Genomic DNA, 69,841 nt, shown 5'->3' on the forward strand with positions numbered 1-69,841 from the left:
GGGTTTTGCTGGAGTGTCTCATACGCCACTCACCCCTCATGTCTCCCCTCCCACCTCTTCTCCACCCCCTGTGCTGGTAGCCGACAAAAGGGAGGCGTAGGAGTCAGCTGTGCCGGCTGGGAGCTCCTCTAGAATAACCCCAGCAGAGAGGCCAAGGGCCAGCGCGTTGCAAGGGGAGCAGAGCAGTGCTGAGAACTGGCCTTTCTCATCTCTTTTTACTCCCATTCCATTTTTTCCAAAAGGTAAATTTGCTGCTCCTAAACGTGAGAGCCAGCAGTGCTGGCTGGTGTGAGACAGACTGGGCCAGCTTCCCCCACGGCTCTGCCAGTGCACCTCGGTCTGGAGCTGCCGCTCCCCCTGCAGCACTGCTCTGCTGAGGCTCCCCAAGCTTTGCCCGGCAGAGGCCCTTGTCCCCCGAGCAACCACGAGCCACTGAGGAGATGGAGCCTCCCAACCCCATGGTGTTTCTGGAGCAGAAGGGCCGGAACAGTAACCCTCCGCCCCCCGAGCAGCAGGCCCGTCGGGGGTCACCTAAAGAGAGGCGAGAATGGCCAGGCCCCGGGACTCACCTTCAGGCGGCAGTAGAGCACTGTGAGGATGATGCCATAGATGAACAGGATGGCGTCCAGGACGTAACACAGCTCGGGTTCGGCCAGCGCCTCTGCGGGGAGGAGAGGTGTCGTTAGCTTTCTGGTGAGGGGGAGAGGGAATGCTGCATGGGGGGGCTGCACCGCCATCGTCCCGCCAAGCCCAGCAGGAACGGGCATTCCAGGGCACAGAATGAGTCACCGCAATCCTGGCATTTGCTGGAGAGTGGAGCAGCTGCCCAACACCAGGATTTGCAGGCTGGAGCATCGGTGCAGGACCAGGCTCTCGCGCTGCCCATGTCAGAGTGAGTGGGCAGCTTGCCTTCAAGGCAGGAAACATGGGACCTCTGCTGAGGTTTCCTGCTGGGTCAGGGACTGAGCCCCGTCGCATCCAAGCCGGATTTTGGTGTACCCCAGCCCCACCAGAAACGCAGACCCTCGAGGTGGGAAAGGCCTCTCCCAGCAGCTAGCCGCTTCTGCCGCCCACCCAGCCACTGGAGCCCGCTCCTCATTTGGCCAGCCCAGTTTTGAATATCCCAAGTGATGGGGTTTCCACCACTTCCCTGGGGAGGCTCCTCTCCCCTGGCTGATACACCCTTCGCTCAGGGCTGAATTTCCTCATGCTTCCCCCTAAGTCACCCTTCGGAGCTCTTCCCCTCCTCAAACACCTGCAGACGAGTATCCGTCCCACCCACCCAGCCCCACCCCAGGGCCCCCCTGAGCGAAGCTAGACAGTGTCAGCTCCTTCACTCTCCCCCCAGCCCCTGAAACTCACTTTTCTCTGAATTCCCTCCAGTTTGGCTGCATCTTCCTGGCCCTGAGGTGCCCACACCACACTTTACATGTGATCACACCGGAACTGGATGGATAGATAGATAGATAGATAGATAGATAGATAGATAGATAGATATAGAGGGGGTGTATAGGGAGAGAGAAAGAGAGAGAGAGAGAGGTGGGGTGTATGGGGATAGACAGACAGATAGAGGGGGTATATGGGGATAGATTGATAGATAGATAGATAGATAGATTAGATGGGGGTGTATGGGAAGAGTTTGATAGACAGACACAGTCAGACAGATAGCCCTGCTTTGTGATGCAGTGCCTTTGCTGATGCAGCTCGGTATACCCTTGTGCGCATCCTTGCAACCCCACACCCATCACTGCTGGTTCTCGTTACCAGGCTGCCCTGAGCCCCTCACTTAAACCAGGCTGGACAAAGTGGCCCATGGGGAACCATCCCACACTGGCCCCTTGGGGAAGGACTGGACAATCTAATGGGCCTCTGTGGACTTACAGCCATTAGACCAAACAGCTGGCGCAGACAAAACCATATCCCTGCATTAGTTTGGTGCTAACTAATGAAATTCCCCATTGGCCAGTGACAGACCTGGCACCCCTTCCGGACCACGTTAGGCCCTTCCAATACCAGGGCTGAAGTCCTGGCCCCATTGAAGTCAGTGAGAGTTTGGCCATTAACTTCAGCGGAGCTAGGATTACACCTCAGATGTTCATGGCTCAACCAACCAGAGAGTGACTCAAAGCTCTTTGTGGGTCTATCATGTTGCTGGGAGGAACTTGGCGCTCTGGCTTTGTTACTAGAAATAGCTAAAGAGCTTGGCTCCAGACTAACAAGTTTGGAGTTATTTTAAAGTGACACTGTGAAGGGAACAGTCTCCAAATCTGGCCCTCCATGTCCTCTAAAAATACATGTTTACTTGCACAGTATCCTCCTAGCAGACTCAAAGAGTATCACTGGGTTTGAATAGAGATGGGATGATGTTTTAGCCAGCAGGGACATTCTAGTTATACTAGCCAAAATAAGGACAATCAGATCTCATGCTTCAGGGCATTGTGCCTCATGGGTCAGGAAGGAAGTGGCCTTTCTCCTTCCTCGGAAAGATCAGGTTCTGTCCTCTGCTGGAGGCAGGATCATGGGTTGGATGGACAGGTGCTTGATGCACTGTTTCCAGCCCTCTGTTCCTAACTGCAATGATATTATTACCCTCTGCCTGCCTAGCGACAAACCCTCTAGTGCTGTGAGATCTCCAGTTGTCTCACCCTCTGCCCAGGACTCTGGATCTCCTGTGCTCTGGATGTGAAGTGCACCTGACACAAGGAGCTGGGAGATGTGGGAACCTCAAACCTTCCCATTAACACCACAAGGAGCTTGGAATTTTGTCCTGTTTCCTTTCATAGAACAGACATGAGTCCAGGGCACAGTGGGGAACGCAGCATGCTGGAAGCTGGCAGAGCTCAGGGCAATAACAACCAATTTGAATGCATTGGCCCCTCAGGCCTTAAGACATCTGGGAGCCTTCAGAAAAGTTACTCTACAAATAAACCACAGAGGAAGGGCCCATGAGACCTAGTTAGGGCCCTTTGTTTTCGGTTTTTATTTTATTTAATTTTTCCCAGGAATTTATCAGTGTTTATTACTACAACAACAGAAACAGCTGAAAATGGGTGCAAAAAGCTATTAATAATATTTCTGGGTAAATATCAGGGTTTATTTTGGTGGACGGAAGGGCAGGGAGGAAAAGCATTCTGTAGATTAACTCTTTGATTAATAAAAAGAAAAGGAGGACTTGTGGCACCTTAGAGACTAACCAATTTATTTGAGCATGAGCTTTCGTGAGCTACAGCTCACTTAGAATCATAGAATCATAGAATATCAGGGTTGGAAGGGACCCCAGAAGGTCATCTAGTCCAACCCCCTGCTCAAAGCAGGACCAATTCCCAGTTAAATCATCCCAGCCAGGGCTTTGTCAAGCCTGACCTTAAAAACCTCTAAGGAAGGAGATTCTACCACCTCCCTAGGTAACGCATTCCAGTGTTTCACCACCCTCTTAGTGAAAAAGTTTTTCCTAATATCCAATCTAAACCTCCCCCACTTCATCGGATGCATCACGAAAGCTTCTGCTCAAATAAATTGGTTAGTCTCTAAGGTGCCACAAGTCCTCCTTTTCTTTTTTTCTTTTTGCAAATACAGACTGCAGCTGCTATTCTGAAACTCTTTGATTAATGGAACTCAGTGTGGTTTGCTGCAGAATTAAAATGCTGACAGCTTGAAATGTGTCCATGGGGGGGGGGTGAGGTTCATCAGCATGTTCAGGTGCACATGCACTTCAGAGCACTACTTCATACGCTACAGGACGCAGCACAGCCTAGTGGTTAGAGAGTGACTGGGAATCAGGAAACTGAGTCACCCACCTATAGCAGTTGCTCAGAGATCTATGAGCTGAATGCACTATCAGCCCTTTGCATGTGCCTAGCAAACATATCCGCGAAACCTCCCGGCACCCACTAGGCAAGTCAGAATCATTATCCTTGTGCTGAGGCTCAGAGGGGGAAGTGACGTCCCCAAGGTCCTTAGCCAGCCAGCTGAGAGCAGACCAGAACCCAGGCGTCCTGATTCCTAGTGCACTGATGTATAGTCCACAGAGAGATCCTGGCGGCAGTCGGCTGCTCTTTTTCCATGTTGGGGTGGGCAGGGACTCAGGGCACAATGCTGGTCATGCAGGGCTCCTTGGTGAAATCAGCCTGGCCTTCCCGGAGAACAGACAGTCGGAGAAGAGAGGGAGTGGGGGAGGTAAGAGCTTACTGGGGTACGGCAGGCACCGTACGGCCAGGGCAGAGAGACTCCCTAGCCTCCATCACTGCATGCTGGGAGATGGGGGCTCCAGGAACACCTCGTATCTGGACACAACACTCCGAATCCCAATGGCTCTGGCTGCAGTGGTGGAGGGGGGCCACGCTGTACCAGCGCTTAGCTCCCCGTGCTGCCTGCCGCTCAGATCACAGGTTCGTTTCAAGTCTTGGAATGGGGCTGGAGTCTGGTCACTCTGGGCCCGTGCACTCCCCAGCACGCTCGTCCTTCCAGCAGAGGCATTCGGGCTCACGGAGCCGGGACCCAGCTTTGGGGAGGGGGCGTTGTGGGGGAGGGCCTAATATGGCTGCAGTGTAGCCCAACCCTCACCCTCTCCCCAGGACATAGCAGCACCCGGCCGTTCAGACAAGCGTTATGTGAGGTGCCCGACAGACACAGGCCCCCCGGCCCTGCCACTGTGAAACCAGCTGCACGGAAAGGAAGGGTCCTGCCACCTTGGTCTCACGAGAGGCTCCAATACTGAGATAAGAAACCCCTCCTCCCTGGGCCCCCTACTCCCCTCCAACCCCCCGAAGCCACCCAGGAGAGTCCTCTCGCAGCACAAAGCCAGAAATGAAAACCACGTCCGTGGCAGAAACTTGTTTCGAGCACTTTAGCCAACCGCTAGAGCGTCATGAAACCACAAGCAGCAGCGGCGGCCGGGGCGTTGTTTCTGCAGCCGGGATGTTGTCTCTGTGATCGCACCTGAGGCACTGAGCGGTAACAGGCCTCGCTGACAAACAATGTCTGAATCCTCTGCCCTTCCCCGGAGAGGCGAGCACACAGTGCCATTGCCAGGGCTGTGCGTCCCAGGGGCTGGTACAGGACTGCAGCGGCTTTCCCCAGCACTGGCCTCTGCTCACTCCCATCACCCGCCCGGCACTCACACCGCTCAGGTTTGGCCCGGCTGCCCCGCTGCCAGGACAAGGGGGGGGCCAGGCCACATTTGAGCGAGTGGCATTGCAAGCTGGTGCACGAGGTCACAGTACCATTCAGTTGGTTTGGGGAGTTTTTTCAGTGGTTGCAGGCCCTGAGCTGGGGCCTTGCTCATGACAGCTCTGTTCACTAGACACATCTGGAGGGGTTTCTCTGCTTGCCCCACGAGGAGAGCGCTGCATCCCCAGCAGCCCCAGGTCATCCCGTGACACGCTGGCAGAGGAGATGCTTGTTTTCAATGTATCAGATGGCATGGCTGTGCCCCGCACCCCCACCGGCTCATGGCCTCTATGCACCACAACTTTCTTGAGTTCATCCTTGTCAAGGTTCCTTCCCCACTCTGAACACTAGGGTACAGATGTGGGGACCAGCATGAAAGACCCCCTAAGCTTATTCTTACCAGTTTAGGTTAAAAACTTCCCCAAGGTACAAACTTTGCCTTGTCCTTGAACCGTATGCTGCCACCACCAAGCGTCTTACACAAAGACCAGGGGAAGAGCCCACTTAGAGACGTCTTCCCCCAAAATATCCCCCCAAGCCCTATACCCCCTTTCCTGGGGAAGGCTTGATAAGAATCCTCACCAATTTGTACAGGTGAACACAGACCCAAACCCTTGGATCTTAAGAACAATGAAAAAGCAATCAGGTTCTTATAAGAAGAATTTTAATTAAAGAAAAGGTAAAAGAATCACCTCTGTAAAATCAGGAGGGTAAATACCTTACAGGGTAATCAGATTCAAAACATAAAGAATCCCTCTAGGCAAAACCTTAAGTTACAAAAAGACACAAAAGCAGGAATCTACATTCCATTCAGCACAGCTTATTTTACCAGCCATTAAACAAAAGGAAATCTAACGCATTTCTAGCTAGATTACTTACTAACTAACAGGGGTTGTGAGTCTGCATTCCTGATCTGTTCCCGGCAAAAGCATCACCCAGAAAGACAGACTCTTTGTTCCCCCCACTCCAGATTTAAAAGTATCTTGTCCTCTCATTGGTCATTTTGGGTCAGGTGCCAGCTAGGTTACCTTAGCTTCTTAACCCTTTACAGGTGAGAGGGTTTTGCCTCTGGCCAGGAGGGATTTTATAACACTGTATACAGAAAGGTGGTTACCCTTCCCTTTATATTTATGACAATCCTTTTTACAAAACTATGATAAATTGTTTACAGAGTATGCCTTGTGACATGTCCCTAGAAAACTCATAATTCGCTGATCATTATTGTCCTGGTAAAATATGTATAGCAACATTGTATGTAAAGTTATAAGATTCTCCTGTATGATGTTGCTAAGGCATATTTCAAATCTGGGGAAGCAGCCCAAACCACTTCCTGAGGCTTTGTCTGCACTAGCACTTTTCTCAGCAAAACTTTTGCCAGCCAGGATTTGAAAAAAACATCCCCCTGACCAACATAAATTTCACTGACAAAAGTTTCAGTGTGGACAGAACTATGACGGCTCTCCTGCCGACATAGCTAACGCCGTTCATTGGGGGTGGTTTAATTATGCTGGCGGGAGAGTTCTCTCCCGCCAGCATAGAGCGGCTACACGGGAGACCTGACAGTTGCACAGCTGTACTGGAGTGTAAGGTCTGTAGTGTAGACATAGCCATCTCAGAGACAAAAGGCAATCAGATTCCTCAGCCAGTTGTCAACAAAATCAGATGGATTATCACCTGAGTAAGTGGCCATTCTTTGACAGGAAGAAGGGTGTGAGTGAGAAATTTACATCTTGGCAATCAAACAGCTGGCGAGGGAGATACTGTGTAGATAGACTGGTTGTCACCTGAACCCCAGCTGAAGAGCAGATTAGCAGCTGAAAGGAGGCCCGGAAAAGAAGAAGAAAAGATATAAAAATGAGGAACAGACACCCCAAATGATCTCTCCCTTCATCTCTACTCACAGCATCAACAACATTTGAAAGACAAAGAAAGCATCATTGAATGGGGGGAAGGGTCCTGGCTGGGGAGGAATCCAGCCACACTGCTGTGAGCATGTGGTGAAAGAAATCTTTGCTTTGAATTCACTTAGCTTCTTAAGTTAGGTATTAGTTTGTGTTTTACCTTTTATTTCTTTATAACCAATTCTGACTTTTATGGCTCATTACTTGTAATCACATAAAATCCATCTTTCTGTAGTTAATAAACTTGTTCTATTGTTTGATCTAAACCAGTGTGGGCTTGGATCGAAGTGTTTGGGAAACTTCATTTGAGATAACAGGGCCTGTGCATATAATTTTCTATTGATTAAACGATGGACTTTCTAGGAACTTGTATTGTCCAGAAGGAAAGAGCTGAGCAGTGCAAGATGCACATTTCCAGCGATAAATCTGGGACTGGAAAGTTGTTGGGGGTAAAGTACATGCTAGAGGCTGTGTGTGAGCAAGGCCAGGAGTGGGTGCTCTCACAGCAAAACAGTGTAAAAGGCATTCACGGTTGGAGAATTGAGGGGACACCGCTATTCACCTATCCAGATTGTACTCTGAGGAAAGTCACACTTCTGGTTTCAGGTCCCAGCCCCAGCTGCATCGCTCACCCCACCTCTGCAGCCTTTCCTGGTGGGGCACTGACTTGGCTTGGAGGATGCTCAGAGCTTTCTCTGCTGGCTCTGAAATGTAACCAGAACTGGATCCCCGGGGCCTTTTCTGTTTGGTCTCTCTGCCAACATTCAAGCAGGTGAACTTTCGTTCCCACCCATGTGCCAGGGCAGGAACCCTGTGAAGCTGCTTGGGCAACCGCCTTGGGGTGCTGGGGGTGCTCGGGAGGGACCGAATGGGGGGAGGGAGGCATCATTGCAAAGAGGAGCAGCAGTGTCAATGCCAGCAGGTTACACCACGGACTGCACTTCAGCTACATGGGGCTGCCCGGAAGTCTCTGCGAATTCCCGGGTAATGCAGCACAAACACTCAGTGCCAGCCCCCAGGGAGCACCTAGGCACAGTGCCACCACCACGAGCACCTGGGCACCTCTGGCCACTTGGCCACTCAGGGCTGGTGACAACTGACAGGGGGTGGCCTCAGGAGCCCATGAAGAAGCGGGGCCAGAGCCAGCAAGTGGGAAGGAGCAGCTCTGGGAGAGGTGAGGCAGGCCCCACCCTGGAGCAGGAACAGCCACAGGAGCGAGTGGGGAGAGGCAGGCCCCGAGGCCACGCGGGAAACACAGGCACTGGGCTGGCCTGCGGTTGCTGTTCCAGCCCAACGAGGGTTCTGTGGGGGTGAGGCACTCCTCTGCTCCCTCCCGTGCAGCCAGCTCTGGGGCACTGACTGCCTTCGGCTGGTCACTTCAGGTCACCAGGAGGGAACCCGTCTGCTTTGCAACAATAAGCCAGGAACAGCTGCTTTCCAGCAGTGGTGGGAGGGGTTTGGGGCGCACAGAGCCTGCGTCATCTGCCGCTGCAGGGAGCTGTCGGGGTGTTGCCGTCAGAGGCCACCTTACAGCGCATTGCTGGGAAACAGTAATGAAATCTGCCGGCTCTCCCCCAGACCCTGGGCCACGAACAGCTTTGGGGTCCTGCACAAGGGGACCTCTACAGAGGTGGGTGTAGGAAGCACCTTCGCCCAGCGTGGTCACCATTGCAGAAGGGCCCAAGTCTCATTGACAGTCCCAGGGAGAGTCAATGGACCAGCTAAGGGACACAGGCACCTTCAAAAATGTAACCCCGTGTCTTTGCATCTTCCCCAGGCAGGGTCCTGACACACTGCTTATGTGTGTGCACATGTGCATGTGAGTGGGGTTGTGCGTCTCTGAGTGAGTGTGTGCACACAGGTACGTATCATTGACGAATATACACTGGGCCGGCAGATCTATCTATATATATCACATTACCAATAGGTATTTTCCGCACCATACGTATATCGGTGTGCAGTAAGCACATAATTGTGATATAATGGAAGTTATATTGCTTAAATTGGCCTCACCGTTTTATATACCCCTGCTCACTTGTGCTACGGATCCCTTAACCTCTTGCAATCACTGAAGTAAGTGTTGGCGTAAGTCCCCAGGGAAGCTGTCAAGCCCAGGACAGACGAGTTACCATAGGAACAGGCATGCACCGGAAGGTCCCAAAGGAAGAGGCCAAGACATGACTGTTCTCCCCTGCTACAGAGCTAGTTCCTGCACATCGGGGGGCGGGGAGGAGAAGCAGAGCGGGGCGGCGCATTCAGGGGAGGAGGCGGAGGCGGAGCGGAGGTGAGCTGGGGCCGGGGGTGGGGCGGGGAGCTGCCGGTGGGTGCTCTGCACCCACCAAATTTTCCCCGTGGGTGCTCCAGGGCTGGAGCACCGTGGAGTCGGTGCCTAAGGTGCCACTTTTGGCCGGTTAAATTTAGAAGCCCTTTTAGAACCGGTTGTCCCTCGCGGAACTACCGGTTCTAAAGGGGCTTCTAAATTTAACAACCGGTTCTGGCGAACCGGTGCAAACCGGCTCCAGCTCACCACTGAGTACGGCTACACTCTTTGTTCCTAGCCGTGTTAAAACATATTGTTTGCTTGCGCCCAAGTACCAAGTGATCCAGATCACTCTCTGTCAGTGACCCGTCCTCTTCATTTACCACTGCCCCAATTTTTGTGTCATCTGCAAACTTTACCAGGAATGATTTTATGTTTTCTTCCAGGTCATTGATACAAATGTTAAATAACATAGGGCCAAGAACTGATCCCTGTGGTACCTCACTAGAAACACACCCTGTCATAAATATAAAGGGAAGGGTAAACACCTTTAAGATCCCTCCTGGCCAGAGGAAAAACCCTTTCACCTGTAAAGGGTTAAGAAGCTAAAATAACCTCGCTGGCACCTGACCAACATGACCAATGAGGAGACAAGATACTTTCAAAAGCTGGGGGGAGGGAGGAACAAAGTCCCTCTCTCTGTCTGTGTGTTGCTTTTGCCGGGGACAGAAGAGGAATGGAGTCTTAGAACTTAGTAAGTAATCTAGCTAGATATGCGTTAGATTCTGATTTCTTTAAACGGCTGAGAAAATAAGCTGTGCTGAATGGACTGTAGTTTCCTGGTTTTGTGTCTTTTTGTAACTTAAGGTTTTGCCTAGAGGGATTCTCTATGTTTTGAATCTGATTACCCTGTACGGTATTTACCATCCTGATTTTACAGAGGTGATTCTTCTTACGTTTTCTTCTATTAAAATTCTTCTTATAAGAACCTGATTGCTTTTTCATTGTTCTTAAGATCCAAGGGTTTGGGTCTGTGGTCACCTATGCAAATTGGTGAGGATTTTTATCAAACCTTCCCCAGGAAAGGGGGTGTAAGGTTTGGGAGGATTTTGGGGGGAAAGATGTTTCCAAACAGGAAATATATATACCTGTTAGACATTTGGTGGTGGCAGAGATAAAGTCCAAGGGCAAAAAGTAAAATAGTTTGTACCATGGGGAAGTTTTAACCTAAGCTGGTAAAAGTAAGCTTAGGAGGTTTTCATGCAGGTCCCCACATCTGTACCCTATAGTTCAGAGTGGGGACGGAACCTTGACACACCGGAGGATGACAATTCCCCATTTACAATGACAATTGGAGACCTATCAGATTTTTAATCAAACTGTCATGCAGTATCACGCCAAACGCCTCACAGAAGATTACATCCATTACATCAACACTGTTACTTTTATCAACCAAACGTGTAATCTCATCAAAAACAGATATCCCATTCCTTTGACAGGATCTACTTTCCATACAGCCGATCTCCCAAGTCTGAGTCTGGAATCCCATCCCCAGGTTTGTTTGTTTGGATCCCGAGTTAGGCTAACAGGGGCATATGAGGATCCCTTATAGAATCATAGAATATCAGGGTTGGAAGGGACCCCAGAAAGTCATCTAGTCCAACCCCCTGCTCGAAGCAGGACCAATTCCCAGTTAAATCATCAACCCTTCCAGCCTCAAAAACCAGAGGCAGAACACACACATCCAAGGCAAGGGGTTACACCCATCCCCTGGCCAGGCTGGCTTCCCATTCTTATTTAACCAGTCCCTCCCCCCATGCACCCTGCTCCCATTCCCCAACCACGGCCCATCTACCCATTCCCCAGATCTCAAGGGGAGACAGTGGAGTGATTCAGTCAATCGGCTGGTAGCGAAGGGGAGTGTTCCAGGACCCATGGTGTTGCCTTCGGATGGCATCCTTGGAATGCTTCCATATTCCAGACACACTGGGCATCCGGGGGGGAGCTCAGGAGGGGGAAGATCTGGTGTTTATGACCTGCCTTCGACCTCAGAGATCCCAAAGTACTTCCCACACTGGGTCCCAGCAGCCCTGCAGGGGTGGGGCAGCCAGGCGACAATCCCATTGAAGGCAGTGATAGGGAGGAGGGAAAATGCGGGACAGAGGATTTCTGTGCAAACCCTGACTTTTCGGATAGTGGCCCAGGGTCTGTAGGGTCCAGGCTGAAGGGACAGGGCTGGGGAGAGAGTCTCAGCCCAAAGGGAACACTCTAGAGAAAAGGCTTCTCCACTGAGAGTGTATAACACACACGATGGGGTTGGCAGAGGGGCCATGTGGGACAGAGGGGGCTCAAGGTGAGTGGCATGGGGCTGAGCAAGGATGGCAGGGAGCTGAGATGTGATTCCCTCAGTCCTAGAGCTGGAGCCACACTGGCTCTGGGTGCGTCTGTGCATGAGTGACGGGAGCCCTCCGGGAGCAGCCGGTCTGCGGGATGGTTAGTGGGACTGTATGTGGAGAGCCTGTGGCCTGCAAATGCAGATGGCGTGCAAACGAGGGCCAAGGGAACTGGCCCCACCCTAGCCCAGCTTCCCCTGGAACGTAACTCAGAACAGCAGCTGCCGGCAGGGCCTGGGCAGGGGTCCGTGCAAATGAGGGCCAAGGGAACTGGCCCCACCCTAGCCCGGCTTCCCCTGGAACGTAACTCAGAACAGCAGCTGCCGGTAGGGCCTGGGCAGGGGTCCATGCCAAGCCAGGGGGGGAACAACACTGGGCCTTTGCCCCGCTCCAGGGCCACAGCTGCACGTGGAGCTCCCATTAACAAGCCACGTGAAACCATCTGGGTGTCATTAGGGGCTGTTGGGCAGGGGATCACTTGTTTGGGTGTGACTGGCTTCCGCTTGCCCCTGGCCCCAGGCAGCCTGCCTAGCCCCAGCCCCAGCTCTTGGCTGCCCTGGGTGGTGCTCGGTGGGGTTTCACTTTCGGCACAGGGTGTCCAGCCTTGCAGCGGGAGGCGGGTGCAAAACAAAGCAAGAAGCTGCCCCCAGAACTGCCCCTAGTTAAAGCTCAAGCCAAAGCAGGTTGCTGCCCTGTGCCCCTGGCGTGACGGCCCTGGAGGGGCCGGTTTAGCACAGGCCCCTTCACCTCAGGACCACCCCCAGCACTGCGTGACCCCTGAGACGCCAGCCCTGCCAGTCAAACCCGCACTCTGCCCCCTTTCCAGGCCCCTAAAAGCCTCCAAGGTGCTTAGTCACCAACTCCTCCAGATCTGAAGAACCATCACTGCCCCTTTAGAGGTGCCCAGCCCAGGTCTGAAGAACCATCACTGCCCCTTTAGAGGTGCCCAGCCCAGCACTGGCTCCTCCAGAGCCAGAGGGGAAAGCAGCCCCCAGCCCCACCGCAGAGCTCGCACCCCCGAGGCCATGAGCCCCTGGGGATGGAGTGGCTTCCAGGGACCGTTCAGAACCAGCCCTCGAAAGGCTCGCCAGGCGCAGGGTCGGGCAGGACCCAGCAAGGCCCAATCACAGGCTCAGACCTGCTCCCAGCCAGGCGCTGCCTCCTCCGGCTCTCGGGCTTTCAAAAGACTCGGGACCCCCAGCAGCCGGCTCCCCGGCCTCCCCGAGGGTGCGCTCAGCTTGCCCTGCACACGAGGCCTGCCCCCGCGAGAAGGGCCAGAGCCCTGGGGCCGCCCGCAATGGCTCCCCACCCCTACCTGCGCCTTCGGCCCTGAGGAGCAGCAGCAGGCCGGCCACGAGCCACATCTTCATCCTGGCCGGCGGGGTCAAGCCAAGGAGCCACCGCACGAGTCCGATCGCTCCCTCGCCGGGGCTGGGATGGCAAAGGCAGCAGCGACTGCTCCACTCCGGCTGCTCGGCGGAGACACACTGTCCGGTGTGAGCTGGGGCTGGGCGCTGCAATTGACTCAGCAAGACGCCCCACAACCACAGAGCAACTCCTTCCTGCACTCCCCACTCGCTCCTTAACTCTTCACACAGCCCGAGCCTGGGCAGTTCCCTTTTCTCCAGGCTGCGGTTGCATTAGGGAACTGGCCTGGGTTCACGTGGGCCCAGGTCCCTTCCCGGAAGGGGCAGGGTGGGAGCCCACTGGTAATTGCTCAAGCGCTGGCGGAGCTGTGTATCCAAGGGCTGGGTGATGTCATTGACCCAGGCCACTGAGGGGCCCTTGGGGGCTGGCTAGGGCTCGGATTGGGGGCTGGTGACTCAGGCTGGTTTGAATCCATCCCGGCACCGCTCTTGCCCAGCTCCATCCCATCGCGCCTGCGTAGTCCCCCTAGAGAACGCTCCCCAAGCACTGCGCTCGGGCCCAGCCGGGGGCTGCTGCTCTTTCGCTCTGCTGGGTTTCACACCAGGTTCCTGACGAGGCGGTGCCCAGAGCCAAGTGCCATGGCTGGGTTTGAGCTAGCCCAGGTGGAGTCGTTCACACCTCACGCCATGGAGTCGCAACGGATCCACTTCAGCACCTTGCTGAGGTGCTCTGCCCTTCCCACGGGGCCCCCAGCTCCACACCAGCTGCCCCCTGGCTCCAGACCCAGCGCACAGGCCAAGTCCTTCCTAACCTCTAGGCTTCAGGGCCCGAGTGATGTGCCCCTGCCCTGGTGCCCTGCCTAGCAGGTACCAACCTGGCAGGGGGTAGTTCTCTGCTAAGCGGGATCAGGCTGGGGCAGGAACAGTCTGCCTCCCTCCCTGCAGCTGCCTCGAGCACCCTTTGCCAAGCCCCATGGCCAGCCTGTGCCCTCTCCTCTACAGCTGGGCCTGGCCACTCTGGGCTGGGCATGGGGGCCCTAGCTCCAGCCAAGCTGGACTCTCCTTAACTCTGTCGGGTTCTGACTTGACGCAGACCCTCCCCCTGGGATCCTAGGAGGAGGCTAAAGGCATTCCCGCCCAGCAGGCTGCAGGACAAGCAGGGGCTGTGGGGCTGAGCAGCAAATCCAACTTTCAAGGAAAAAACAAAAGTCTTTTTTTTTTTCCAAGTTTGTTAAAATCGTGCCACACCCTGAAGGGCCGGCACCCCCTGGGAAGACTGGTGGGGGTAGAAACGCAGGGGCTGGTGAGAAGAGGAGGATTGGAGAAAGAAGGGTACAGGCACTCCTTGCTGCCCCCCAGCACAGGGCAGGCTGGGGAAGCAGCTGGTTACAACAGGTCTGACACAGCAAACACAATATTATCTCTGCATGTGACGCCCTGGAGCAGCTTTATCTCAGCATCAGTTTCCAGAGCTCAGGGGAAATGCCCATCTGCAGCCAGAGGCATTTGCACGAGTTTGCAGCCCTCCGAGTCCTCTAGGTGCGCAGGGCGCTCGCCCGCACGGCCCTGGAATGGTCACAGAATCCATCCGCAGCCGCGGGCACCAGCATCTCGGCTTCTAGAAAGGGGAACCAGCCCTCAGGACTGCAAACGTGCCGTGAACATAACCGGCGCAGCCATATCTGAGGGGAGCGCTACCCCAGGGTCACCCTCTCCCACCCCAGTTTATGAACAGAGTCAGGGCAGTAACTGAACCTCATGTCTCCCACCCCCTGCCCCCAAGAGCCGGGTACCCACACTGGGACTGAGACCAGCCCCAGGAGTTTCACAGGAGCCAGCTCGAACCAGAGCAGCGAGTCAGCCAAGGCCTGCAGCTGGCAGTTGCTGGTTGGGCCCCGCAGGCACCCCACACTGGCGTCCCAGGGGATTTAATCCAGCCTGAATCTAGCCCAGTGCTGGAGTGGCCCCGGGAGCTCCTGCCCAGTGCCCAGCCCCCTCCCTACGGCTCCACTGCCCCCCAGCTGTGCCACGGAAGCATCTCCACAGTGCGTGGCCCAGCCGAGGGGGCCAGGAGCTGATCAAAGGGAGTAAAGCAGGATTCCACCCTTCAGCCCTAGAGGATTGCAGCCCCCAGGGGACAATTGAATTGTTAGCCCCCCGCCCCCGCACATGCCTTCTCTGACACATGGCATAATAATGAAATGCCAGCCTGGGAAGGGGAAGGAAGGGCCCCGACCATGAGTCACCATCAGCACAGCCAGTTCCCAGTGCTACCAGGACAGGCAGCTGCAGGCTCAGATCCTTCTACTGCCCCCAGCACCGGGCAGTGGCATACCAGCCAGGGGCCCTCAGATGACCCTGGGATGAGGATTTTACCTTCCAGATACCAGGCAGAGGAATGGCTTGAGAGCTCCTGGGGGGAGTGGTGTAGGGTGGCTTGGGGGCTCTCCCACAAGGCCCTGGCTAAGGTGTTGAACCTATAACAAAGGGTTCATCTTTCTCACCTGTGTCTCACTGCAGTGCACCAAGTGCAGGTGTCTTCGTTATCATCCCACCACAATCCTGCCCCTTGCATTCACCAGCTGCCTGGCACCAGCTCTCCAGCCAGGACCACACCTGACAGCTGGCAATGAGCCACAACACAGGCCGTCCCTCTGCCCACGCACAGCTGGCCACCTGATCAGGTCACCTCGTAAGTGCTGATCTTACCCCAGGAAGGTCGAGTGTCCTTCCCCTCTCCCTCAAGCAGGTTTCCCAGCCCCTAAATCATTCCTGCAGCTCTCTCCTGAGCCCTTTCTAAGCTGGCACCAGCCTGTTGCAGCATGGGCCTCAGCCCTGCACACAGGATGAAGCAAGTAGCGACTTCTGCCGTATCCAGAAGTGATACCACCTCCCTACTCCCGTCTCTACCCGCGAGGAGTGCAGCAGCTCTCGCAGCACCCTGGGAGCTCATCTTCAGCTGGTTCCCCACCTCCTTTCCACTATCCCCCATTCCAACCCAGCTTCCCTTTGCCTCTGCGTGGCCCACGCTGTGTTCCTACCTGCACGGCCTTGGACGCGGATCGCTCCAACCCAAGCAAGGGATCCAGCTGGTGCTGTGTACGGCACCTGGCACGGGTTACTGCTCCACCACTGCAGGGCAGCTGCCGGTCGTACCAGCACTGACTGCGTGTTTTATTTTCCTACAGCCCATCACCTGATACACCAAACCGCAGGGGGCCGAGAACAGAGCCCTACAGGACCCTGCTAGAGCTAACCCCTGGTGTGATGCACCCTCACCTGCACGTAACATCTCTCAGGGACCAGCCCATGGCTAGCGTGACTGTGCAGCATTCACATTTGAACCAGGATGCCAAGAGGGACTACGTCAAAGTCCATTACAACCTCCTCCTCTTAGGCAAGGGCTTTGATGTCAGAACGCAGCAGCGCTGCGGGCAGGACTGTTGGCGAGGAGCTGGGCTGTGCACTGGCCAGAGGCAAGAGCTGCTTGGGCTGCCACTAACGTGCCAGATGTTACAGGCCGGGATAGGCTGGAGGAAGAGCATTGGAGGGGCGGGGGGAAACGAGCGTTCCCTCAAGACCCGCCAACACCCCTTGCTCCAGCTGGGGCTGCAGGGCAGCTTGCTTCCATCAGGAGGGGAGGGCCCTGGGCAAGGGGACGCAGGGGCCAGAGGCTGCGACGGGGGATTCAGAACAAGGTGGGGGTGGGGAGAACGTCCATAGAAGAGCCAGGACCGAGGCTGCAGTCTCAGCCCACAGGGGGAACGGCTGCTCCCCCTCCACAGCAACAGGAAGCTGGTGGGGGAAGAGCCCATTTCACCCGGCCCAGAGCAAACTGCATTATGACAGGGATCCCCCCGACACACATACACACTCACCACATCCCCCGGCTCCCCAGCGTTCAGATAGTGGGGGTAGGAAGCACAGGAGGTGAGAGGTTTAAGAGGAAACTTGAGGGCTAGAGCAGGGGGCAAGGTGCAGGGGGTGAGGAGGGACACCAGGGGGACAGCCGCACTGGAGCTGTGACCCGGATGAAAGGAGGCTGCCCACCCCACATCAAAGCAGCCACCCCCCCTCCCCACGCTGCACCAGCAAGCTGCCTGCAGCTCCAGCCATAGGGGAAGAAGGCGATTCCTCATTCAGTTTCAGTTTAAGAACCAAACCGCAGCAGGCTGCAGAGAGAGCTTTATTCGTGCAGCCCCATGCACGGAGAGCAGCCAGTGCACACAGATGTGCGTGCACACACGGCACGACGTCCGGCTCAGACAGGCACCATGCACATGGGCAGGGAGCAGAGGTCGATGCACCAGGGCTTGCAGACAGCCGCCCGCAGGCCCAGCAGCTCATCTGTCCACCTCCCCGAAGACGATGTCCTGCGTGCCTGCCGAGGAGAGGGGCTGTTAGATGGTGCAGGGCAGAGACTCCTCTTGGCACCCAGCAAGGCAAAACCAGCCCTCCTGGCCCCAGGCACAAGGCCCCTTGCCCCACGCCAAGCCCCTTCTTCGGGGGTCACGCAGGATGGGCATGGGAGCAGCGCCAGGGCATTGCTGGGGGTTTAAGGCCCGTCACGCAGTTCTGCCAGCCTTGCTTTGGCCGGAGGGGCTCTCGTGGGCCCCCCCCCACCAGCAGCCAGGGAGCCAACAGCACCTCTGCAGCAGCCAAACTCCCTCAAGCCCCCTGCAGGGGAGCTGGGGCACCCAGCACACCAGCAGACACTGCCCTACTGGCTCAAGAGGAGCCAGGGGTGCCAGGAGGCATGGTGCTTGGAGTCAGCAGGGCTGTGCCGGGCCCAGAGCACCCTAGATCTGGCTCCCTGCTTAGCCCTGGCATCTCAGGAAGGCTCCTCCCAATCAGCTGGCACCCACACGCCTGCCCAGCAATGCCAGCCACTCTGGATCACCGGCCCCCTCTCCTCTCTGCTGCTCACTGCCTGCACCACCTCCCTCTCCCTCCCCCTCCCCCACACTGTGCCCGTTGCCCTGGAGCCCCAGCACCCAACATACCGATGATGGCCACCACGTCTGCCAGCATGTGGCCCCTCGACATCTTATCCAGGCCAGCCTAGGGGGGAGAGAGCGAGCAAGTGAGGAGCAGCCAGACCCAGGCCAGCTGGCTCCATTACCCCAGAGCCCCCCAGCCAATGCAGAGCTACACAAGTGCTGCCAGCTGGACCCAGAGCAGTCTGCCTGCAGAGTGGGGCAGGAGCCTGGAGCCCGCTGGCCCTGCGAGCTGCTGCCTCCCAGCTGAAATGGCTGCTTTCTGTTCTGGTTTCCCTCGGGGCCCCGCAAAGCAGCTGGGGCAAGGGCTCCGGAGACAGGCCAGCCCAGCTCCGGAACAGCCCTTCCCCCAAGGAAGACACACCCTTGTGCCAGCACTTGGGATGGAACAGCCTGGCCCTGGAATTATCCTGCAGGGAACAATCCTGTGCTGGAGGTGGGGGGCGCCTCCCCCTGGCAACCAGGCAACTGTCTGGAAGTGCAGAGCTACACAGCCCAAGCTGCTGTGGTCAGGACAATCACTGGCCAGGCTGCCATGAGGCCTGGACACCCAGGCCAACCGGTCTCATCTCATGAGTTGGGCTGGGGCGGGGAGGCTCCTTTTCCTTTCTCACTTAGCCCCCTCACCTACTTCCCCAGTGCCATGGTGGGCAACTGGGGTCAGCGCTGACTCCCACGGAACAGCACCCCCTAATGAGCTCCCCAGCACAGTGCTGGGGCCTGTGCTGGCTTAGAGAGAAGAGACCTCCACTGAGCCACCCGGGTTGCTCCTGGGAAGTCTCCCATCCCCAGCCCACTCAGCTTGTGGAGCTATGGGCACGTAGAACTGATTAAATTGTTTTTAATTGTTCACTTTATTAACATAACTTCATAAATAAAGTTTTATGAATGAAACTACATTCATTCATAAAGCCAGGTACTCCAATAACTGGCTAATTGAGTTTCAATTTCAATCTAACTGCTGCGTAAATCACTGAAACTTGCACTGCTTCAACATTGTAACTTCTGTTCACTGTCTGCCATTCCTTCCACTTGTCCATGGTGTAACCTAAACTCCATTTTAACTTGTCCCAAACTCCATTTTAAAATGCTCACTTCATTTTTGCAAAACCCTGCTGTAATCTGATTCGTGTAGTTTAGATGTGTGAATGATGGAATCAAGCTCCAGCCCCGGCCCGTCCTGATGAAATAATGTGTAAACACCCAGCAGCTGAAGATGCAGACAACAGCCCTGACAAAGTAAGAGGAGTCCACCCTCAAAAGAAGAGAACAAAAGTACAACTGAAGGAACATCAAAGCCAGGTCCCAGGCTGAAAGTCATGTCTGCAATTGACGGGTGATCAATCACACCGGACCCAGAGGCAGCGTGACAAAGCAAGACCTATAGACTCTGGATCCAAACTCAACCCTACAAAAAGGATGGATGAGATGGAAAACTTTGGAGGTAACATTCCGCTGCCAGCATGGAAGGGCATGGGTGCATGCCCCACAGAGACCCAGCCCTTCCTTGTGCCCGGCTTTCCTGGCTGGTTAACTGCCACAAGCTACGAACCCAAGCCACGAACTCAAGCTACATTCAGGACTGGTAACTATCTAGCAGCTGCAGAACGTGTACGTGTGCATGAATAAACGTGACATCTTGTCTTGTCCCCGAAACGATCCTGTGTAGTTTTGTCTGTGTAACATTAATGGTGGAGAATGCAGTGGGGGGAGCAAGCACAGAATCCACGATTATTATAAAAAGTGGTGTGCACCCCGCCAGCTTTAGTAAGCCTGGCACTATAGGAAAAAGATTGGAAACTTTCAATTAATTAACCAGAAACTCTGAAGGAAATAGGAATTTTGGTTTGAATCTTAGTTGAATAGTAAAATTGCTGTGCATTGAGAATTATAATTAAAAGGTATACACACCCTCGGTCATAGCAGGGCTGAGAAAAAGGGGAGAGGTTTAGCATCCTTCTCTCCACCCCGGACTGCTGGGGGGAAATAACTGGAGGTGGGTATACCCCCGGTCGTAGTATGGTTGGGCAATAGGAGGAGGACTTAGAGATCCTCGCTCCAAACCGAAAAATCCTAGGTACATACACTCTCAGCTGTAGCAAAACTGAGCTTAAGAGGAGAACTTAGTGTTTCTCTCTCTGATCCTTGGAAGGATTTTTATATTTAGTGTATGAACCCTCGGTGGTAGTAGGCAGAGTGATACAGAGGGAGGCTTAGCGTCTCTCCCTCTGGCCCAGAGAGGGTTAAGTTAAGTTGAGATTACTGGTTCTGTGGATGAAGGGAAAGCAGTGGATGTATTGTTTCTTGACTTTAGCAAAGCTTTTGACACGGTCTCCCACAGTATTCTTGTCAGCAAGTTAAGGAAGTATGGGCTGGATGAATGCACTACAAGGTGGGTAGAAAGCTGGCTAGATTGTCAGGCTCAACGGGTAGTGATCAATGGCTCCATATCTAGTTGGCAGCCGATATCAAGTGGAGTACCCCAAGGGTCGGTCCTGGGGCCGGTTTTGTTCAATATCTTCATAAATGATCTGGAGGATGGTGTGGATTGCACTCAGCAAATTTGCGGATGATACTAAACTGGGAGGAGTGGTAGATACGCTGGAGGGGAGGGATAGGATACAGAAAGACCTAGACAAATTGGAGGATTGGGCCAAAAGAAATCTGATGAGGTTCAATAAGGATAAGTGCAGGGTCCTGCACTTAGGACGGAAGAACCCAATGCACAGCTACAGACTAGGGACCAAATGGCTAGGCAGCAGTTCTGCGGAAAAGGACCTAGGGGTGACAGTGGACGAGAAGTGGATATGAGTCAGCAGTGTGCCCTTGTTGCCAAGAAGGCCAATGGCATTTTGGGATGTATAAGTAGGGGCATAGTGAGCAGATCAAGGGACGTGATCGTTCCCCTCTATTCGACATTGGTGAGGCCTCATCTGGAGTACTGTGTCCAGTTTTGGGCCCCACACTTCAAGAAGGATGTGGATAAATTGGAGAGAGTCCAGCGAAGGGCAACAAAAATGATTAGGGGACTGGAACACATGACTTATGAGGAGAGGCTGAGGGAGCTGGGATTGTTTAGCCTGCAGAAGAGAAGAATGAGGGGGGATTTGATAGCTGCTTTCAACTACCTGAAAGGGGGTTCCAAAGAGGATGGCTCTAGACTGTTCTCAATGGTAGCAGATGACAGAACGAGGAGTAATGGTCTCAAATTGCAGTGGGGGAGGTTTAGATTGGATATTAGGAAAAACTTTTTCACTAAGAGGGTGTGAAACACTGGAATGCGTTACCTAGGGAGGTGGTAGAATCTCCTTCCTTAGAGGTTTTTAAGGTCAGGCTTGACAAAGCCCTGGCTGGGATGATTTAACTGGGAATTGGTCCTGCTTTGAGCAGGGGGTTGGACTAGATGACCTTCTGGGGTCCCTTCCAACCCTGATATTCTATGATTCTAAGTTGTAAGTTGCTCTACCAGGAGTTAAAAAGGGGAAATTGCTCTTTCAGGAGTGAGAAGGTTATAGTGTATCAATTTGGTTTTGCATTGTGGTTTGTTGTTGTTCACAATTGTTGGGGAAAATGTTTAAGAAAATACAATCTAAAGATATCCTTAAAGAAAAACAGAAAATATTGCCTTTTGTACAAGAAGCCACAACTTTTGAACTAATATTGCAAAAATTCGGACACAACCCTTGATCTGGTCAAGTGTTAGCTGATGTCCATACAATTTCAGACCTAGAAGACAAATTGGCTGGGTACTTATGGATATATAAACCCTCAACTCCAATGAAAAAGGAAGCAGCCGCAGTTCGGCTTCTATGGAAAACCTGTAATGAGCTATTCCTTCAACTGGCTGAATGTAAAAATGAAAACAAGAAACTGCACCAAGATTTACAAGTCTCTGCTGCAGAAGCAGAGAAATGGAAATGTATGTCCATTAATACCCAAACCCAGTTAGATGCCCTTAAGGATGGGTACAGAGAGTCAAAACAGCACTCTCAGATCTTACAGGATCACACAAAAGAAAAGAAGAGGAAAAAAAAATAAATCAGGAATTACAGGGAATGGTCAAAAAGTTAACTTTAGAACAGGGGAGAGCCCCTGCTGACCATACTCACTGTAAATCACTCATTAAAACAACTGGAACAAAAATTGGGATTTGCAAATAGACAAATTGCAGCAGTAACTTCAGGAGAAGGGACATTCGAGACCCCAGAAGGGGCAGACTTTTGGGACCCCTCTGGAGATTGGGAAGGGGCTATTTGGGTAGATTCCTCCTCCCAGGGCCAAAAATGCCATTGCAACAGTAACAAAGAAATCCACCACAACCATGAGAGAGGGTGGTGAAAGTGAAACAGTAACAACAGTGCCTGTTTCTGCCTCAGATCTCCAGGCCATGGCAAAGTGACTGGGGATTTTAAAACAAGAACATTTTTCTAGATGGAGTATTAATGCCCTTTTACTGGGAGAAAGGGAGGATTTAAACTCACAAGAAATGCACTGCTTAATGAGCATTGGTGCAGCCCCAAGTACCGGACACACTGTGGCAGAGACCGAGCAGGGTCTGCCATGGTGGGAGCGCTGTGCTTATTTGTTTCTAAGCTTCTATCTTTCAGCCTCTGAACCAGAACATCAGGAGAGCTGGTACCAGCTGAAGAGTTATAAAACACCTGGTTATAGTGTCATCACAAAGTCTGTGTTCAGTGTTGCATGTTCTGTGTCCGTCTTTGGTGGGGGTCCTGTGCTAGCATTGAGTCCAGAGAAAGAGAGCGGGGATACTATACTAGGTAAAGGGTAAATGCCTTTTCCTCTCTCTACTTCCCCCATCCCCAACCAAATTATCACTTACACCTCTGCCCAAGAGACTTTGATCCCCAATGCATCAGGTTTATTTTTGTTAGGTTCTCTAATAATCATTTTGTTGTTTATTTTTATTATTGATACATGTGTATTGTCAGTGACATTTGCTTGTATTGTTAATTCCAGACTTTCCTCTAGGCACTCTGGTTCTACTTCCCCAAGCCCTGAAGGGTAGTTCATGGGCCCCATAACCTGTAAGACCTTGGCCTGTGATTGTAGGGCCCCATCTTTCAGGTCCCCAGAGACCTCTTGAGAACAACTGTTAGGAATAGGGGATTCTGCAACATTTTAGCAACTAAACGTTAGTTTAAGTCCAGATCAGTTTTACCTTGCATAACAACTGTGGTACACCTACAAAAGCTATTTGTTGTGCGTACTGAAGGGTTAGGGTTCACTTCTATTGTTTGATGGCTAATTGCAGCATCAAACTCGGGCCTCATTTTGTTTGTCACTGTACCCAATTATTGTAATGATGATGGTTTTATTGTATTCCCAATTATTATAGTTATAATTGTGTGCATATAAGTTTATATTATATCTGGTGTTTAGTCAGTTGTAATGGTTTTAGTTTCATTTGTTTGCAACAGATCACCTGTGCCCTACAATGACAACTACTGTAATGATCCTAGATCAAGGGGCAGAGTGTTGTAGGAGCAGCCCACCTGGTCAGCAGTTCTAGATAGAATTCTTCAGCCCATCACCATTCTATTAGTAATCCTGACTGTTAGGGTGGTTCTAATGCTCTGCATGTGCTCCTGGATAAAACAGATGTATTTTAAGCTAAAACCACAGGCTCACATTTATAGCCTTAAAACAATTACATAAAACAAGGATTCACGATGTGACGGAGAGACTGCCGAGACTCATCAAGCCCTCGGATCGCTACCCCTTCCTGATTTGCCACGTGCGCACCAATGATACTGCCAAGAATGACCTTGAGCGGATCACTGCGGACTACGCGGCTCTGGGAAGAAGGATAAAGGAGTTTGAGGCGCAAGTGGTGTTCTCGTCCATCCTCCCCGTGGAAGGAAAAGGCCCGGGTAGAGACCGTCGAATCGTGGAAGTCAACGACTGGCTACACAGGTGGTGTCGGAGAGAAGGCTTTGGATTCTTTGACCATGGGATGGTGTTCCAAGAAGGAGGAGTGCTGGGCAGAGACGGGCTCCACCTTGCGAAGATGCTCTTCCCTCTCTTCGTAAGCAGGCTGGCTAACCTAATGAGGAGGGCTTTAAACTAGGTTCACCAGGGGAAGGAGATCAAAGCCCTGAGGTAAGTGGGGAATTGCGATACCGGGAGGAAGCATGAGCAGGAGAGCGTGAGAGAGGAGGGCTCCTGCCTCATATTGAGAAAGAGGGATGATCAGCGAGTTATCTCAAGTGCCTATACACAAATGCAAGAAGCCTGGGAAGCAAGCAGGGAGAACTGGAAGTCCTGGCACAGTCAAGGAATTATGATGTGACTGGAATAACAGAGCTTGGTGGGATAACTCACATGACTGGAGTACTGTCATGGATGGATATAAACTGTTCAGGAAGGACAGGCAGGGCAGAAAAGGTGGGGGAGTTGCATTCTATGTAAGAGAGCAGTATAACTGCTCAGAGCTCAAGTATGAAACTGCAGAAAAACCTGAGAGTCTCTGGATTAAGTTTAGAAGCGTGAGCAACAAGGGTGATGTCATGGTGGGAGACTGCTATAGACCACCGGACAGGGGGATGAGGTGGACAAGACTTTCTTCCGGCAACTCATGGAAGTTACTAGATCGCAGGCCCTGGTTCTCATGGGAGACTTCAATCACCCTGATATGTGCTGGGAGAGCAATACGGCGGTGCACAGACAATCCAGGAAGTTTTTGGGAAGTGTAGGGGACAATCTCCTGGTGCAAGTGCTGGAGGAACCAACTAGGGGCAGAGCTCTTCTTGACCTGCTGCTCACAAACTGGGAAGAATTAGTAGGGGAAGCTAAAGTGGATGGGAACCTGGGAGGCAATGACCATGAGATGGTCGAGTTCAGGATCCTGACACAGGGAAGAAATGAGAGCAGCAGAATATGGACCCTGGACTTCAGAAAAGCAGACTTTGACTCCCTCAGGGAACTAATAGGCAGGATCCCCTGGAAAATAACATGAGGGGGAAAGGAGTCCAGGAGAGCTGGCTGTATTTTAAAGAATCCTTGTTGAGGTTACAGGAACAAACCATCCCGATGTGTAGAAAGAATAGTAAATATGGCAGGCGACCAGCTTGGCTTAACAGTGAAATCCTTGCTGAGCTTAAACACAAAAAAGAAGCTTACAAGAAGTGGAAGATTGGACAAATGACCAGGGAAGAGTATAAAAATATTGCTCGGGCATGCAGGAGTGAAATCAGGAAGGCCAAATCACACTTACAGCTAGCAAGAGATGTTAAGAGTAACAAGAAGGGTTTCTTCAGGTATGTTAGCAACAAGAAGAAAGTCAAGGAAAGTGTGGGCCCCTTATTGAATGAGGGAGGCAACCTAGTGACAGAGGATGTGGAAAAAGCTAATGTACTCAGTGCTTTTTTTGCCTCTGTCTTCACGAACAAGGTCAGCTCCCAGACTACTGCACTGGGCAGCACAGCATGGGGAGGAGATCACCAGCCCTCTGTGGAGAAAGAAGTGGAATTCTTTATTTAGAAAAGCTGGACGAGCACAAGTCCATGGGGCCGGATGCGCTGCAGCCGAGAGTGCTAAAGGAGTTGGCGGATGTGATTGCAGAGCCATTGGCCATTATCTTTGAAACCTCATGGCGATCAAGGGAAGTCCTGGACAACTGGAAAAAGGCTAATGTAGTGCCCATCTTTAAGAAAGGGGAAAAGGAGGATTCTGGGAACTACAGGCCAGTCAGCCTCACCTCAGTCCCTGGAAAAATCATGGAGCAGGTCCTCAAGGAATCAATTCTGAAGCACTTAGAGGAGAGGAAAGTGATCAGGAACAGTCAGCATGGACTCACCAAGGGCAAGTCATGCCTGACTAATCTAATCGCCTTCTATGATGAGATAACTGGCTCTGTGGATGAGGGGAAAGCTGTGGACATGTTGTTCCTTGACTTTAACAAAGCTTTTGACACTGTTTCCCACAGTATTCTTGCCAGCAAGTTAAAGAAGTATGGGCTGGATGAATGGACGATAAGGTGGATAGAAAGCTGGCTAGATTGTCAGGCTCAACGGGTAGTGATCAATGGCTCCATGTCGAGTTGGCAGCCGGTATCAAGTGGAGTGCCCCAAGGGTCGGTCCTGGGGCTGGTTTTGTTCAATATCTTCATTAATGATCTGGAGGATGGCGTGGATTGCATCCTCAGCAAGTTTGCAGATGACACTAAACTGGGAGGAGAGGTAGATAAACTGGAGCGTAGGGATAGGATACAGAGGGACCTAGACAAATTGGAGGATGGGGCCAAAAGAAATCTGATGAGGTTCAACAAGGACAAGTGCAGAGTCCTGTACTTAGGACGGAAGAATCCCATGCACCGCTGCAGACTAGGGACCAAATGGCTAGGCAGCAGTTCTGCAAAAAAGGACCTAGGGGTTACAGTGGATGAGAAGCTGGATATGGGTCAACAGTGTGCCCTTGTTGCCAAGAAGGCCAATGGCATTTTGGGATGTATATGTAGGGGCACTGCCAGTAGATCGAGGGACGTGATCGTTCCCCTCTATTCGACACTGGTAAGGCCTCATCTGGAGTACTGTGTCCAGTTTTGGGCCCCATGCTACAAGAAGCATGTAGAAAAATTGGAAAGAGTCCAGCGGGGGGCAACAAAAATGATTAGGGGATTGGAACACATGAGTTATGAGGAGAGGCTGAGGGAACTGGGATTGTTTAGTCTGCGGAAGAGAAGAATGAGGGGGGAATTTGATAGCTGCTTTCAACTACCTGAAAGGGGGTTCCAAAGAGGATGGCTCTAGACTGTTCTCAGTGGTAGCAGATGACAGAACAAGGAGTAATGGTCTCAAGTTGCAGTGCGGGAGGTTTACGTTGCATATTAGGAAAAACTTTTTCACTAGGAGGGTGGAGAAACACTGGAATGCGTTACCTAGGGAGGTGGTGGAATCTCCTTCCTTAGAAGTTTTTAAGGTCAGACTTGACAAAGCCCTGGCCGGGATGATTTAATTGGGGATTGGTCCTGCTTTGAGCGGGGGTTGGACTAGATGACCTCCTGAGGTCCCTTTCAACCCTGATATTCTATGATTCTATAAAGTGTGACCCATTCAATACCCCTGGATTGAAGGGTCAAAAGGGGGACAATGTAGATGGTAAATGGTTTTTAATTGTTCACTTTATTAATATAACTTCATAAGTAAAGTTTTATGAATGAAACTACATTTATTCATAAAACCAGGTACCCCAATAGCTGGCTAATTGAGTTTCACTTTCAATCCAACTGCTGCTTAAATCACTGAAACTTGAACTGCTTCAACATTGTAACTTCTGTTCACTGTCTGCCATTCCTTACACTTGTCCATGTTGTAACCCAAACTTCATTTTACTTGTCCCAAACTCCATTTTAAAATGCTCACTCCATTTTTGCAAAACCCTGCTGTAATCTGATTCGTGTAGTTTAGATGTGTGGATGATGGAATCAAGCTCCAGCCCCAGCCCGTCCTGATGAAATAAAGTGTAAACACCCAGCAGCTGAAGATGCAGACAACAGCCCTGGCAAAGTAAGAGGAGTCCACCCTCAAAAGAACAAAAGTACAATTGAAGGAACATTAAAGCCAGGTCCCAGGCTGAAAGTCATGTCTGCAATTGATGGGTGATCACACTAGACCCAGAGGCAGCATGACACAGCAAGACCTATAGACTCTGGATTCAAACTAAAGCCTACAAAAAGGATGGATGAGATGGAAGACTTTGGAGGGTAACATTCTGCTGCCAACATGGAAGGGCATGGGTGCATGCCCAACAGAGACCCAGCCCTTCCTTGTGCTCAGCTTTCCTGGCTAGTTAACCGCCACAAGCTATGAACCCAAGCCACGAACTCAAGCTACATTCAGGACTGGTAACTATCTAACAGCTGCAGAACATTTGGTGTGTACATCTGTACACACAGGTATTAGATATTGGTTATTGGTCTTAAATCCAATTGTGTTATTATAATAAACGTGACATCTCAAGCGCACTGTTTTTGTGTAGGTCCTACAAAAACAGCAGTTACAGTTTGCCCCTTTCTCAAGCATCCTGCTTTAGAAGCTGCAGGGCAGCACCACCCTGTGACCCGGCCCAGCAGGAATGCCAGCTGCCGGGCTGAGTCCCTGAACGGAAGCACCTTCCCCAGAGCAGAGTTTCTGGGCCAAGACCGCAGTATATGAAAATTCACCAGGAAAGTGTGTCCTGAGCTTGAGCCATGTGTGTCAACAGCACCCTCGCCTCCAGCTGGCGCCCAGGATGGGTGCTCCGGCCTCCCCTACAACGGCTGCCTGGGGCGTGTCCCTACGGCCTCCCCAGCCCCACCGACAGCCACCACCTCTCATGGCAGGTGGGACTGGGGCTGCACAGGTAGGGCCTGAATCTCGACCCCAGGCTGGGACCCGGCGTTTCTTGCTCCTCGGCCAGGAGCAGATCAGGCTCTGCAGGACTCCGGTGATCAGCACCCTTCAGCCCAGGAGCCCTAGGTCGCAGCCTGTACTGGCCTCACCCCTACGTGGGCCCAGCCACCCTGCACAGCAACGGGGCCCAGTGAGCACTGCCCCCCAGAGCCAGGCTGGAGCTGCTCAGCAACAGACCCAGATCTGTGGGTTGAACCTTGCCAGCAGCACCACTGGCCCAGGGCTGGCCCTGTGCCCAATGCAGCCCCTTGGCGGGCTGAGCTTGGCTGCCCGCACTTCCCTTTTCTGTGCCACGTGCCTTAGCAGCAGCTCGGGGCCCAGAATAAGCCCACAGCTCAGTGCAGGGGAAGCCATCCACAAGGATGGGCAGAGCTCAGATAGTGCTGGGCACCTAGCGCCAAGTCACTGCTCACAGGGGCTCCCCATGCAACACGGGGAGCTGTAGAGTCCCGGCAGATCCATAAAGCGACATGCCCAGGACTGCCTCCGCGGCACCCCTAAAGGGAGACACCCACCCCCTCCCCCAGACTGCCCCCACGGCACGCCTAGGGGGCAGGATAGCCCAGTGGTTTGAGCATTGGCCTGCTAAACCCAGGGTTGTAAGTTCAATCCTTGAGGGGGCCCTTTAGGGATCTGGGGCAAAAATTGGGGATTGGTCCTGCTTTGAGCAGGGGGTTGGACTAGATGACCTCCTGAGGTCCCTTCCGACCCTGATATTCTATGATTCTAAAGCGAGACACACCCAGGACTGTCCTTGTGGTGCCCTTAAGTGAGGCACCCGATCCCCTTCCCCCCCCAGACTGTCCCCGCAGCACCCCTAGAGCGAGAACCCCATCCCATCCACCAGACTGTCCCCACAGCACCCCTAAAGCGAGAACGCCCCCCTTTCCAGACTGCCCCGGCAGCCCCCATCCCCAGGGAATCTCTTACCAGGTGAGCGAAGCCGGGCGCCTTGATCTTGCAGCGGTAGGGGCGGCTGCTGCCGTCGGAGACCAGGTAGACGCCGAACTCGCCCTGCAGGACGGAGTAGGGAGTCGGCAACAGAGGCAGAGGCTCTGCAGCCCTCACAGCCAGATGGCCGCGCCAGGCAGAGGTGCCCAAGGTGGGGTGGCATTTGGTGCCCTCCTCCCACAGGGCCTCCCTCTGCACCTGCTGGGTCGGGCGAGGCAAGCCTGTCACAGCTGCAGCATGAGAGGGGGCAGGGGAGCCCACATGGGCAGAAGGCAGCTGGCACAAAGGATTCTGGGACACATCTAAACCCAGCAGCTCATCACATAACTAAGCAGAACCAGCGAGTCATGCGGGGCAAAGGGGCAGGAGCCCCATGCCAGAGGGGAGTGTCTTGGGTTGGGCCTGTCAGTGAGCTACCGGCATAGCCCCAGGACCCCATCTGCAGCCTATACCCACAGCTGCCCCAGAGACGTTCCTGGGAATCCGACCCGACCCTCCCCGGGGCAGGGGGCGCCGATGAAACGTCACCAGTGCAATTGCCAGCCAGTAACAACACACTCCTGCTGTCCTCTAGTGCCAGCCCATTCCCACGGGCAGTGCCAGCAGTGGCCAGCCAGGCTCCCGCTGACTGGGGGGGGCAGCAGCTCTAATGCACCCCCAGCCGTCTGGACATGGCTGCAGGAGCCCAGACATTTCCCATGGTTTGGGATGGCACCGGAACATGCCCCTGTCCCCATAGCCAGGGCTACATTAGGGCACAGCCAAGGGGGCCATGACTCCGCTGCCCTGTGAGGGAGGAGAGAGCCCAGGGCAAAGGGCTGTACACCCCGCCAACAGAGTACCTTGGGGGCTTCGATGGCTGTGTACGTGGCTCCGGGTGGCACCTGGTAGCCCTCTGTGTACAGCTTGAAGTGGTGGATCAGCGACTCCATGGAAGTCTGTGCAGAAGGGAATTCAGAGCGTCAGACAGGTGGCCTGGACTGCCCCAGCCCTCGGCTACAGACACAGCAATACCCGGAGAAAACATTTCCACGGGTCCTCGCCCCAGCATGGACACACAGCCCCCAGCAGGAAGGACAGCCGCCCTGGGATGCCGCAGCAGGTGGGCAGGCAGCACTGGACAGGCCTGGGACTGGAGCCAGGGCTCTGACACTGACTCATGGCACAACACTAGCCCAGTCACTTTGCTTCTCTGCGACTCGCTTCCTCTCCTCCAGAAACACGGCTGCCGAGATTCCCCAGCGCTGCGAGGGGCACGGATGCTGCCGTGCATATCACTACTCACTACCCAGCAGCTCTGGGCAGGAAGTGACCAGGAATGCAGTTCCCAGGCCTGGGTGCGGGACAAGCACCGCTCCTTCTCCATCCCCAGGAGCCCAGTCTTTAGTGACAAGGGGTCAGGGCCCCCATCTTGGGTCCCATCCGGGCAAAGACATTTCTTCCCCTGTGGGCGACAGCTCCCCTGACCTGCCCCCATCCCAGAGATGGCAACAGTGTTACCAGGGGCCCCCAACTGAAGGCAGTTTCCATCTGGATTGTGAGTATTGCGGTAGGACGAGAACAGCCCCGTCGCTGCACAGAGCGAGAGGCCCCATGCTGAACACACACAGCAGACTCAGGGTGAAAAAAGGAAGGGCCATTCTCCCCCTTTCGCAGATAGGGAAACTGAGGCAGTCTGAGGGCTAGCGACAGCCCAGATCACACAGGGCAGACCTCGGAGCTGAACCCAGGTCTCCCAGGTTGAGTGCTGGTCACAAGCCCATCTTCCTTCTCATCCTCATCAGTGACTCATATTGTGGCAGCACCTGAGAGCCAAGCCCAGCCCCTGATGTGCCAGGTGCTGGACAACTTCGAATCTGCTAACCAAACAGCCCTTTCATTTGCCTGCTCTCCCAGCACCCACAGGGCTCAGTGCTCCATAGCGAAGCGGGGTCACACTACAGGAACAAAGGGAAACCGGAACCGCCCATGGCCAGCTGCTGCCGGTGGCTTGCAGCCATCTTCACTCACCTAGCCAGAGACCCAGGAAGCTGTCACGCCGTGGGGCTGCTGGCCCACTCCCCTTCCAAAGGAACCCCCCTCAGAGAAAGGCACGAGAGCGCAGCACTGGTGTTCTCCAGCTGGGCTGCAGCCCTGTGCCCCCTCCCATGAGGCCAGCGCTGTGCCCACAGGAAGGAAGTGTCACAGCTGAGCCTAGAAGCCAGGCGTCCTGACTCCTCAGGGCATCCACCCACCCCAAAGGCAGGAGCCCTGCCCCGCAGTCCCCTGCTCTGACACGAGCCCCTCCTCCCCGAGGCTGTCACAGACGTGTGTTCCCTCCCCGAGAGTCGAGGCCCCAGGAGCGGGAGGCCCCGCGTTCCTTTACCTTCATCTCGGATCTCTTGGGAGGAGAGATTTTGGCATCATCCACTTTGATCTCCCCCTCAGGCATCTTGTTGAGAGACTGCAGGATGATGCGGAGTGACTGGCGCATCTCCTCCACCCGGCATAGGTACCTATGGAAATCAGGCTTAGCCTGGGCAATTCCAGCCTGCCGGGGTCCAGGCAGCAGGACTGACTGGAACCCTGGGCACCGCACGGAGGAGGGTGCTTGGTTTGAGCCACACACAGCCTGGCAGGTGACGCCCAGCCCTGCTGGACTCTCGATGGAACGGACGCTCTGGGCCCCATTGGCCTGCAAAGGGAGCTGCTGTCACGTGGCTCAGGCCACAGAGAGACAGCAGAATGGATAGACGCCTCAGGGGGAAAGGAGTGAGCCTGAGAATGGTCCCTGTGCTGCAAGGGCAGCCTCTGGGCATGTCCCTGAGCAATGAGCACCTCCCACGGGACACGGCCCTCCCAGGTTTAGCCCCCACCCGGAGAACTCAGCATGGGACACGGCTCTACCCATGGTCAGCCCCTCATCCCCAGACAGCTCACCACAGCACACGGCCCTCCCTGGGGTCAGGCTCCCCTCCCTGGAGGGCTCACCATGGGACACGGCCCCACCCAGAGCAAACCACCACCCCACACGTGGAAGGCACCTGTCATAGCAGTCACCCCGTGATCCAATTGGAACGTCAAACTCCACCTGGTCGTACACGTCGTAGGGCTGGGTTTTGCGAAGATCCCACTGGATTCCAGAGCCACGGAGCATCACCCCACTGGGAAGGGCAGAGAGGGAAGGGTTAGCCGAGCAGCGGGACCCAGGCTGTGTCTCCACCCCATCCGGGATCCTTGCCTGGCAGTGGCCAGCTCCAGACACGGTGGACGAAAGCGTAACCCTTCCAGGGGGCCATTCCCAAATCCGCCACCCAGAGGAAGTTTCTACTTTAGCCTGGGCACTTGGCATCAGCCTGGCAAGAGCTTCCGACGCTGATTAAGCCCCACCCTGCCAGGCCGCTATTAGCCCATCATTGCTAGGGAAACCGAGGAACAGCGAGGGGTCAGGGGCAGAGTCAGGTACAGATCTCAGGACTCTGCTCGCCTGGGTCTAGTCACTAGGTGGCGCTGCCGGAGGGAAAACCACCAGCAAGGTATACTGCGGCAGGAGCGAGGCATCCACCTCCTTTGTCCCCAGCCAGCTGCCCGGCTCTCTGCACGTTGGGGGAGAGGGGTGTGGGGGGGCTCCAACACACTGGGGCCAGGCCTCCTCTCCAGGGGACTCTCCACGACAGGAGCTAGCACCCAAGTGGCCCAGCGGAGCTCCGCCTCGCAGCCTCAGCACAGAGCCAGCTGAATGGGCCCCAGACGCAGCCCCCTATCACCTCTAGGGGTGCCTCTGACACTCCTCATGCTGTACCTACTCCAGGGCACCCGGGGGGAAGCCCGAAGCAGCCCCAACGACCGCTGCCCTCCCAGACCACAGGCATCTCCTCAAGCGCATGCGCTGGGGTCTCTCGCTGCTTTCGACACCATCAACCGTCCACTGACAAACCAGCAAGGCCGGACCATAGGGGAGCGTACGGACCTCATCGTCCCGGGATGCTCCCACCCCCACTCCAGCCTGCATTACAACACGTTGCCCTGGGCAAGGACCGTACCTAAAACCGTAATTGAGAGCCTCCTCTGCGGTTATGACTCCAATGTCAACCGTGCGATTCTTCCAGATCCGATTGTTAGTGAGCATCTGCCAGGGGACAGGGAGTGAGCACAGGGAAACGCCACCCGGCACTCGTTCCGAACATTCAGCCCGGCTACTCACAGGCACATGTACGATACAGCACCCAAGCACCTGGAGGCACTTCACCCCACATATATACCCTCCCCATCGCTGGAATGCGGCCAGCTCTGAAGTGGAACACAGCAAGTGTTAACAGACCATGTTCACTTCACACTCTGCACCTCCCTCAATTTCCCCTGCAGTTGGAGATGGGATTCTGCTTTTCCCACTCTTGATAGTGATGTAATCACAGGAGGTTTGACCTCGCCTAGGACACCAGAATCAACACCTTGACTGAGGAAGAGTGCCATAAGGTCGTCAATGACCACAAATTACCTAAGAGATGATCAAGCGGAACAGCCCAGCCGCCAGTTTATAGCACCTCCACACACGGCGGGGCCTGCTAAGTATTTAGCTCTGCCATCAGCCTCCCTGCCCCCAGACACATACAGATTTCCTCCCCCCTGTAAAAGCACACCCCACCCCGTGCTCCCTTCGTGGCTGTATTAGCTGCTCGCTACAAGGAAACCTTGTCTGGACTGACTGAGCAGCGCACTGGGGGCTGGATCAGTCAACACAGATCTGGCAGAGGTTGCAGGGGCCAATCCTATATTGGCCTGACCCAGGGTGGGAGAGGGGATGGAATGCACGAAACCCTTCTCAAACCTTAAGACATGCGGACTCCTGGGGCTGGAGGGGAATTGGGGGGGGGGGGAAGAGACACAGAGGATTCCAACGTTCCCAGGTCCCAAGCAGGGGTCCCCTCCCTGGGGAACAGCAGGGGCTGACTGCAGAGAATAATTCCATCCCCAATTCACAAGGCAACTCATCCTGGGAGCCACACCTCTTCCAACTCGTCGATCCGGATGGAGAAGTTCTTGGTGAACTCGTAAATATCATCCATCAGCCCCAAGGGCAGGTCCTGCAGGGGGTTAGCACAGGCAGAATCCGAGTGACGCACACAAGTCTGGAGAACTCAGGGGATCTCTCAGCACTTAAGGAGTGGGGGCCCTGGGGCTGCTGCCACAGCCGAGAGGTGCTGACGAGGTCCCGACGAGGTCCCAGTCACTCCCTACCTTCCTACCACCCCAGCCCAGAGCCCCACTTCTATTCAAAACCAAAACTGGCCTTCACAAGAGGCCATGTGCCCAGCCAGGCGCAGCTGCTGCCTGGCTCTGGGTATCAAGCCAACCTGGAGGAGGGATAGGGGAACCCGGGGTGGGATCCTGCCTTGGCCTGACCAGCCACAGATCCTATTACACTAGTTTATGGGGAGAGCTGAAGGACCCGACTCCCCCAGCCCGGGGCCATGGGCGTGAAACACTCAGCTGCAAGAGTCTCATTTTGCCATCTTGCCTGAGCACCGAGCATCTCCAGCTGGCTGCCTCACAGTCCCTCCATGGTGGGGTGAGGTGATCCTCCCTTGGGGGCCTCTCTCCCAGGGGGCAGAAGGGGGACGCAGTCCCTCCCTGAGTGGAGCTCCTGGCAGTGGAAAGGGCTGGCAAGAAGCCCTCCCGAGAGGCCAGTGTTGCAGGGCTCTTAGCAGCAGGGACTGGACCGGGACTCAGCAGAGACGGGGCTTCCCTCGAGCCCCAGGCTTTGGGGTGCGACTGCAGGAAGTGCCACTACTGAAGAAAGGGGGAGGCGCTTGGGTGCCCATGCCCAATCCAGCACAAGCTCCTTCTGCGGCTCCGCCCATCCCAGCTCCCCCGAGCAGCTGCAGGCAGGAGGCTGGGAGAGGGCACCATGGTCCACAGACAAGGGCCTGGGGCCATACCCGGACCTCATGCTGTAGCGGCCAATCAGGCTTCCCCACGCTGAGCGCATGGGGTCAGAGGGAGGCGGACGCAGCTCTGTATGGACGGGGCCAGCAAAGCGCTAGAGGAGAGCTGCACGCCACTGGCTGTACCTGGTGCACCCCGCCTGGCCGGACGTAGGCCGCATGCATCCGGGCCCCGGAGACCCGCTCGTAGAACTCAAACATCTGCAGGGGACAGAAAGAGCACTGCTCACCCACATGCCCAGCACCCCGAGCCCACAGGGCACAGAGCATGAGCAAACCAGGTTGGCTGGCCAGACATAAAGTGTGCCCCCTCCAGCCCTGGGGTGATCCCAGCCCCGCAGGATGCATCCCACAGAGCACCCCAGAGATACTGTTCCCGGGGGCATGGGGAACAGCCAACGGCTCTCCCTGCCAACGCCCTGGCATGGACTGGTCACACCCTGGAAGGACCCCATTCCAGGGCCTCTTCAGGAACTAGGAAGCACCAGCGTGTTCCACAGAAGGGGGAAAGGAGTCCGTCTCTCCAAGGCTGTCAACTGAGCCCCAGACAGCGCCAAGTAGGGCCAGGCAGCCGAGCCGCCCGGGGAAGCACCGTAGTGGAGAAAGACAAAGCAGAATACATGGGGCCTGTGCAATTTACCCCTGGCCTTTGGCACACAGCTGCTTAGCACTGGGCTAGGCTGCAGAATCCTCAGCAATGGCTGAGCTAGCAGCTGATTCATGGGCAGCGCCGTCTGACTCAGGTTGCTGTCAGCACACGCCTTGGGCCAAGGGGGAATTCCTCCCTGGGCCAGTCACCCCACTCCAGATCTGGGGCCTTTGGCTCTGCCTGGAACTGAGCTCCAGGGATCCCCGGTGACACTGGGCACTACCTTCCCTGGCTGGGCCAGGGAAATCTCCTTAGACAGCACTGGCCCATTAGCTGCATTTTGGGGCTAGGCACTGGCTGAGGAGGCATGTGCCGTGGCCCGTTCGCAGAGACAGGATGCTGGAGCAGAGGGGCCACCAACTTGTTGGCTTCTGGCTGCCCTGTCCTTCTCCCATGATGGAGCTGCTGGCTCCAGTTAGAGCCAGCTGTGGGGTTTACCTTCTCTCTTTCCTCGAACATCCAGAAGAAGGGGGTCATGGCCCCGATGTCCAGAGCGTGGGTAGTGAGAGCCATGATGTGATTCAGAAGCCGCGTAATCTCCCCAAAGAGAACTGGGGCGGGGGGAGAGGGGGAGAAGAGAGAGCCCCAGTCAGAGAGAGACGGGCAGGCAGAGCAGCATGTGCCCAACAACACACAGACGGGCAGAGCAGTGTGCACCCCTCTCTCTCTCTCACACACACACACACACACACAGACAGAGGGGAGGGGGAGACCGGGCAGCGTGCATCCGACACACCCATGCACACAGGGAAGGGGGCAGGCGGGCAGCGTGCATCCGACACACCCATGCACACGGGGAAGGGGCAGTGCCAGCCGTGGCCTAAACCCTTCGCGGGCCCAGGGCAGATCTGTCTTTAGGAAAGACGCAGCAGCAGGAGGTAGGTGCCCAATCCATTGCAGCAGGAAGCCTGCCTTTTTTTTCCCCCTCCCTCTCCCTCGTGCCCTCTTCTGGCCTAATTCAGAACAGCACCAATGGGCTCTGAGGGGCTGGGCACCGGGTGGTGTGGGAGCAGGGGTGCAGTATGAAGGGAAGAATTTCGCCCCAGCTCAGAGGGGAGCCCAGAGGCTTCTCCCCTCCGAACCTGCACTCCCGACGCCCACCAGAGGGAGAGAGAATGCCAGGGAACCCCAGGGCAGTGTTGGGCATGGGACCCCCAGTTGTTAAAATAGCCTCGAGAGTCTTGCTCCCTCAGTGCATTATGGGTGATGAGCTCTGGCCAGAAGCACCAGGGCATAAGCCAGCTACTGACTGAAAGGGGCCTGACAACTCCTATGCTCCTAGAAAGTGCCCAGCCGGCTACCTGGACAAACAAATGGGCATTGGCCTTGGAGACGCCCTTCAAGGGTGCCAGCTAGAAAGCACAGGACAGGTATGGTAGGAAGGGGCATACGGAGGAGGATTGGGGAGGAGCTGACTGTCTTTGGGACCCGCCTCCTCAGAGCCAAGGCAACCAACGTGAGCTCAGGAAGGGGACCCAGGTCAAGAGGAGGGGATCACTCACCTCGGATCCACTGAGCCCTCAGGGGCGGAGTGATGTTTAGCAGCTTCTCCACTGCCAGGGAGTAGGCCTGTTCATTGCACATCATGGACACGTAGTCGAGACGATCAAAATACGGCAAAGCCTGCGGCAGAGAACAGCCTGCAAACGCCTGACCAGCACTCGCTAACCCTGCCCTCGGCAGGACCACCGCCTGCAGACACAGCCTGGCACTGGGAGCACGCCAACCCTCGTGGGGCCAGTTACAAAGCGGGGATCCCTTCACCCACTCCTGAGCAGAGGAACCACACGCAGTGCCACTGCCCAGAGGAGAGGAGGAGCCTAGCAGCCAGCTAGAATTGCAGGGACACTGGGGCCATTCTGGCCTCCCTGAGATGAGATCGGACAACAGCACTTGAGTCAGCACCCCGGCCTCGCAAAATACGCAGAGCGCCACCAGCAGACAGGACTCAATTTCACAGCTCGACGAAAGGCAGCCCAGTGCCTTGGGCACTGCTTCAGCGCTGAGAGGGGAGAGCACCCCCTGTGGACTCACCATCATCAGGGCTAGCAGGGAGTCGTCCACCCAAGGACTGACAAGACCCAACTCCGCTTAGCCACAAGGCCTGGCACAATCAAAGTAACATACATGCAGGCCTGCCACCCTGGGAGCCTGAGAGCAGCCCCACTGTGCACAGGGAGGAGCCCAGCCTAAAGCCTACATCACTGGTCCCCAAACTTTTCCTCTCACATACCCCCTTACGAGTAATAGAATGTATTCGCACCCCGCATTGCCCCGAACCAGGAGCAGACCTGGCGGCCAACAGCGGGGCCCAGGAGCTGGGCCGCAGAGCCAGGGCCATAGCTGCAGCCAGGGCTGGAGCAGAGCTAGGGGAAGAGTGGGGCTGGGTGGCACTTCCTTCCTGCCCCCTTGTGGGGGCTGGCGTGGGCCCCACCGTGTACACACCCCTGGACATTGTTCCATGTCCCCCGACGGGAGCGCGACCCACAGTTTGAGAACCGCTGGCCTAGACAGTTGGAAATTCTCATGGCACATGTACCCCTCTACATGAACATGTAATTCCTTTGCTGAGATGAGAACCAAAGTACGTGGTTTTGTACCGAGATCAGCATGAGGGGTTGGAGAGCCCCGGTGCAGGTCTCCCTCAGCCTTAATCTCCAAGGCCAAAGCAGCACTGCAGTGAGAAATGCCTGCTCCCCGCAGAAGCCAAACATTTCACAGTCCAAAGGAAGTTACAGTCCAACAAATGACTACAACTCCCAGAAGGCTTTGCTCTCCACATTCTTCAGCTTCCTCCTGTTCACCTACAAGTCAATACCTACAGCGACCTGCCGAGCTTGGAGCAGAGGAAAGTTCCTGCCCACCACCGAACCCTGAACTGCCTGCAAGGCCCATATGAACAGCCTTCCAAGGCTGGTGCCTGGAGCTAGGGGGTCAGATCACAGAGCTGAGTCTCCGCAGGGCGTGCACGGACACTGCTCGTACACCTAGGCAGCGGCACTCGGATTGCTGTCACTCAGGCAGGCCGTCGGCATCCCTGGCACAGTACAGCTGGTGGCTGACCCTCTCCTCCGGACCAGGCGACCGCTGCAGGTAAAGCGGGGGAATTGGTGCTATGGAAGCCACGCAGATTCAGTGCTGCCGACGACTGACCAGGGCTCTGTGGTGTAAAGCAGGAGGAGCTCTGCTAAGGTCGATGCACCAGTGAGATCTGAATCCATCCCTCCAGCCCCCAGCTGCTGGCCTAGCCCCTGGACAGAGCTGTACCGAACACGCTCCCTGTGCTTCTAGAATAGTAGCATGCAGAGGAAGAGCACTATCAGATCATCTACACCCCCAGCGTTCTGCCCAGCTCAGCCTCTGGGCAGTCCCCGGGATGCCAGCTGTGCTCAGTCCCCTCCACCTGCTCTTCCAGAGCAGAAGCAGCTCGTCCTCGGCACACGTCACCCTCCTGGTCTCCGCAAAGAACAGAGCAGAGCCTGCCTTAGGGGATCTCCTTTACCACAGGGCTGAATGGTGATTGTCCCTCATGTACAAGCAGGGAAACTGAGACACAGAGGTATGCAGTGACCTGCCCAAGGAGTCAGTGACAGAACCAGGATCCTGACCCTCATATCTTCCTCTAGCCCTCAAACACCCCTCCGTACAGCACTGAGTCAGCATATGAGGACCTGAAAGCGAAACAGAACAGGCTGGCATGAGGGAAGCACCAGCCCACAGCAAACTGAACAGGGAAGCGAAACTTGGCATGTCTCTCCATGGACGTAGGCGCCCCTCTCTCGCCCAGAGCCTGGCACAAACACTGGCTAACGCTGATGAGCTGAACAGCGCCCCCAGAGCAAGTCACCAGCCCAACAGGCCTTCACCATTCACACCTTTTGCTGTCCACCCCCAGCGGGCTCCCTCCCTGCTCCCACGGAGGGCAGCACTGCTTCCCCGTTGCTCAATGCTCGCCCTGGTCCTGCCCCCGCTCTGTGGGCAAACTGGCAGCATGTGCCCGCCTGCCTCCCCCGCAATTTACGGGGCACGAATAGGGACTCGCTCCCTGGGAATCGCCTGTCTCCGAAGGCCAGCCAGGCATTACACTCTGCGCTGCTACAGCCAGCTTAGGCCGCCAAGGGAGCACATCACTAAGCTGCCTCTGCCTTGGCTGCGAGCCCCGAGTGCGTCCAGAGTGCTCTGGCACCCATAACTCTGCCTGGCTCCCGCCCCATGTTTACTGGGCTGGATTACTTCAAGTGCTGATTCCCCGGCAGCTAAAAAGGTTACATCTGATCTGGACAGTAAATCAAGGGAGCTCCATTTACGAGGCCCTAATGCAAAATCTGGCAGGCCGCTCCATCTTCCCAGCTTCCTCAGAGGCTGCTGACGTCTCTTGTTAAACAAGGCACACACACGTGCGCGCTTTTCATTCTGCTTGTGTCACCCCTTGTTCTTTACTCCAAGGGGCAGGACCTTGTCGTTCCCTACCACTGCCCCACCCACAGCGCCTGAGGGTCCCAAAGCGTTTTACAAATGGGAATCAGAGTCTATGACCCCAGGTCAGATAAGGCAGTACTTCCCCTTACAGAGAGGGCAACGGACTTGCCCCACAGTGAGCAAACTGGGACTGGAACCCAGGATTCCTGGCTGCTGCTCACCGACCCAAACCACTGGACAACACGGTGTCTCTTTAAAGAGGGACGCTCTGCTCCCTGCTGCTTCCCCCTGCCCCCCAAGACATCCCCCAAATACAGACTAGACAGCCATGGGAGTCCAGCCCTGCTGCTGAAAGGGTCAGGTCACTCTGCAGTCTGGCAAGGCAGACTGCCTCCAGGGGCCCCCACAGGCCTGCCAGGTGGGGCTAGGTTGGAATGCACTAGGGCAGCTGGGACAGCATTGCTAACTGCAGGGTAGGGCTGTGGGGCAGAAGAGCAGGAAACCCCAAAGCCCTGATTTGGCCCCCGCCTCTTCCTGGGGCAGAGAGAACTTGACACTCACATGCAAGAGGTTAAAGGCCTGAGACAACCCTCCCTTTGGGACATCAGTTGTTTCCAGAATCGCAATCCGGGCTGGCACAGAGGATGGGGCAGGCAGGGAGCAAGCACAGGAAGTAGCTAAACCCCTGGGGTCCCGTCATGTAGCCACTTCGGGGAATTCCCAGGGACTAAAGTGGGAGCTGGGCTTGCAGGATTGGGCCCTCGAGGAGCAGCAGGCCTGGGTGCAAAAGCCCTTGGAGCACTGCGGGAGTGCACTAGGCTGAGGGCAACAGGCCGATGGAGCCGAACACAGTGCTGCCCGGGGATTGGGGTGTCCAGGCAGGGACCCAGGGATCACAGCCCCCCACCCTCGTGGTTACCTGGAGATAGGTCTTGTACTCGATGAGTTTCTCTGTGCCACGGTGCAGTAAGCCGATGTGGGGGTCACATTTCTTCACGGTCTCTCCGCTCAGCTCCATGACCAGCCGCAGGACCCCATGGGCAGCTGGGTGCTGGGGCCCGAAGTTCAGCGTCAGGTTGGAGACTTTCTTCTCCGCCGGAGGGTCCTTGTCTGCTCAGGCATGAGGAGAGCAAGAGAGGCCGTGAGATGGCAGAGCACTCCAGGGAGATGCACGGCCCTCCTGCCCCACTGCACTGGAAAGGCTGAGCAGGACAAGACCTCAGGGATGGAAGGGAATTCAGGCCCCAAGGCGCATGCCCCACGGCTGGGCAGCCCTATTCCACCCCTCCCGGCCAGTGCGATTCCCACCACTTCCCTTGCAAAACTGAAGAGCGGACGTGTCCAGCAGTTCAGCCTTGCAGAGCACTGGGCTTGTCTGTGGGAGTTGCCGTCCCACGCCTGTTGCTCTCCGGCCTCCCTGCTTCTCTCACATTATGCAGGGGGTTCATTTGCTCTCTAGGCGACCCAAGTGAGTGCACCCCACCATTCGCTGTGCCCAGTGCAAGCTAAAGAGCAGTGAGCACCCCACGAGTCCAGAGGCTGGGAGTGCCCGGCTGTGGTGAGGAGGGAGAGCAGGAGCGAAGGGCGCAAGCTGGCTCTTGGCACAGAAGCTCAGCACTTGCCTTGGAGGGGTCACCCAGGAGGAAGCCTCGTCTGGGCCAAACTGTCCCAAACTTGGTCTCTGTCCAGCAGGGGAGCGGGAGGAAAATCTTGCAGGCGTCTCATGAAAAAAACTGACAACATTTCCCCTCTCTGTACACCTCCAGGGGCTGCTGAAGTGGGAGAATTCCCAACGTGGCCCTTGGGGGCTTTCCCCTTCCAGCTTGAGTCATTTCCCCTTTGCAGATAGCTCGAGAAGAGTCTCTTTAGCTCAGGTTTCTCTTGGACACTCGTGACCCAAAAGTACCGCCCCTTGGAGACGGAGGATAAACTCCGGGGACAATCACAACAGTCAAAGTAATGGAGCTCAATGAGGCCAGTTGGAGTCGCTGTAGCATTCACACATCGTGGAATTTCACCAGCTCGCTGGCAGAGCCCTGACGATGGGTTAAAGGCCCCAGGCAGCCCCACAGTGACTCAGCACAGGGAACCTCATGTACGGGGTTCCCACAACGGCAGGCCTAGAGCTGCTCACCTGGACACACAGCACTAAACCACTGTAACTCCCCCCCCACCCCCCAAACACACCTGAAGAGCAGCAAACTGCTACGGACAACTCCACAGCCACGCAGCTCACCCAGCTCCTCCCCGAATACCCTCCTGCAACAATGTCTCACTCAGAACGAGCATTTGCCTCTTTCTTCCTTCGGCTGCCAAGACCCGAGCATTCACAGGAGGGGAGTATGTCCCTTAATGCATTCTGCATGGGGAGAGAAATCCCTTCCTGACCCCTGTAGCAGTCAGCTTACACCATGACACACTAGTCAGCTGTCCTTAGACAAATATTATAGGTCATACATTAGGCTGCCTATGATTGATTTTCAATCCACTGGCAGCATGTCTCAGTGACTGGAAAGACAGCAAATGCATTCACAGGTCCGTCTGCCTGCTACTGGGACACTTGGCTTAAAGGGACAGGCCAGCTAAAAATCCCAGTCAGTACTTCACACAAAACGCGTTTTCCTTGTAACTAGCAGCAGCATAAATTACAGTAGTGGTTCCCAAACTGGGGCTCGTAAACCCCTGGGGGTTTGCGAAATATTACAGAGGGTTCTCGGGAAAAAATTTCCTAATGGCGGACAGAGTTGTCGCTAGGGTCCCTGGGCAGCACGGGTCCAGCAGCCCAGAGACCCTGCACTTCCAATAGCTAAGCAGATCAAAGCAAACATATCTATCACACTGAGGAGATTTAAACTTCAAGACTCCTTATAAGAAATGGAAAGGAAGGTAGATATTTTTTGCTGTTTTTAAAATTAAATAGGCAGCTAGTATTGTTTTGAAAATTATTATGAAGAACAAGTTTAAGCTTTGTTGTAATGTGCGTTGTTTGCCTGGACTGCTCAAGACCTGAATGCTTGTGTAGGGGGAACTCTTTGTGTTGGCTTCTTAAATATCTTCATGCACTTTCATATCTGATACTCTTTGATGAAACATAGGAGCCTTGTCTTATAACAGGCTTATTCAAAGTGATACAAGCTATGAAAGTGAGATCTTGGAAGAGTGTTGCTGTTTTCATAATGTAATAAAAATACTGTAATGATCATAATTAATAATAAATAGTGTGTAATAAGCATGTCAAAAACAAATTTTATATTTCCAAGATCACTGCTTTTATCATTTATATTCAGATAAAGGAGAAAAACTGTGGAAATATTCCTTTTTTAGGAGGGGGTTCGTGAGACTTGACATTTTAGTGAAAGGGGTTCACAGATGTTAAAGTTTGGGAACCACTGAATTACAGCAATGGGAAAGCTTCTATCCTGACTTCTTCCCACTGACGCTCTCCCCCCCACTTCCTGCGTTTGGGGTCTTATCTCACACGCAATGCACAAGGGTCGAGATTTCCAGTGCAGCTGAGGTTTCAGAGTAGCAGCCGTGTTAGTCTCTATTCGCAAAAAGAAAAGGAGTACTTGTGGCACCTTAGAGACTAACCAATTTGTTTGAGCATACGCTTCCATGAGCTACAGCTCACTTCATCGGATGTTTTATGGACTTTAAGACCAGAAACGACTATTCTGAACTTCTAGCCTAACCCTCATGGCACAAGCCAGAGGATTTCATTCCATGATTCCTGTGTCCAGCCCATATCTTGGGATGGAGCTACAAATCTCTGAAAGAAAATACCTTAAAGACTTCTCCTGACAGAGAATCCACCACACCCCTCAGTACATTGTTCCAGTGGCTACCTGCCCTCACCAATAAAGATTCATGCCTTATTTGTAGTCTGAATTAGGCTACCTCTACACTAGAAACTTCAAAGCGCTCCCACAGCAGCGCTCTGAAGCGTGAGCATGGTCACGTGCGAGCGCTGGGAGACAGCTCTCCCAGCGCTCCTGGTAATCCACCTCCACAAGGGGAATAGCTCCGAGTGTGGCTCCCAGCACTTGGAGCCTGTCCACACTAGCGCTTTAAAGCGTTCAGACTTGCTGCTGAAAAATCACCCCCCTGAGCCAGCAAGTTAGAGTGCTATAAAATGTAAGTGTAGACGAGCCCTTTAGTCTAGCTTCAGTTTCCAGCCACTGGATCAAATTATGCCTTTTTCTGGCAGACTGAAGAGCCATCTTTTATCAGAAACCTCTTCCCCAGGTAGCTGCCTGTAACTGAGCAAGTGACCCCTTAACCTTCTGTGGATAAACTAAACTTAATCAGACTGACCTTTTTTAAGTCTCTCCGGCAGGTTTGCCAGACAGTGGATCATTCCTGTGGCTCTTTTCTGAAACTCTTCCAATTTGTCAACAGTCTGAAGCACAGGCACCAGTATTACACACAGTATCCAGTAATGGTTGTTCCTCTGCTTATACAGCTAGAGGATCACATAAGTCCTCTTAGCTACTGCATCACACAACTCCTATCCAATTGGTTATCTACCAGGATACGCATACACGCAATGCCCAGCCCAACTAGAGCTGAGCACAACTTTTTTAAACTAAGTTTTCTTTTTGGTTTTGGGGTTTTTTTCTTTGGGGGGCGGGGGGGGAGAGAATGCAGCTTCAGGTCAACTGAAACAATTTGTGACTCAAATCGATTTTTTTCCCCCAGCATGGCCAGCAAACCCACACATCAGTTATCCAAGCAGCTCTATTCCTACATCCTATTCAGAGTCACTGCACTCCAGGATACTACCCCCCATCCTGTCAGCGTGACCTGCAGTCTTTGCTTGTGCTTGGCTGTGTTAAAACATAGGTTTAAATCAGCCCATCTTACATGGCGATCTCTAGCACTCTGTATAAGTGACCTGTCCCCATCATCACTTCATGCACAGAGCATTTGTGTTTGGGTTTCAGATGCAACAAAATGACGTCTCAAATCCAAAATCTTGTTTCCACTTACATTAAAATAAAAGCCATGGGATCATTCCTATAAAAAGGGAGATGCTAATTTAAAAAAAAAAAAAATCTTTAAAAAAAACAGACCCAGATCTATTTCTTTAACCAGATCACCTTAAACTAAGGAAGCTCCCTCCATGCTGACCACATTTGTTTTCCCACTATCTCAGGTTGGACAACGTAAGGCAATACGCTCCATGAAGATGCAGGGGTCCATCTACACAGAGCTCACTACAGGATTGGGCCCAAGAAGGCCACTCAGCTGCAAGTCCAGCGATGTCCACAGAGGCGGGACTGCACACCCCAGGGGCAGGTTTGGCTCCAAACTTAAAACATGACAACCACCAATACAAGAGCATCCGCATGATGACAGTGCATTTAAGGGGGCAGGCACCTTCGACAGAACTCACCGTTCCAGGGAGGAGGCACCCACTTCTCAGTCTCCTTGGTGGGGTACATGACCGCACCTGCAAACTGCTGGGCCCACTCGACATCTGGCTGCCACTGCTTTGAGCCTCTGAACACAGAGATAAGGAAAGGGTATCAAACACGGCAAGTTCATTCAACCTGCCTGACTCTAGTCTCAGATTCTGTGGGTTTTAAAGGAGTTGTTGCCAGGCAGATGGGGGAGGAAGGGAGAAGATGGGGATTGAAAGTGAGACTCTGTCTTGGCTGAGTGAGCTTCATCCTTGGGAATGCAGCGGTTTGGCAGCCCGAGAGCCTATTTCTCCATAGTTTGGGGAGCTGCAGTACAAGCTGCCCACACATTGCTCCCCACCAACCGCTCTCAAGTCTGATCAAGGGGGCCTGTCTAAGGATGAGGGGAGTTCAGTCTCCATGGCCCATTCAATCCTTGGTTTTGCTTCTCTGCCAAGGGGTCAGTTAGCATCCACGGGGTGGTGACTTTTGTGCCATGGATAGTCCTGCAGTGGAAGGAAGACAGCCTCTCCACTCATTTCATAAACCATCAAAGTCCAGACTTACGCTGGCGAGATTCAAAGAGGTAACCATGCAGAGAAAAGCTTCATGGCTCATTCCCAAGTGCCTGAGCTAGCTAGTCTCCCAGATCAAGTGTCATCAGCAAGGAAGTCTGAGGAAAACCTCAAACATGCCTCAATGCGCAGTATACCCACTCTGTCACAAGGGCACCGCGTACAACTGCCCCACAAGCTAGGGGGTTTGTATGACAGCCACCCAGTAGCCACCCAGTGACAGGAACCAGTCAGGAGCATGGTAGTTTGTTTCCTGCAGGAGGCAAGTTTGCAGCAGCAGGAGTACCAAAGTGGACAGCCCCACGGCATGCGCAGAGACCTATGGTAAGAACCAAGATCCAAGTACAGTGTCCTTACTAGGGGGCTGGAGAACGGGTCCCCATGTTAGGAGCTAGCAAAGCCCAGGGGGAGGGGATGGGTCCCCAGGGAGAGCAGGGTCTCCAGGGAGGGGATGGCAATGCCTAGGAGGGTCCGGGGAGGGGGCAAGGGAAGGGTCCCTGAGGAAGAGGAAGATCCCAAGAGAACAGGAGGCAGGGGAGAGGTGCCAAAGAGGCAGAGGAGGATTCCCTGGGGAGGGCAGCGGGAGATCCCAGGGAAGGTGGGGTCCCCACCAGGGGAGATGACAATGTCCAGAGGATCCTGGGGGTTCAGAACATGGGGGAGGGGTTCCAAGGGAGAGGCAGGAGGCAGAGGAGGGATCCCCGAGGAATGGGTCATGGGGGCAGGCAAGGGGAAGTCCCAGAGGAGAGATCTGGAGGGTGGGGTGCAGGAGGCAGGGAAGGGGTCCCGAGGGAAGGGGGGCTGCCGGGGGGGGGTGCTTGGAAATGCCCAGAAAGGTCCGGCGTGGGGGAGAAGGCAGGGGAGGGGTTCCCGGTGGGGAAGGGGGCAGGGTCCCTGGGGAGAGGGAAAGGATCACGAAGGGGGCAGAAGGGGAGATCCCAGGAGAGGGAGAAGAAGTCGGCGGGGGGAAGGCAGGCGAAGTCCTGGGGGGACGGTCGCGGGGGGGCAGACGAAGTCCCCCGGGGGGACGGTCGCGGGGGGGGGCAGGCGAAGTCCCCCGGGGGGACGGTCGCGGGGGGGGGCAGGCGAAGTCCCCTGGGGGGACGGTCGCGGGGGGCGGGGCAGGCGAAGTCCCCCGGGGGGACGGTCGCGGGGGGGGGGGGCAGGCGAAGTCCCCCGGGGGGACGGTCGCGGGGGGGGGGCAGGCGAAGTCCCCCGGGGGGACGGTCGCGGGGGGGGGGGGCAGGCGAAGTCCCCGGGGGGAGGGTCGCGGGGGATCCGGAGAGGGGGGATCGGGGGTGCGGGCAGGCTCCGGGCTGGGTCTCACCTGCTCGGCGCTGCCCCCAGCCGGAGCCCCGGGAGCCATGACCCTGAAGGTGCCCGCAGCCTCCGCAGAGCCCTGAGCGCCGCCATCTTCCCAGCGGCGCCGCGGCGAGCCGGGACAGAAGTACACGGCCGCCCTCTGCAGCTTCAACCCGGTAGGAAAGGCTGGCGGTGAGCCGCCATATTTAGTGAGGGCAAAGAAGGCGTCTTCGAAATAGCCAGAAAACCGGGCCGACGCCGCCACCCCCTACAGCGCAGCTGGGCGCCATGTTTATTACGGGCAACATCCGGGACACCAGCTCGAGTCTTTCTCCGTTGTGGGTGCCTCCATCTTTCCTATGGGTAATATCCGGGAGACTGGCCTGGCTTCACTGCCCATAGAACCCGCCATGCGGAGTGAGGGTGGGACACCATCTTTACTATGGGCACTGGCAGCCTCCCAGCTGGGTCTCCCTCCCAGTGGAGCGGCCTGAAGAGCCGCAGGAGCCATGCTGGATATGGGCATCCTGGGAGTGATGAGGGACCTGGCCTGGCTCTATGATCAACACCATGGGGGCCTTTCCTGGGGCTGGCCCCCAGGGCAGGGCCTGGGCAGCCACAGGCTGGGCCCAGCCCCCGAGTGCGGCTCCCCCAGAGCTGGGTGCTCAGTGGGAGGTGGATTTTGGGTCCCCTCCCATTGCCCCCCATAGTTCCCTGCCCCTCCTTCTGCAGAGCCCCCAGCCCCGCATCCTCCTCTCAGCCCTGCCCCCCCTCCCCCCCCCGTCCAAGCTGCCTGCAGCCCTGAGTCACGGGGCAGCTGGTGCCAGGGATTCTGGGACACGTCCGTTCAAAGGCCCAATGGCACATGGCTATGCAGAACCAGAGCGCCATGGAGCTGGGCTTGGAGCTCAGTGCAGCGCTGGGCCTGCGGAGCGGGAGGAGCAGGACCAGGGGCTCCTGCCTAGTGGGATTCCCAGGGATCCTTGGCAGCTGGTTCCTGCTGACTCCAGCTGGCAGCACCGACAGAGACCAGCAAAGGATCCCAGACTTTACTGAGCCTTCTGCTAAGCTGGGAAGTGCCAGTTCAGCTCATGGCTCAACCCCCTTTGTCTGTCCTTGTGTAGATTATCTACAGCAATTACAGCAACTGCGCTGCTGCTGCCCTTGGGCACTGGGATGGGGCTGCGGAGAGCTGGCAGTGCAGGGGGACACAGGGTCAAGATGCTGCTCTTGGGGTGAAACCCACCACACTAAGCATCTGGGAGGAGATTTAGTCAGCTGCCTGGAGAGCCCTGAATGGGACGTCAAAGGGCTGGAACCAGCTGTGACACCAACTGCAGATGTCCGGGAGACTGGCAACAAGATGAGGCCCCCGCACCACTCAGACCTTATTGGAGTAGGGCTCTGCTCTGACCCTGCTTTCAACAGTGGGAGCAGCGCAGGCAGCCTCTGAGACACCACACGGGGCAACAGCCAGAACCCCGAGCTTGTGCTCTTCTGAGGGTCAGCGAGGATGCCCGGGAGCCAGAGCTGCTGGGGGATTGTCCTGCAGGAAAAGCACTGAATCAGCCCTGGAGAGGGCACACGGAGCAGCCGTCCCAGCCGTTCTCCTGGCAGGTAGGGAGGCAGCCACAGGGTGAGGAGATGGGCTGAGCATGGAGAGAGGGGCTGAGTGTGGAGTGAGCTCAAGGCCTTCGGAAAGGAAAAAGTCCCTTCAGTTGGGTTCTTCAATCAGCCACTGGGAACTCACTGCTGCAGGAACCGATGGCCACAAGGGGGCTCCTGGAGCAGGTCTTCAGGCTGAGTCTGACATGACTCCAGCACCTAACCTTTGTCTTTACCCAGCTACGTGCGCCTGGCGCCTGCCCTGCAGCCTTCTATCCCGGGCGCCTGGCTCCTGTCCTGCAGCTTTTAACCCTGGGCACCCAACGCCTGCCTGGCAGCCTTTTATCCTGGGCGCATGGCTTGGAGGAGGTGCTTGGGGAACTGCTTTGTGAAGAGCTGTGTGATGGCGGGTGGTGCACGGGGCTGTGTGTAGATTGTGTCAGTGTGCGCGATGGGGGTTGTGCGCGGCGTGCACATCTGCAGGCACAAGGCTGTGTATAGATTGTGTCAGTGTGTATCCGTTTGTGGTGGGGGCTGTATGTGCTGGGAGGTTGTGGCACGTATGTCTGACTCTGCAGTAGCCTGTAGCGGGGTCATTGGGCTGTATTGCGGTGGGGTGCTGGGGATGCTGCTTGTGTTGCTGGGGAGGCTGCGGTGAGTCAGTGGAAATCTTTACTCCCATCCTTAGCCACCGGTGCCAGACAGGCCCTCTGCCCTCCCCCGCTGGGCTGCAGTTTCATCCCTTGCAGACATTCCTAACGAGGCTGGGGGGAGGGGATGGGGCCTGGGCTGTGGTTTGTGGGACTCTGTTCACTCTTCAAGTGCTGACATCCCATGTGCAGCTGGGACAGACACTGCACCGGCCAGCATCCTCAGCCCACTGCCCTCCTGGCACAGCGCTGGCTCTCCAGCTGGGGTCTCGCTGACAGGGGCTGGCTCCCGTTCGTTCGGGAGGAGCAGAGATAGCCAGGGGACAGGCTGGTCTTTGCTGCCTGGCTTTCCTGTAGGATGCGGGAAGGGCTGGCGCACGGGGGCCCTGGTCAGCCAATCCCACAGGCAGCCTCAAGTGACCCAGCCAGGAGAGGAAGCTGCTGCCTCTGCCTTTTCCTTCCTTGCACATCCTCTGTGACTGCCGCTCAATTTAGCATCAGTGACAGGGCCCTGTAGGGAGCCTCTGTTTACCCACAAATACGGTAGGGTGGCCGGCTGCCGCTGGGCCCAATGCCCATGATCTGGGGCAGCCTTTACACCTGGGCAAAGTAAGAGGCAAATGCCGCCAGCTGGGGATTCCCCACTCACGCTGGGAGCCTTGCACCCAAGTCAAGCCCACTGTGCTCTGGTCCTGATGGCAAGCGACTTGCAACCGGGGCAGAAGGGGACGTGAGTTGCCATGGACCCTTGCTGAGACCGCAAGCAAGGGGGCCGCTGCTTGGCCAGGACTGAGCCTGGCCCCTGTGTTTCGCAGCATCTGAGAATAGTGCAGCCCTGTCACCGCTGGGCTGGGCAGCACGGGGGCTACAGCCCCAGCACGGAAAGGTGCCATCAGGTCCCTGTCTGATTGCTGTGCCTTAGAGGGAGTGTTCTGCAGAACACCTGAGCGGCCTGCTCACCCTTTAGCCATGCCACTGGGCTGCATCTGAGCTCACACCAGGATTGGTGGCCCCAGAGGATCGATGCCCTCAAAAGAGGCTGATGCAGGAGGAGGCACAGACTCCTGGTAATGGTGTTTTGGAAATAATCTGGAAAGCTCCAAGAGGAAGCAACCATGGGGTCCAGCCCTACTCTCTAGCTGGAAGCTGTGTTAGCTACTGGCTACAGAATTCCTGGGGCTGGGAACAAGTGTTCTCCAGTGTATTGAGAGGAGGACTGACAGTCAGGCCTCCTGGGCACTATACTGGCTCTGTCATTGACTTGCTGTATGGTCTTGGCCCAGCCACTTCCATGTTCTGTGCCTCAGTTTGCCCACCTGTGAAATCAGGGCAGAAGCCCAAACCACCCCGCTTCCAGCCTGTGGTCATGTGGGTTTGGTCAGTTTGACCCAGCTTGGGCTTGGCTGTAGATTTGGGTTTAGTGAAGGGCAGCATAGTGAGGGTTCAGTCACAGTGAGACTGGGGGTTTGGTTAAGCAGTGTGCTTCTCCCAGCTCCTTCCTAGCACATAGCTCCTCCCCGGGGGTGGTTGGCACGGGCATCTCCATCCAGCTGAGACCTGCAAAATCCCACCCGGACAATCCCCATTGCTCTGGAGTTGGAGACTCCCCCAGAGGAGCTGAGGGGCCCCATCACTGAACCTAGAATTCATGGCATTCCACGTGGCCTGGGATTTCAGTTTAGTGACCGCCCTCCTGCTCCAGGGGCTGGGAGCTCACCGAGTGTTTGTAAAGGGCTTGCAGGCCCCCTTTGCAGTGGTGAAACGAGGGGGGGGCTCTTATCACGCCTGCTAAGCAGGAGGGGGAGCAGGACTCAGCCTGGCCATACCCCTAGCTATAACCAGGCAGCATCCGAGCCACACCCCTCTCTTTGTTTCGTCCCAGGGCAGGAGAGATCAGCTCTTACTGACAGTCGCTGCTGCCTGGTCGACACTAAGAACTTAGAGTAACAGCCGTGTTAGTCTGTATTTGCAAAAAGAAAAGGAGTACTTGTGGCACCTTAGAGACTAACCAATTTATTTGAGCATAAGCTTTCGTGAGCTACAGCTCACTTCATCGGATGCATCCAATGAAGTGAGCTGTAGCTCACGAAAGCTTATGCTCAAATAAATTGGTTAGTCTCTAAGGTGCCACAAGTACTCCTTTTCTTTTTACTAAGAACTTAGGTCGACCCAGCTACGACACTCTGTTGTGAAAAATCCACCCCCCTGACAAATGTATTTAAGCCGACCAAACCCCCAGTGTAGACAGTGCTCGTATCCGCCCAGCGTTTGCTCTGTCCCAAGTCCATCCCAGGTCAAGGCTTTAGTCAGCATGGTGCCAATCTCCCTGCTCAACAAAGCTCCTGTTTTCCATCCCACCCAGCTGAAGCTGGAGCTCCCAGGCCCAGCTCAGATTTCCATCTCATCCCTGCTTTTTCACATGCCTGGACCGTGTACACTGGATAAATAACGTCCTGTCTCCAATACAGCTGAAGGCCGATTTGCACCTGGGCTTGCACTGAAGGTGTTCCAGGGCTTATCTCTTGCTGTCACGTTTCTTCACGTTGCAGAGCTGGAGGGTGGCTAACCCCTTGTTTGAGCTGAAGACAGAATCTCTCAGGTTTCACGAGGGGGAGGCGGCTGGAAAGCTCAGGCCAAAGAAGCTGAGCTCTTCAATGTGGGTTTGGTTTTTTTCCCAGCAAAGATGTTCCTCATGTTTGGCTCAGAATCCTCTCGGCAGCGGTCCCAGCTCCAGGCTAATGTTACTAGCGCAGACAGCACTGGGGCTTGGAACCGCTGCTGCACTGGCCTTCCTTGTCTGAACCCACTATGCTGGGCAGGGTGAGCCACAGGGCTGGTGTGTGTGTCAAGACGGAGTTTGGGTCTGGGCCCAGCCTGCAAGAAGGGCAGAGCCATCCCTAGGACATGGCAAATCGGGGCGACCGTCCTGGGCCTCGCGCTTTGGGGGGCCCTGTGCTTCGTGAGGAGGCGGGCAGGGAGGTGAGGCAGGAGACGGGTGGGGGGTGTCAAGCCAACCTCCTCCTCCCCCCAGCGCCTCCTGCCCACCTGAGGACCCTGCCAATCAGCACCTCCCCCTCCCTCCCAGCGCCTACCGCCAATCAGCTGTTTTGCAGCACCTGGAGGCACTGGGGGGAGGAGCGAGGGTGCAGCGCACTTGGGGGAGGGGGCAGAACTGGGTGGGGAAGAGGCGGGGCAGGTGGGAAGAGGCAGGGCACGGATGGGACCTTGGGGAAGGGGTGGAGTGGTGGGGGGCCTGGGCGGAGCCAAGGGGGGAGCACCCCATGGCAGATAGAAACTCAGCACCTGTGTCCCGGGCCCCACACCCCTCTAGGGACAGCCCTGGAGAAGGGTGCTCTGTTTCGGCCACTGGCAGGGCCAGGGCATGGGGGCCCTGGACTAGCAGTTCACATCGGGTGCGAGTCAAAGGTCCAGAGGTCAGGAGCCAATTACCAGGGATCAGACCGGGTTGGAATGCCAGTAGATCAGAATCAGAATCGAGAGGGAAACCAGAGGGCAGGGGTCAAGAGTCAGTTACCAAGAGTCAGGATACCAGGTGGTCAGGAACCGGGCACCAGAAACAAGTAACCAGACCAGGGGTTCCGTGGCAGGGTGAAGCCCAGTGGTATAGAAAACTTCCTGTTTCCTCCTCTGGCTTAAATAGGAGCTGCAGACCAATCAGGATCCTTGGTTCTCTCCGCATCAGAGCACAGGGCTGGGGCTTGTGATCTAGTTGGCCTTCATGGACCCTGGTCTCAGCTACTGTCTGTGAGCTACGGGGTGGAGGATTGGAGTGTGGTGATTCCCAGGACCCCCATAGATGCAGGTTTGACACCCACAGGCCTGACATCAGCCCCTCCCCAAAGGTGTCCTCTGGGCACTGTGGGTCCAGGCTTCTCGGGGTGGTTCTCATGGATGGCTTGCATTAGGGTGGGTGCATGAATGTTTTCCACAGGCTCCCATGTATGCTCCTTAGAGCCATAGCCTTCTCAGTCAGTCAAGTATAAACCTTTACCCTGTTGGTGTTTAGAATCCAAGACCTCACACACGACATATTCCTTGTGGTCTTGTACGTGTATTGGTGGGAGAGGCGAATACTCGGTATGGGGTTTCAGGAGAGATATGTGAATTCCAGATAGATCTTGAGAGATCGGAGTAGGCGTAATTCAGCAGTGACCAGGTTAACTTGGCAAAGGATTTGTTAAGGGCCAAGGAACTGGAAGTACAATTTATACAAGGTTACGTTAATACGGACATGCTCTGCCGAGAACTACAATTTTTGTCCCACTGAGTAGATGGGGCCTGGTTGACAAAGGTCTGTATGTCGCTTGTGGTTGTAGCCCTTACTTCTTCTGGATTTGATGAATCCTCTGCACCAAGTCCAAGAGAGTCAGGTTAGGAGAGGACATAGGTAATTGTGGGTGGAAAGGGAGAGTTGGCAAAGAACTGTGATCTGAGTTATTGTATGCATACTCCACATAGGGTAATAGTAAGGACGAATCATGCAGATGTGGTTAATGCAACATCGTAGGTATTGCTCTAAAATCTGATTATCTCTTTCCGTCTGGCTGTTGGACTGTGGGCGGTAAGTGGTGGAGAGGAGCAGCTGGACCCCCTGGAGACATAGGGCCTTATGCCAGAATTGGGATGTAGAGTGTAACCATCAGTCAGAGGTGATGCGATCCAGTAGACCATGGAGAAGAGCCACATGGCTAATCCACGGCTTGGCTATCTCTTTAACAGAAGGTAGCCCAGTGCAGGGCACATAGTGGGCCATTTGGTGAGATGGTCTACCACTGTCAAGATTGTCAGGAACCCACTGGATTCTGGGAGCTCCATGATAAAATCCAATAGGGGCCCGGGTTGGGTGGAGTGTCTAGATCGGGGTGGGCAAACTACAGCCCGGGGGCTGCATCCGGCTCTCCAGACGTTTTAATCTGGCCCTCAAGCTCCCGCCGGAGAGCCAGGTCCAGGGCTCGCCCTGCTCCATGTGGCTCATGGAAGCAGTGGCATATCCCCCCTCCAGCTCCTATGCATGGGGCAGTCAGGGGGCTCCGCACGCTGTCCCCGCCCCAAGTACCAGCCCCCGCAGCTCCCATTGACAGGGAACCACATGTTCCAAACCCCACAGCCCTGCCCAGGCAGAAGTCAGGTTTGTCCTAAACAAAAGAAGGAATGTGTGCTTGTCTTAATTTGCATTTAAGCAGTAAACGGTCATCAAGCAGGGAGAGAAAACAAAGGAAGTTCAAACAGGTGGGAAAAAACAGCAGGGAACATCCTTCCACATCGACTCTTTGTCTCCTGGGTCTCAGCAAGAAATGTTTTTCCAGAGGAGAGACAAACATCCCAAGGCACCCCTCTCTCTTTCTCCCTGTCCATTGCATTCACTGCACCCGAAGAGACAGAGGAAGCAGACTTTGGACTCTGAGGGAGGGATCCTGACCTAAAGACTGCTGAAAGAATGTGGTGAGAAAAACTTTGTTTTGAATCTAACCTAGTTTAAAAGTTAAGCACCAGTGCGCGTTTTATCTTCATTTTTCTTGTAACCATTTCTGACTTGTATGCCTCATTACTTGTATTCACTTAAAATCTCTCTCTCTGTAGTTAATAAACTTGTTTTACTGTTTTATCTAATCCAGTGTGTTCAAGATGAAGTGTCTGGGTAACTCCATTTGGGGCAACGAGTTGTTTCCATACTATTCCCTTCAAGGAATAATGGACTTAATATATTTGCACTGTCCAGGAGAGGGCTGGGCAGCACAGGACATTTCGGGGGGAAATCTAGGATTAGGTGTCACCCTGCAGTATAACCAAGGTTGGTAAGAGCCAAGGTGTGACTGGCTGGTTGCAGCACACACATAGACATAGCTGGGAGTGACTTGCACGCTGGAGGCTGTGAGTTGCCCAAGCTAGAGCAACAAAGCAGTGTAAACGGCACCTGAGGTTACAGGGCAGTTGTGACACAGCTATTCATTGGTCTGGACTGTACCCTGGTATGTCACAGACCCCCTCCCAAGTGTCTTGTGGTTCCCTGTCGATGGCAGCTAGTTCGTCAGGCAGGTTCAACAAGGACAAGTGCAGAGTCCTGCACTAAGGAAGGCAGAATCCCATGCATCGCTACAAGCTGGGGACCGAGTGGCTAAGCAGCGGTTCTGTAGAAAAGGACCTGGGGATTACAGTGGATGAGAAGCTGGATATGAATCAGAAGTGTGCCCTTGTTGCCAAGAAGGCCAATGGCATATTGGGCTGCATTAGTAGGAGCATTGCCAGCAGATCAAGGGAAGTGATTATTCTCCTCTATTCAGCACTGGTGAGGCCACACCTGGAGTACTGCGTCCAGTTTTGGTTCCCACACTACAGAAGGGATGTGGACAAATTGGAGAGAGTCCAGCAGAGGGCAACGAAAATGATTAGGGGGCTGGGGCACATGGCTTACGAGGAAAGGCTGAGGGAACTGGGCTTATTTAGTCTACAGAAGAGAAGAGTGAGGGGGGATTTGACAGCAGCCTTCAACTACCTGAAGGAGGGTTCCAAAGAGGATGGAGCTTGGCTGTTCCCAGCGGTGGCAGATGACAGAACGGGGAGTAATGGTCTCAAGTTGCAGTGGGGGAGGTCTAGGTTGGATATTAGGAAACAGAATTTCACTAGGAGGTTGGTGAAGCACTGGAATGGGTTAACTAGGGAGGTGGTGGAATCTCCATCTTTAGAGGTTTTTAAGGCCCGGCTTGACAAAGTCTTGGCTGGGATGATTTAGTTGGTGTTGGTCCTGCTTTGAGCAGGGGGTTGGACTAGATGACCTCCTGAGGGCTCTTCGAATGCTAATATTCTATTATTCTAATTGCCAAGGCCAAGGGAGAACGAATCAGTGTGACTAGGTTCTGGGGAAGAGCAACATTCAGGAATTTGTGGGGCTTGAGGATGTGGGCTGGTTCCTGGCTAGGTCCATGTGCTTCAGTATCAAAGCTCCAGGACAGGGCTTCAGCCTTGCCATTGCAGGTGGTAATGATGAAGTCGAATAATGATGAAGTCGAACTGCATAAAGAATAGAGCCACCAGAACTGCCATTGGTTTAACGCCTTTGCCCTGAACAAATACTCCAGTTTCAGTGGTCAGTGTATATTTGGACTGGATGGCGAGCCCCTTCCAAATAACATTGCCACTCCTCCAATCCCACCTTATTGGCTAGGCACTCCTTATCCAGGATCCCATAGTTATGTTCACTGGGGTAAGCTTCTGCAAATAGACACATGGGTGTAGTTTTTGTTCGGGTCCGTGTCGCTGGGTCCCAATTCCCGTATTAAAGGCATTGGCTTTTACCAGAAAGGCTCATGTGGCATCTGGGTGGGCCAGTAGGAGTGCAGTGGTAAAGGCGTTTTTCAGCTGATCAAATGCACACTGGGTTTTGGGGGACCATGAGAACTGGGCATTCTTCTGGAGCAGAGCAGTGAGGAGCCCACCTTGTTTTGAGAAGTGTGGGATAAACTGCTGATAAAAACTGATGAACCCTAAGAAGCGTGTTAGTCAAAAGTCATGTGGGGGGTAGTGCAGTCACGAATGGCCTGGACCTTACATACCTCCTGGTATTTTGGGGGAAGATCTGATGTAGCTTTGAGGCCTCCCCTGCATGGGCCATCACCCCTGCCTGCACCTCACAAGATCCAAGTGCTGGAACAGCATTTACCAGCCTCTGTACACAGAATGCAGCTGGAAAGCAGATTTCTTGTTTTTGCAAGTGGATGAGGGGATGATGGGTCAGCCAGGGAATTCCAAGAATCGGGGGAAGTTCAGGGACTGAAATGTGCTGAACTTTATTGTCTTGCGGAGCCCTTAGATCGCTGCTTCCAGAAGGGCTGAAGACAGAGGAGACCCAGCAGTAGTCTCTCTGGAACGACCTTGCGTTGCCAAAGGATTTGCGGCGCCAGGGCTGTTGCCACGTCCATGAAGTTGTCGATTCAGGAACTGCTGACAAGAGCCCATTGGAGCAGAATCCATTTGTCTGTCTAGGGAATGTGCATCTGATCAGGTACCTGCAAGGGAAGGATGTCCTGATGGAGTGCAGGACGAGTCCCACTCAGGACTGAAGTGAGGGGACTCTCTTTTCTTCAGAGCCTAGGCCCTTTTCCCTTAGCAGGCCTAGGCCATCTTGTTTCCTGGACCCTTTGGGGCTCACGTGGGACCGACAGAAATAGAGCAGCCCGATTCCCCACAATAGAACCACAGGCAGTATTGACAGCAGCATTCCCTTTCCTCTGGGCTACGTCCACTGCATCAGTTAGGCAGGAACTATGGGCATCAAGGAAACAACACGTGGATGGGGCGTTTACAGGGATCCCCTTTTTTTTCCCCTTCTTTCACACAACTAGTTAGCTATACAAAGAACAGGCATTTCAACTTCCAGGCATCTCCACACAGGCCACCTTTTATTTCTGCCAGCCAACTCCACAGAAAGTGAGGCAGTTGCATTGCCCCATTCCATTCGATACCTGCTGTGAGACTGCAGAAGTGCACCGCATAGGTACCCTGCCCTACCGGAGTTTCTGCGGAGCAGCCTTGGCTTTTGGAGCCCGGTGCAGATCGTTGGATGTTACAGACACGGACTGGAGGAAAGGACTCCAGTTCAACAGCACCAGGCTGTCCAGCATGGGGGAGGACCTGTCTTGTGCTTCTCCCATCAGTAGGCTGACGCCCAAACTCACCTTGGACAGATCAGAGGCACAAGTCTGGGGGCACGTCAGGAAAAGGAACATAAAGCCCAGAACCGCTGGCAGGACCCATCAAAACGTTCTGGCAGGGGAACATAGGACCCTGTTCAGGGCAGGCCACTTCAAAGCATTCCTGGAGTGCAATGCTGTCTGCGTGCAGCTGGTCAACTTGTTCCTGGAGTAGCTGGTTCACTATGGTCAGCTGTGCACTCCAGTCCTGCTGCCTGACGGTGGGCAGCCCGTTCAGGTGAGTCCGATGATTCCACAGGCAGTGGCTGGGCTGCTGGGTCCATTCCTCTCACGGCAGACCCATTCCTGCAGTTACAGTGGTCCATACAAGCTGTCAGGGCCAGGACATGGGCAGCTTGGCTTAGCAGTTAGTGTCAGGCGCCGGCTGAGGGGTCAGGAGCCATTTACCAGGAATCAGTCGGGGTTGGAATGCCAGGAGATCAGAATCAAGAGACAAACGGAGGGCAAGGATCAAGAGTCAGGGAACTGGGAGGTCAGGATCAGAAGGCAGGAAACAGTCTATACCAGGCTAGCAGTCCACAGCAGGGTGAAGCCCACTTGTACAGACAACTTCCTGTTGCCTCTTCTGGCTTAAATAGGGGCTATGGACCAATCAGGACCCTTGGATCTCTCCCAATCAGACTGTAGGGGTGGGGCTTGTGCCATGGTTGGGTTTCATGGACACCAGTCCCAGCTGCTGTCTGTGGGGGCTGCATGGACGACTGGAGACGTGATGACTCCTAGGACCCCCAGGCAGTGCTGGGTTGACAATGGGGCCAGTGGCACCGGGCCCATGCTCAGAAGGGGCCCCGGCCTGCTCTGCTTGCACTGCGCCCTGAGACCCCACCAGCCCGCAGGCTCCCCCTGAACCCCTTGGCAGAGGGCTCCTCTTCACCCCCTGGCCCCACCCGCCGGCTCCTCTCTGCCCCCTGGGCAGACCCCAGTGTACCTCCGGCTCCGGGCAGTCTCTGCTTCCCTCCACCTGTGGGGCCCGCCTGTCTCCCTGGAGCCGAGCCGCCTGGGACTGGGGCAGAAGATTGACCAGTCTCGGCCAGTTGTGGGGGGGACAGCGTGGGGGCCTTGGCTGGGCCCCTCCAGGCAAGTGAGTCTTGAGGGAGCCCGTCCGGGACAGGCCCTGGCCTGGCTGATCGCACCACTCCCGAGGGGCTGGAGCGATTCCCCAGCCTGGGACCAGCCCTGGCTGCAGCTGGCAGCTCAGCCCGGCAGGTGCAGTTGCCTCCCAGAGGGCTGGTGAGTGCGGCCGGGAGGCAGGGCATGGGGGAGTGGATCTCTGGAGGGTTGGGGGGTGGGGAAGATCCGCGTGTGTTGGGGCACTAGAGAGTGGGGGTTCTGTGTGGGTTGCTGGGCAGTTGTGGTGGGGCTGTGGGCAGGGGGTCGCTGGGCAGGGGTGGTGTTGGCCAGGGTGCTGTGCATTTGTGGCAGGATCTGGGGGGAGTGATGGGCATAGCAGGTCTGGGGGCCTCTGGTCTTAGGGAATCGCTGGGTCGGGGGGTCCTGCTGTTAGGCAGAGGGGATGAGTGGTGCCGCATGGCCTGCCCCTGAGGGGAAGGGGCATGCTGGCAGCACAGGGCCGGGGGCAACTGCCGGTTTGTAAATAGCGCCCTCGCACTGGTCTGGGTGGAGCAGGGCCGCCCCTGCCATAGCACGTCCCCGGCCAACCCCTCGCTCCGGGGACCGACCCCCCGGCGCCATGCTCCATTGCCCTCATGGGGGCCCAGAAATATGCTTGGCGCCAGGCCCACGAATCCAGCCATGGACCCAGGTTCGAGACCTGCAGAGCCTGATAGCCACTGGCACAGCAGGGAGGATTGTGCCTCTGCAGAGGAAGATGTTGCACACAGGAAAGGGCAGCTGGGTCTGAGAAACCGGGGACATGGAGGCCTGAATGACGGGGCAGAGCTGTCAAATGCAGTCCCCAGCCCAGAGCTTCAGGCTCTTTGAGATCCTTGGGCCCAGGTCCTAGACCACCTTGAAAACAGGGACCGAGACCTTCAACTTGACTCTGTTCTAAGGGAAGCCAGTGCAGGGCATGGAGGATGGTCAACTGTGCTCATGGTAGCCTGTGCTGCTGAGGGGTTGTGCTGCGGTTTTCTGCAGACATTCGAGGGCCTAAGGGCTGTTGGCTTCCTGCCCAGGCCAACTGCCTTGCTGTCCGCCAGACACGGGTGACAACGGGGCGTATTGCTGACCCAGCGCCTTTGCCAGAGGAGTGGAGGAGACCAGCTGCAAAGCCTGGAACCCTCCGGACAGGATCCGACGCTGATGCCCACCTGCCCTTGACTGCACACAGCAATCCCCGAGGAGCGGCTCTCTCTTGCAGTCACCGTGGGATGTGGAAAAGCTGATGCCACTAGTAATACACCTCATGAAACAGGCAGGATGACTGGGAGCTCCCAGAGGTGTGGTTCTCCTCCCTGGCTTTCCAGCCCTTGTTCTTGAGCTGCTTAATCCGCTTACTGCTGCCAGCCTCTTGGCTAGTTCCCGCTATGCGTGGTCATTCCAGGAACCCATGCTGAAGTCAAACATTTCGCTGGCCTGGCACCAGAGATTCACTGAAATCTGGCCGTGCTTCCGCTACCAGGGAGCAGCACGCCTGGTAAAGGGCTTCTTCGTGTCAGTCGGTGGCCGTTGCAAACACAGGAGGAGGCTCTCTCGGCTTGCCGCTCAGCGACCACAATAAAATGGAAGGGCTAAATACAATGGGTTGAACCAGGGGCCTGCTTCCATTTTCTGGGAGTCAACTGGCCAGTCTTGGGATAGAAAGAACAAAGGGCGCAATCCCAGGGGATTGTGGGATGGCATTGGAAGGCCATTAGGACCCCAGTCTGGGGGGGCCCAGTCCCAAGCCCGAGATGAGTCCACACCGCAAAATGAAGGAATTTGGACCCTGAGACCTGCAGGGCATAGGCACTGACTCTGTGGGTGCTCCGGGGCTGGAGCACCCAAAGGGAAAAAATGGTGGATGCTGAGCGCCTACCGTGAGCCCCCCCCAATCAGCACCTCCCCCTCCCTCCCTCCCTGTGCCTCCCGCCCACAGCAATCAACTGTTTTGCAGCATCAGGAGGCTCGGGAGTGGAGGAGTGAGGACGTGGTCCTTGGGGGAGGGTCAGAGCGAGGCAGGGCAGGGGTGGAGCGGGGCCGGGGACAGGGCAGGGGTGGGAAGAGGCAGGTGGGGCCTTGGGGACAGGGGTGGAGTAGGGGCAAGGCCTGGGGCAGAGTCAGGGATCGAGCACGCCCCAGCACATGTGGTATGTGCCAGCCCCCAGCCGGGGGGCCCTGTGCTCCCTAGGTGACGACAATTGGGCTGCAAACTCCTGCCCTTATGTTTGGGGCGCCCCCTGCTGTCCAGATGCAGAATTGCAGTGGACTTGGCCTCTCATGGTCCTTGTGGTGGCTACTTGCTTGGACTCAGGATAGTCCCAGCCAATCTCTTCTCTGGATTCCCTGGCTGGGCTCAGGCCTCCAGCCACGTCACACACAGTGCAGTCCCCTTCCGGGGGTTAGTCCTAAGCCAAAAGGTCCCTGGCCTCTCCTGGGCTTGCCTCTGATCCTTCCCCCTTTGTCAGGGGGCTGGCCAGGCAGGCTGTCCCCTGCAGGGAGTCTACCCTCTAATCTGACTTTCCTCCCCTCATGGGCGTCCACAAACCCTCGCTCGGGGTTCCCCCACCCGCTAGGAGCTCCGCCCCAAGGAATGAACCCTACCCAGAGCTCTGTCCCAGTCAGGCCAGTCTTAAACTGCCAGGCCTTTCCCTAGTGCGAGAGAACTCCCCCTAGCGCCTCTCCTCCAGCACAGAGCTCTCTCTCAACTCCTTGTCCCCGCTAGCCCTGGCTCCTCCTGCCCGGGGCAACCAGTTAATTAACACCCATCCCTGATTAGGTTTTCTCGCTTGCCTTACAGGTGATGGGGATGAAGCCATGAGCACTTGGGTGGGTTAGGCCAGCAGTCTGCCAGCTGGGGGACTGGATTTGGGAAGGGGAGGATGCAGGGATCTCTGCACTGTGGGATCTGTTCCCATGCATCTCACTGTGTGGAAAGCCTCTCTCCAGTGCAGTCCGTCTGTGTGACCGTGTTGCTGCGCATTTAGAACACCCCCCTTAGCACAGTGCTGGGGGGGGCCCTTGGAGACCGTCTCCTACGAAGCCGGGGCTCTGCTGGGGGGCCAGGGTCTGGGGCTGAGAGGAGGCTGCTGGGGAAGCCCTTTAATGCAGGGCAACCGACAGCAAAGCAAGACTCTGTTGGCTTGGGGAGGGGACACTTTAAAGGTTCTTGGGGGATTGTGCTGTCATGTGATCTCGCAGCCCGTGGATCAGCTGGGGTGAAGGGCTGGCTATGCAGGGAGGCGGAGCAGCGCTGGCTGGGCTACCAACACTGAGGCCACCCGACCAGCACCTTTTCCCGTGCTTGGAGCCATTAAATCAAGAATGGCCATTTTCCTAGGAGCCCCGCCCTGACTCCACCACCAGCCATTAGGCTCAGTGCAGGCCCCGCGGGAGCTCAGATGGGGTAATCGACATGGTCCTTTCTGGCCTTAGAATTGGCATCTTTCAGCCCCGGAGCACGTCGGCCTGCTCCTACTGACACACTGCCCTGCCTGTGACACCTCCCTGCAGCCAGCCAGGGCCAAGCAATGACGCGCTTCATGGCGCTGCAATCAAAGGGAACATCACCCGGAGGGGAAAGCAGTTCTTCCCAGGCAGCGCTGCCAGACAGCCCAGGGAGGAGCAGCCACTGACCCGCAGAGCTGCTGTGAGCACGACCGCCTCGGCCAGCACTGGTTGCTGCTGGCTAACTCGCCGCCTTCTTCTCCTAGCTATCAGTCCATCCCAGACACCCCCCTCTATCTATCCTCAGACACTCCCCTCTATCTATCTATCCCCATACACCCCATCTGTCTATCCCTGTACACCCCATTTATTGATCTATCCTATTGATCCATCAATCTGTCTATCCCCATACATCCCATCTATCCATCTCTATCCCTCTACACTGCATCTATCCATCTATCCATCCCCATACACCCCATCTATCTATCCATCCCCAGATGTACCTCTCTCTCTCTCCAGACACACCCATCTATCTATTATACACAACCCGCTTCTTATTTCTTGTTTATTCTTCTCTCTTTCTCTCTCTCTCTCCCCAGGCAGCTTGCGTCAGGGCTCAGTGTCCCGCATCTTGAAGCCCTGGCATTGAATGGGAATAGGTCTGCCTGGGATCACAGACGCACAGAGACAAGCCGGGCCTTCCCCCTCGCTACCCCCCTCCCCAGCCCCCTGCCAGTGACGCAGTGCAGCTGTGTCACTGCAGCGCACAGCTGGGCCATGATTCACCCGGGAACAGTCCACTCTGTCCCTTTCCTAGGTGAACATGGGAAGAGTTCAGGACGTTTCTTACTCCTCACTGGTATCCACAGAAACCCCCCAAAAAAGAGCTCACAATTGCCAGATGCCTTCCCCTCCCCCCTCCCCTGGAGTCCTTGTGGAGAGGCAGGAATTAGATCTATTTACAACACTGATGGTTTCCAGATGTGACTCAAACCTGTGTCAGCAAAAGAAAAAAGGCCAAAGCGACTCAGGCTAGAGAGAGGGAAATAACAATGGAGGGGGAGGCAGAGCACACCAGCTCCAGAGAGCAACAAAGGAACTGAGCGAGGATGCTCGGCGCCCCCCTGCCCTGCACAGAGCGCAGCACTGGGCTGTGGGGATGGGGGATCACAGCAAGGAAAGGAAAGTGCAGGACCAGGGGGCTGGGTTGGAGCCCCGTTGGGGGACCTTAGAAGCAGGGCTCATGGAGATGTACAAATACGGTGACACAGCACAGCTGTTTGTCGGAGCTGGGTGAGCCAGGCGTCTCAGGGCCTGCTAGCAGTGGTGAAGTAGTCACCGAGCCAACAGGGCCGTGTCTGGGGGCCCTGGAAAAATGGGCGCCCCAAGTTGCTCTGCCCACCTGGAGCTCCTGCTGAGGAGCAGGGGAAGCCCCCGCACCCTGACCCCACTCCCCAGCAGGAGCACAGGGCAGGGAGGTGGGATGTGACAAGCCCCAGCACCCCAACCCCATTTCCCCAGCAGGAAGAGGTGGGGAGGAGCCCCCAGTTGCTCTGGCCCAGGGCCCCAAAAAATCATAATCCACCTCTGCTGCTAGGAAAATGCAGCTGTCTCTGTAGTGTGGATGGCATGTGCCTCAGTCCCCGCCTCAGTTTCCCCATCCGTATTTTTGTTTTTCATGGCCCTTCTCTGACCACATCCAGATCTCAAAGCACTTTACAAACCCCAGTGAATTCAGAAGCCTCACACTACAAGGGGGTGGCTCCCACTGGGGAGATGGAGGAATAGGGATTTGGCCAACGTTACAGAGGGAGTCAGTCGCAGAGATAGGGATAGAACCCAGGTGTCCTGGTGCTTTGTCCTATGCTTGGCCCAAGACGCTCCTGCCCTGCTTCCCAGGGTTGTTGTTAAGCAGAGTCACTGATACCCAGGCAGGAGGCAATACACCTGGGGGTTGCACAGTTATTACTGGAACATGCAGCAAGCTCTCCAGGCCTGGAGGGTGGGGGGGGGCAGAGGGTTTAACCCACCTGGAGAGGTGCTGTGCCCTGCAGGTCCTGGACGCTGCTGGGCCCACAGGTGTGTCCATGTTGAGAGGTTTCTCCAGCCGCTCGCAGCGCTGGGTGGGGCTAAGCAGCAGTTCTGCAGAAAAGGACCTGGGGATTACAGTGGATGAGAAGCTGGATATCAGTCAGCAGTGGGCCCTCATTGCCAAGAAGGCCAACGGCATATTGAGCTGTCTTAGCAGGAGCATTGCCAGCAGATTGAGGGAAGTGATTATTCCCCTCTATTCAGCACTGGTGAGGCCACACCTGGAGTACTGTGTCCAGTTTTGGTCCCCACACTACAGAAAGGGATGTGGACAAATTGGAGAGAGTCCAACAGAGGGCAACGAAAATGATTAGAGGGCTGGGGCACATGACTTACGAAGAGAGGCTGAGGGAACTGGGCTTGTTTAGTCTGCAGAAGAGAAGAATGAGGGGGGATTTGATAGCAACCTTCAACTACCTGAAGGGCAGATTCGAAAGAGGACGGAGCTCAGCTGTTCTCAGAGGTGGCAGATGACAGAACAAGGAGCAATGGTCTCAAGTTGCAGTGGGGGAGGTCTAGGTTGGATATTAGGAAACACTAGTTCACTAGGAGGGTGGGGAAGCACTGGAATGGGTTACCTAGGGAGGTGGTGGAATCTCCATCCTTAGAGGTTTTTAAGGCCTGGCTTGACAAAGCCCTGGCTGGATGATTTAGTTGGTGTTCGTCCTGCTTTGAGGAGGGGGTTGGACTAGATGGCCTCCTGAGGTCTCTTCCAACCCTCATCTGCTATGATTCTATGCGCTCTGTATTCTTGCTCTGAGATTGATCTCTTCCAAGTCTCTCACTCTCATTTTATTTCAGGCCACATTACCTGCCATTACATTCCATCAGCAGAACCCCCCATGCACCCAGCTGCAGGATGTACAGGCCCTGTCGGCGAGGGAGCTCGCTCGCTGTGCATTGCAGGACCGCCTCTGCGCCCGGCTGTGGGATGTGCAGACCCTGTCTGCATGGGAGCTCGCTCGCTGTGCATTGCAGGACAGCCCGTGCACCCGGCTGCAGGACATACAGACCCCACCTGTTCAGGAGCATCCCACCTGCTGGTGACAGCAGGGCCAGGGGTCCCCCAGCAACCTCCACCCTCAACCGTCCATGGCTGCAGGCAACAGGCGCGCAATGCAGCAGCTGCCCCGGGTAAATGCAAAAAGAGATTTGGACAGGACTAAACAGGGAGCGACTGTGAAGGCTCCAGCCAGCACCAGACCCGAGTGGGGACTCGGGGACTGTGGCCAGGTGGCTTTGCAGTGCCCCAGCCAGGCTATGACAGCGAACACCCCCAGGGAGAAATGCTCTGCCAGCTCTGGGGATCTGCCCTGCAGCCTCTGGCAGGCATTGCTGCCTGGGTTGCAGCCTGGAAAGGTGACACGAGGGAAATCCCCATGCCAGGCCCTGGCCCCTCACTCTCCTATAGAAACTAGAGGTCCCGGAGCCTGGTCTGGGATCACAGAGTCTCCACATGCTCGGGGCTCTGGCCCGTCATGTTCTACAATGGGGGTCTCAGGCCAGCTGGAGATTTAACCAGTCCCAGTGATGGGGCCCGACTCCCAGTTTAGGAGGCTCAGGCTGTGCAGGGGGGTTAAATAGCAAACGCAGGTCTGGCTTGTCCCATTAACACTGGGCAGGGGCCGGGAGGGCACAGAGAGCACAGGGCAAGCTTCCCCACCACCACCACACACACCACACTGTGCCTCCAGGGGTGGCCGGCTCTGTTGTGTGCAACCGCTCGGAGAGACCCAGGCGCCTGCCCCTCACCACAGCATCATGGCTCCCTCTCGGCATGCAGCCAAGCGGCTCAATAAAACTGGCATGAGGAGCCCCCTGCGAGCCAGGATCAGAGCCCTGCTCAGGATCCCGTGTCCCCGGAAACTGTCACCTCCCAGGGGAATCTGTTCCCAGGCCCTCCCCAAGTCAACACATATCGTCCCTCAAAGACAGAGCCAGCCTGCTCCCCTGCCAGCACGGGGCAGCAGGGGCTTCTCCAGCCAATGCTACTCAGCACTGAGAGGTGCTGGGTGGGGTTGGCAGCATACGCTATACCGGATTAAGTGGTAGTCCCTTCCGGCCTTTACCTCTGTCACTCTAGGAGAGGTAAAGCAGGGGACTGGGCGTCAGGACTTTGAGGTTCTGTTCCTGGGTCTGCCCGTGAGTGTGAACGCAGGCAAGTCACTTTCCTGCTCTGTGCCTCACTTTCCCCACCTGTAAGCTGGGGTGATGCCCCTCCCTGACAAAGCCCTGGCTGGGATGATTTAGTTGGGGATTGGTCCTGCTTTGAGCAGGGAGTTGGACTAGAACCTCCTGAGGCCCCTTCCAACCCTGATATTCTATGATTCCCCTGCAAAGCACCAGTACTGACAGTAATGAAATGCCCAGGCATAAGGAAAAATCGTTGTTATATTGCACATTTCCTCAGTGCTTTGCAAACTTTCCATGATGAGCCATGGCTCCTGCAGTGGCCAGCAGGGGGTGCTGCTGATCGCCTCTTTGCTCTGGGAGAGAGAAATCAGCCCACTGGGCCCCAGGCACCCCACAGTCTGACCTCCCCGCTCCTGCTGCCAAACCCCTCCAGCCAAGCAGAGCACACGCGGGCCAGCAATTCTCCTGACACAGCATTTCCCTCCCTCCTGCTCCATCTCTTGCTGTCACCAGCTCCAAGCCTGGGAATCTGCTGCTGAAAGGCCCAGTGGGACTCGCAAACGTTTAGACTCATAAATTCACCCCACAGCCCCGCTCAGCCGGGCCTTGTGGGGCTGGGCAGCTCAGGCGATGGGCTGCAGCCTCTAGGCTGGGGACAGGCCTGCACGGGCAGTGCCCAGGGAACAAAGCACTAGCCCCAGGTCCCCTCCCTCTCTGTGCTTTGTCTCCCAAGCAAGTGTGACGATGTGACTCAGCAGGGAGGGGGGAGTGTTGACCTGGGAATGTGCCCTGGGGATGGGAGACCTGAGAGCCTGTCACCTGAGCCAGGAGGGGGAGGGGGAGGTGACACCTCTGCCCAGGAATGTGAACAGAGGCTGCAGCAGGGAACCTGCTGGGTGGGTTTAGTTTCAGTTTGGGGCTGGGTGGAGAAACACAGGGAACCCCAGGGCTGGGGTCTAAGCTCCCTGCTCCCCCAGAAGGACTTGACTGAGGGGTCCTGGTTGTACCCACAAGCTCTGTTTGGGACTGTTCCTGTTGTCCAATAAACCTTCTGTTTTACTGGCTGGCTGAGAGTCTCAGTGGATCCCAGGAAGAGGGGTGCAGGGCCTGGACTCCCCCACACTCCGTGACAACTGGTGGCAGCGGTGGGATGTACTGCACCCCGTGAACGGCGCTTCCTGCAGTAAGTGACTGGGGAGCAGTAAAACGAAGGGGAATTGACGGGGACCAGGCGTGCTGAAGATTCAGAGAGAGACGGTTTCGGGGGGCGGTTAACCCCTGGGAATGTGTGACCAGAGAGAAAGACTTTTGCAGTAACAGGGTCCCCCAGGGGATTGCAGCGAGCGGTCCCAGGGGCGGAGGAGTCTGCAGCTCGACCCTGGCAAAGAGTCGGTGACCTCAAGAAGGACGGGCACACGAGGGGCTTTTCCTGGAAACCGTGGGAAGCTGCCCGGCCTGCGAGTGGCCAGCAGGGAGATGTACGCTAAACGCCTGAAGAGCGACCTGGTGGAGCTGTGCAGGCAGAGGGGGCTGCGCATCGGGAGGTCCACCAAGGAACAGCTGATTGCCCAGCTGGAGGAGAGGGATCGCTTGGATGACCCGATCCCTGTCCCTGAGGGAAGCTGCCCGGGGGACGCAGCGTGGGCCCTGGGGCCTGACCGGGCTGGGAGGGGTCAGACTGCTGCTGAGGACATCCCGAGACCCTTCCTACCTATGTCCGGGGGAGGGGTTGGGGGAAGCCCAGCGAATACCGAGGGCACCCTGACCCCGGCACCCAGCAGGGGATCCTCCCGGCGGAGCTCCCCATCCCTGGAGCGGAGGCGGCTGGAATGGGAGAGGGAGATGAAAATGAGGGAGCTGGAGGATCATGAAAAACAACGTCAACATGAGCGTCAGGAGAAGGAGAAACAACGTCAACATGAGCAGGAGGAGAAGGAGAGGGAGCGTCAGGAGAAGGAGAGGGAGCGTCAGGAGAAGGAGAAACAAAGACAGCATGAACTGGAGCTGGCCAGGCTGAGGAGCAGTGGGGCCCCGGCTGCGGCTGCGGTGAGTGAGGGGGGACCCAAGACGGCAAGGAACTTTGATAAGTGCTTCCTGGCCCAGCGGAAGGAGGGGGAGGACATGGATAGCTTCCTGACGGCCTTTGAGAATGCCTGTGAGCTGCACAGGGTTGACCCTGCAGACAGGCTCCAGTTTCTCACCCCCTTACTGGACCCCAAAGCCGTGGAGGTGTACAGCCGAATGACAGGGCCGGAGGCAGGGGACTATGAACTGTTCAAGCAGGCCCTGCTCCGTGAGTTTGGGCTGACCCCCGAGATGTACCGGAGAAGGTTCCGGAGTCAGCGTAAAACGCCTGAGGTCACCTACCTA

The 69,841-nt window shown here is 55.5% G+C and overlaps 2 protein-coding genes across 3 annotated transcripts in view; both read right to left on the reverse strand.

The window, feature by feature from the left end:
- The window catches only part of FCER1G (Fc epsilon receptor Ig), a 21,526-nt gene extending 7,711 nt beyond the window's left edge, over positions 1-13,815 (reverse strand). The window contains exons 1-2 of one of the 2 annotated variants that reach the window (XM_073322976.1): positions 13,039-13,815; positions 570-661 (exon numbers count right to left, since the gene is read on the reverse strand). In XM_073322976.1, coding sequence (XP_073179077.1) covers positions 570-661; positions 13,039-13,093 — 147 coding nt within the window. In that variant the 5' untranslated portion in view covers positions 13,094-13,815. The remainder of the gene's footprint in view (positions 1-569; positions 662-13,038) is intronic. The other variant, XM_073322975.1, reaches the window with a different exon arrangement.
- Positions 13,816-17,263: 3,448 nt separating this feature from the next.
- On the reverse strand, positions 17,264-47,929 carry NDUFS2 (NADH:ubiquinone oxidoreductase core subunit S2). The gene is made up of 14 exons (XM_073323511.1): positions 47,744-47,929; positions 45,835-45,941; positions 41,359-41,549; positions 37,523-37,643; positions 36,459-36,571; positions 35,498-35,572; positions 34,433-34,510; positions 33,470-33,555; positions 32,471-32,590; positions 31,813-31,942; positions 30,290-30,385; positions 29,427-29,510; positions 18,094-18,151; positions 17,264-17,471 (listed from the first exon to the last, which is right to left on the reverse strand). The coding sequence occupies exons 1-14, from the start codon at positions 47,827-47,829 to the stop codon at positions 17,434-17,436; spliced, it is 1,383 nt and encodes a 460-aa protein (XP_073179612.1). The 5' UTR covers positions 47,830-47,929; the 3' UTR covers positions 17,264-17,433.
- Positions 47,930-69,841: the final 21,912 nt, after the last annotated feature.

This window comes from Lepidochelys kempii, chromosome 24 (assembly GCF_965140265.1).
Source record: "Lepidochelys kempii isolate rLepKem1 chromosome 24, rLepKem1.hap2, whole genome shotgun sequence".
Lineage (NCBI taxonomy): Eukaryota > Metazoa > Chordata > Testudines > Cheloniidae > Lepidochelys > Lepidochelys kempii.

What these genes read in the sequence shown, in the direction of transcription:
- NDUFS2 (XM_073323511.1), bottom strand. Translation starts at nt 47,829, where the DNA reads ATGGCGGCGCTCAGGGCTCTGCGGAGGCTGCGGGCACCTTCAGGGTCA. An exon ending in GGTGCCTCCTCCCTGGAACG is followed by an intron (nt 41,550 to 45,834) that starts GTGAGTTCTGTC and finishes ATGCCTGAGCAG; the next exon opens with ACAAGGACCCTCCGGCGGAG. An exon ending in CCAAGAGATCCGAGATGAAG is followed by an intron (nt 30,386 to 31,812) that starts GTAAAGGAACGC and finishes CCTTCTGCACAG; the next exon opens with ACTTCCATGGAGTCGCTGAT.